We start from the raw sequence: 58,719 nt of genomic DNA, 5'->3' as shown, positions 1-58,719 counted from the left end.
CTGCCGGATCCTCTGATTGGCCCTCTCTGGGAATTTGAGAAGGGGCCTCAATTAGCGGGCAGAAGGAGGGCAGGAAGGTTCGCGGGGGGTGGGGTGGTGGTGCGCCCCCCCCCCCATTCCCATTTCAGCCCGAGTGACATGGCGTATGCAAACTATGGGGGCCCTTTTTTTTAATGTGCTGCTCCTGAGGACCCCGGGGCTGCTCGGTAATTGCTGATGGACGGTGCTGAGGGGGCAAGTGGGGTGAGGGGGGGGGAGGAGGGGCGTAGAGTAAGGGGGTGCGTGGGAGTGGGGGGGGGGGGGGGGGCAGGTGTGACTGTCAGCTCCAATCAGCTTGCTGTGTCCACAGAGCCACACTTCATCTGAGAAACTTGGTGGGGGGGGGTGTGTGTGTAATAGGTGGACTAGCTGTTTACTTTTCATTTCCCCATTCACTCTATCCCCCTCTCCTTCTTCTTGCTCTATCCATTTCTGGCCTTCTTTCAAGCTCTCCACACCTGTCGACTTGATTATGGAAATGAGCATTTGCCGGCCCCTAAAAGGACCCCTTACCGTGACTCGGGGATTCCACTGGGGCGCTCATCAGCTCAGGGCTGGCCGAGGGGGTGTGGGACTGGAGGGGGGGGCAGGGTACCGCATAATTCTGCCTCTGTGACAGACCCTGGACCGCAGCTGGTTTCTCTGGACATTCATCTGGCGTATCTCAACAAGGAACCCCCCCCCCCCACATAATTCCCCCACAAAAATGACTGCATGCCATGTGGCTGTGCCCAGTTACCCCCCCCCCCCCACTTCCAGATGTAGTTAGACATACCTCCTTTATTCCTGGTTTTTCACTCCTTACTGGGAAACAATGATGGGATTGGAGATACCATTGTATAAATCCTATGACACCGTTGTATAAAAAAAGACCAGAGTCATTAAAAATGTAGGTCACCTCATTTTGGCGAGTGTTTGAATATTGTTAAGGCTGCGATTCTTATTGACATCAAGCTTCCCAACATGTGTGATGTCACAATCGGGGTGGGTCCCAAGGAGCCTTTCTCATGTGCTGTGTCCAGTGTGTCTCTCAAGCTCTCCTACTGGAAAAAAAATTCATACTGTTTGTCCAACTTTGAGGGGCATATAATGATTTTAGACTTTGGCTTGTATGACTTTAGACTTTCCTCCGTGATGAAGAATTAAGAAGAATGTCCACGGGCGGAACACGTCTCTATAAAACGTGAAGCGTTTCAGTCGGATTTGAAGTAGGAAGAAATTCGCTGGACGTGTCTGAACTTTGATCTTATGCTAACGGAGGCGCTAATGATGACTCGGGCTCGGAAGCAGGTCATGGCGGAGAATCCATGGACTGTTTGTGCGGTGGCTTGTCCAGCTGGTGTCGACGTGAGCCCAGAGGACCTATCGGGGTTCTGTGCTGGCCCAGTCAGCTCCCTTGTTTGGATTGGACCACTGAGTAGTCCAGGGCGGCGGCCGTGATACGCAGAATCCTGCCGAGACTGACCCAAAAGGTCACCCCTCCCCAGATACTCATTGTGTCATTCAAATCAGACCCAGTAGGGCAGAGTGCATAATGGGGGCTGGTGGGGGGGGGGGCTGTCGGTATAGGGGCAGCAGAATCTACACCTGTCACCTACGCTCCTCTTCCATAGGGACTTTGAGGACCACTGTCTCTCGCATTCCGGAAACGCTCCTGGCTTGGCTGCCAGGCAGCTCTGCACGGCTCACGGGTCAAACAGCAGAATCATGTGCGCTCATATCGAGCAGAAATCTCTCTTCGCTCTCCTTCCTGGGGCGAGGTCATAAGACGTCGATGATGGACCCACATCAGTAAGAGCTTCCCCACGTTTCAAGTCTGTAAGTTTCAAATTTTATTGTTGTGTGTGTTCAGAGGAAAGCAGTGATATTTAGGGGGACAATAGGACAACAGCAGTCTGATACAGGCAGACAGCAACATGATACAGGATAGACACCAGTACAATACAAGACAAACAGTAGCATGATACAGGACTAAGAGCAGTGTGATACAGGACAGACAGCAACATGATACAGGACAGACAGCAGCATGATACAGGACAGACAGCAACATAATACAGGAAAGACAGCAGCGTGATACAGGACAGGCAGCAGCATGATACAGGAAAGACAGCAGCGTGATACAGGACAGACAGCAACATAATACAGGAAAGACAGCAGCGTGATACAGGATAGACAGCAGTGTGATACAGGACAGACAGCAATGAGATACAGGACAGACAGCAGCATGATACAGGAAAGACGGCAGCGTGATACAGGAAAGACGGCAGCGTGATACAGGAAAGACGGCAGCGTGATACAGGACAGACGGCAGCGTGATACAGGACAGACGGCAGCGTGATACAGGAAAGACGGCAGTGTGATACAGGACAGACAGCAACATAATACAGGACAGACAGCAGCGTGATACAGGACAGACAGCAGCATGATACAGGACAGACAGCAGCGTGATACAGGACAGGCAGCAGCGTGATACAGGAAAGACGGCAGTGTGATACAGGACAGACAGCAACATAATACAGGACAGACAACAGCGTGATACAGGAAAGACGGCAGCATGATACAGGACAGACAGTAGCATGATACAGGACAGACAGCAGCAACAGGACAGACAGCAGTGTGATACAGGACAGGCAGCAGCAACAGGACAGACAGCAGTGTGATACAGGACAGACAACAGTGTGATACAGGACAGACAGCAGTGTGATACAGGACAGACAGCAGCACGATAAGACAAGTGCAATATAAAAAAGATTACAATGAATTGGTGATGCAGTGGCGAAAAAGAAAGTCCAAATACCCACAGAATTAGTAAAGTTCTGTTAAAGTACATAAGTGGAATATTAACAATAAAGTGCAGTAGGGGGCCGGGGAAAGACGCATTAGCCCTTACCTTGTTCAAAACTGTTGAACAGTCAAAGACATGTTTGATACCCCAAAAGACACATCTGATATCCCAAAGACATGTTTGATACCCGAAAAGACACACCTGATATCCCAAAGACATGTTTGATACCCCAAAACTCACTACAGTTTAACCCAATGGCAATAATAAAGTGAGCAATGGGACCTTGGTAATGCCTTCCGGAATGTTCTCGCTCCTCCTGTCGTCGGTACTTTTCATTCCCCAGGATGCAGTTGTGTTCCGGTACATTCCGCCAGGTGTCAATGGGTAGCCTTTACTTATTAAACCGAATGGTTTGTGTCAGCCAGGTATTGCTGCTGCTTAATCAGCCGCGGTGAGTTTCAGGTTCGGACGTGACAGTAAAATGATAGAGGTGACGTTGGGGGGGGGGGGGGGGGGGGTTGCGGGGGAGGTCGGAGCTGAAAGGGTCTGGAGTTGCAAATCAGAAAAAGAGATGACAGAGAGAAAGGTTGCAGGGAGAGCTGGGAGCTGACTGGGTCGATACTTTTGTTAATTCTCTGACACGGGTAGGGGCCGGGTGGGGGGGACGCGGGGGCGCAAGGGTGGGGGGGGTGGGGTTTCGGTCTCTGAAAGCAGTCTCTTGGAAGAGCAGCAGTAGCAATGAGAAGAACAAAAGTAACTCTGCCCTGTAAATCCTGTAGCCAATTAGTCCGCATCAATAATTAATGGGCATTGTCTGTTGCGAGCCTCTGCAGATTGAGTTTCCCTCTGCCCGGCTAGATTGTTATGACAAGGAACGACTACATAATGATATTAGGGATTAATAATTCAGCGTAGGCAGCCCTGCACCAGGTGCTGGGGCCACCGGCTCCCGCACTCTTGACCACAAACTCTTGGGGTCAGTATGTGTGTTTGAGGGGTCCAAGAAGGGTGCCGGGAGGGACCACTGGGTGAGTGGGGGGGGGGTCTTATACTAGGTTGGGGTGAGATTCATACTTCTACCTGTATAATTAGGAGAAAAAGTCAATATCACTGCTACTTTTGTAGCCAGCCTCCTGTGTTCTGGGGGTTGAGAGTCTTGTTTCCAGACTGAATGACGCTGTACAGTCCAGATGCAGAGTGACTCTATAGGAGTAGAATCAAGCTCTTATGTCTCAGAACCAGTCTATTCCTAACAGGATGGGAAACTCTTGAGAGTTGGGGGTGGCTTTTGGATTAATGATAGCAATGATAATTTGTTGATCCCCCCATGGGGAAATTCTCTTTGCACCCACCCCATCTTGCGCTCTGTGACACATGTGTAGGTGAGAGCAAGCTTGGTAGTGAAGGGCAGCCACCTGCAGCAGCACCCATGGAACTGGGGGGTTAAGGGCCTTGCTCAAGGAGCCAAGGACGTGTGAGTCTGTTTCCAAAGCTAACCTTAAACGGTTAACCTTACTATCACTGGCACAGCCTGTTGAGCTATATGCTGCACTAGCAACATACTGACATAGCAACCCTAACCCTAACCTTAACCCTAACCATAAACCTAACCTTAATCCTAACCCAAAACCTAACCTTAACCCTAAACCTAACCTTACTCCTAAACCTAACCTCAACCCTAAACCTAACCTGAACCCTAACCTCGACCCTAACCCTAACCTTAATCCTAAACCTAACCTTGACCCTAACCCTAACCTTAACCCTAAACCTAACCCTTACTCTAAAACTAAGCTTAACCCAGGATTCACACAAATCTAAATCCTGACACTCAATCCTAATCCCAAACCATAAGCATTGTAACATAAAACCCTGTTGTTTACACTAGATTATGGAGGGAGGGGCGTTTAAAAGCCAGCTTTCAAGGAATGGATCTCCTGCATCTTACAAATATCCAGCCGCACTTATTTTGAAGCCTTATTTTGAGTCCCCAGATTCTCACTGTAACTCCCAGCAAAGCAAATAAAAGCATCTTTTGGCTGCGGCACAACACTAATTATTTAGCGTTGGAGTGTAATAACCCAGTATGTTTTAGTAAATCATATTGTGGGAGGTGACTGGTGTGGAGTTTTTCCTTTTAAGAAGTGTTTTTAGAGTACAAGTGAGGTAATACATCGAAATATTATTTTAGGTTTAATCACGTCCTGGCTAGGAAAAAGCCACTGATTGGATGTTAAAGGCTGAAATTATTTTATTGATAAGAGACATATCTGAAAGATATTTTGAAAACAAACGAAAATAAATCTGCTTTTGCTGAGCTTAAACTAAATATTCTCACACATTTCTTGCTGCTCCCCTGCGCTTTTTAATATAAATATTAACACAAACATTTTAATTATATGAAATATTATATTTTATATTGCTTAACACGCAGGCATTGTTTTCTCCTGTATAAGAAATCCTTAAGTCAGTATATTCAAAGTCCCACAGAGGGATTCTGTCCTAGAACTTGCCCCAGCACCAGCTTTATGGCAGCTGGGGACGTTCTCCACATCTGCACTGCATTCTATACATTAAATCAAAAATGACATCCGCTGGACTGATATCTGCACCATATGCTTCACGCCGACGGAACTATAAGCACTGCATCCGGGACAGCACCTCTGCATCACTGATGCGTCGTCATACCTCCGTGGCGGCTATCAGCGATTAGCCAGAGCCGAGTGCGGCAGCGTCTCCGTTCGATTCGCGATGCGCTGAATGTCAGCTCTTTCATTTAGGTACAGCCCAGTCATCATGTCCACTAGTCAATCACTCAGACCGTCACGTACAATAAGGAGCACGTTATGCTAATATCGACTTAGTGGGAGTTTCTGCTTAACGTGAGACGGCCGCTTAATATGGGATCGAACGTGCTATGGAACTGCGGTTAATTAAAGGCCTCTGTGCTGTTTGTGTGGGATTCAGTGGGATGTCGTTATTAAATGGAGCCATTATGGGAAACATTAAGCAGTTTCAAATATAAATAAGTGCTTGAAAGCCATATAAAAGCTGAGATATGTTGATAAAATGAACGAAAAGAGTGACAGGGCATCTAATCTCCAGTTTTCCCCAAAATCTATTTCTGCTATTCATGGAAAAGACATCAGTCCATTTCATTAGCCTTGGCTGATAATTACCATGGTTACTAGCCTCTGAAACATCTGATTGCCTTTTAACCCCGTCCTTTCATCCTCTCCTTTGATAAATGGATCAATGTGTGGCCATCAGAGCTCTGCGATTTAATTGTGGGACGATACATTATTCATTATGTGTTCAGCATCCATTCCGTGATTGGGTAGGGCCCATTCAGTATGGTTACAAAGCTAACATTTGATTGGCCTGAAAGTGCCACCAATCAGGCACAGTCTGGGCAACTATACCTACTATCCTCGCAAAGATTTGCACTGACAGCAAAGGTTGCGTTTTCCTTTGCAAGTGTTCCGACACCTCGAACCCTCTTTTGTGAAGGCCTTGGCCTTACCCCCCCGTCCCTCTCGTCTGCCCTGAGCAGAATGTGTATTCTGTAAGGCTGACTTGGGGGGGTTCTGGTGGAGGGAAGAGGGGGGGTGTTTCTACTTTCGATGGTGTTCTGACCAGGAGGATTCGTGGTTTGAGGCGCCATTTGTTTCCTCCTCCAAATTGACGGTTTCGGTTAAACGCTTTAGGCCGAGCATGAAGAAGTGAATCAATCTGACACGATGCTAATGAGCATCATCTCTTCTCTCGACGTTCCACAAACTTGTACCCTTTCAGGAGGCCAGAAGGTACACTGGAGACAATAAACATTTTGATTAAATATGAATAATGCTGCACAAAAAAAGGATGAATGTATAAAAAAAAATCCTTAACTTATATAATGTGCTGTAGGAAAAAGCCCCGAGACTGTTGGACTTTCCTTTAAAGATGTTGGGTTTAAATGAAAGACTGTCAAGATATCAGCCCATCCCACCTCAGGCTCTTTTTACCCAGAATCCCTCACACTTCCCTCGCGGGTTTCGGCCCGGCAGTGACTAGACTCTGCTCTGGTGAATCAACGACGTCCCCTGTGAGGGTTGGGGGGAAGGGGGCGGTTGGACGAGAATGATGTGGATCAGAGCTTCCGAGAAACTATCACAGGAACAAGACTCAAGCTTGGGACTCATAAGAACCCCCCCTACCCCCCCCCCCTCCCCCCAGCCCACCGCCCGTCGGCCCTTAACCTCAGTCATCTACGCTTTATTGCGGTCGCTGCCTAAGGCGGAGACGCCTCTAGTGTTCAGTGACACCTTTTCATGTTGTCCTGCAACCTTTTTCCAGTGCGTGACCCTATGTCGGTCACACGTATCCGATTCACAATCGTTGCCCTTCCGCCATGTCCTTCAGATCACCCACTGATACGGGGAAGTGAAAAATAGGCGATCGCAGAGACGTTCGAGATCCCTTCAATGGGACCGCCAGCGTCTCGCGGGATCGATCACAGGGGATTGGGACTCCGAATGCAGATACACAACCTGATAAAAGTTCCCCTTCACACTCGCTCTGCATCAATCGCTGCCTTTTTCTTCACTGCGGATGTCCAGTTGCGAGCCTGCTGTCCCCCCGAGCCGCTCTTCATGAGTCGCCCGTAGCAGATGGCCCACACATGTCAGCAAATAAGGTGAGCCTTCTATTGTTGAGCCTCGGGGAGAGAGAGAGAGAGAGAGAGAGAGAGAGCGAGAAATGGTGGAAGCCAGAGTCCCAGTGCTGCTGCCCCTAATTGCTGTGGACCCTTCTTCTACTGACTTACCTCTGTCATGAAAAAATATGTTTGTAGCTGGCTGTTCAGCTTTTATCTATATTTTAAGCCACACACAAGGTGTAGAGGCCGACTGCAGCTTGTTACAGGGCCGGCCCCTGAATAATTCAAGAGGAGGAGCAGGCAGGAGTAGCTAAATAAAAGATTGACCTCCCGTGAGGTGGAGCAGCTGCAGGTAGAGGCCCGTACCCCTGTCGCAGGCTGCGGGTCCGGTCTGGGCTGAAGAGGACAAGGGCGTCAATATGTATTTTTTTACGACCTGCTGTCTTATTTGGAACCAGTCCCGGGTGAGCATCAACGAGGTCCCGCCCCCTCAGCCCCGCCCACCTAGTCTACGCACTCCACCGATTGGTGTGACATCTGTGGCCAGGACAGCGATGGGCTAGTTGCGTACCAAGCCGGAGAGTGATGACCGTTGTCACACATGGGGACGGAGAGAGGAGAAGCAGATGGGACAACGGAGGAGAGATCCTGCCAGGGATTCATCTCGGAGCACCTGAAATTCCAGCCGAGAGACTTCCCGAACTCACCTCTTTCGGTGATTTCGGACAGCAGTGGGAGGGCTGTGGGAAAGGACGGTGATTGGAGTGAGAGCCACACACTGAAAACCGAGGCTGTTAATATGAGAGACGGCCGCTTTGAATCAGACATTGGTTAGACCTCCACATGGGCCACGAAGCCACAGTGAACAAGTTCCCGCCTCAGCCGAGCCTCTCACGGCCTCTAGATGAGAGCCAGTGAACCTGCGTTCCGGTGGATTTGGGCCAAAAAAAACCCACTCCGCCTGGGAAGGTACTGGAGCACATGCCCAAGATTCGGCAGGATCGGGAATGTGTGCTTAGTTAAAAAGGGATACAAAAGTGGAAGGGGGGGGAAGTTGGTTTGGGGAGGGATGAGTGGATACTTTGGGGTGGCGGGGTGCGGTGGGGGTGGTGGTGGGTGTGGGGGGGGGGGTGCTGGAGCTGATCCTTTAAAAGCCTCGACTCTCAAGCAGTGAAATTATTACCAGTGTGTGAAAACAAGGCTGGCTGCAGGCGAACCACCCAAGAGAGAGCTTAGCCTCGGGGCGATTTCAGAAGAAAGTCATGCGCTAGGAATAATGGGATAGGAGCACAGCGAATGTAAAGGGAATTTTTATTTCATTTTCGCTCTCTGGCCGGCCCCCTCTGTGGCGGGCGCGTGCGTGCTCCTCCCGCCTCCTTTGTGCTTCACTTCCACGGCCCCTTTCTTCTTCTGAGCAAGGTCTGGAGAACCTGTTTCTAACAAGGAGCTCTTAGGGTTGACAGATGTAGGACCCACTGATGCGCTCGTCCACCCTGGGCTTCCTCTCGGCGCTCCGAGGGCACACGTCTTCCTCATGCCCCCCCCCCCCACCCCGTCTGCCCCGCCGTCACCCCCGCATCGCCTAGAAAACGCCCCAGCACTTTCCTCCCATCCCTGGTCCCACCAGCTAGAGCCAGGTGGAGTTCCGGCAAGAGAGGCGGGAAATCACAGACCCCACCTCCAGTAGGGATTTCGCCAAAGAAGTACCCCCCCCACACTGCCTCCCAAACCAACCCCCATGATATTCACATATTTTGAACACCCTATTTATAACAAGTCTGTCACATACAACTAACTAACATGTGATCCCTTACTTTCATACTCATATTTATTGCACCTAAATTCACAGCATACTTTGTACATTTATTTTGTGATGCCACCACCCAAATTTTGTAACTGTTTACCATGGGGAGTCTCTTCCAGGCAACAACGGGCAAGAGGTAGGGGGCGCTATGCACAAATACCCTACTAAGTGCTAATCTCCTCCTCGCACTCACACACTAATCAAGCGCCAGTCCACATAACCGCATGTTTGATTTCACACTGTAAACACCGTCATACTCCCGCGCAAACCCATGAGGAACATGCACAGACAAGAAATGGGATTCAAACCTGTGACCCTAGGGTGCGAGGCTATGGGTATTTTTTTTATGGCCCTGATACCATCACCTGAAGCCTCCGAATTCCTTTGATGTGTATTTTTTGAACGTTCCGCGTTCATGCTACCTTGTTAAATTCGCTGTGTGCTATGTGCACACGAATGATAATGCGCTATAGAGCAAAAGCCCAAATGCAGATTAGAGTTTATAACGGCGTCCAATAACAGGGCCATATGAATCGATCTTATTAAATGCAAATCCACTTGTGCACGTGTAGGGGAGCCATCACGAGGATTACTGCACCTTTTTCGAGAGTTTTTTTTTGTAAATCTAGTTTGTGTGTCTTTGACAAGGCAACAGATCATCCTGTTACCATGTGAGTTGTACTTTGGGGAGGAAGGGGTCCCACTGGTTGGGGGGCTTGATGATGCAATGATGAAAGCAGGCCAAACTGGTTTTGGCCTAGGTCGGCCGTAGGCTGATGTTACCGCTGACGCGCTGATTGTGAGGTCACACCGCTGCCCCATGGCATTTCAGGATGAAAAGAATGTAGACTAATGCGACGGCGCATTACTGGCGCCTCTGCCTTGCTCCTGCTCTGCAGCCTCCCAAGGCCTGCAGCTCCTGGCGATGCGGGCTCTCCGCAACCCAGCCGCAGCCTGCCGTCCCCAGCTGGTTCCTGCGATTCTCCCCAAACCACCCTTCATACCTTCTTATCTGAATTCCCAAATTACCCCCTCCTACAATGCGGTGTGGGAGCATTATGTTTGTAAAGAGAGGATCCATCCATCCATCTCCTGAAACAGCTTATCGTATTCAGGGTGGCGGATTCTATAAATATGTCAGTTTGCTATTTTTGCCATTGTGGAAAGATTAATTAAACCAAAATTATATGTAGAATGTGGCTGGCAGTCATGTGACCAAGCATGTGACCTGTTGTGCACATTTTACATTCTTTAAACTAACTTTCTGCTGGTAGAGCCAAGGATGGGGACACTTTGCAGAGATCCGGTATGTTCCTCAACAACAGCCCACTAATCGTCCTAAATATCATTTACTTTCTCACATATTTTACTACCTAATAAAAAAAAGAAATCGGGTAGGTGAGACCTCACAAAAAAACGGAGGAAATAGTTACAAACGATGCCTGGAAACGCTAAGTTAATATGATAGAAACAATGATTAACAATTTATCTACTATCTAAACATTTTGTTCTGACATTATCAACAGTTTTCCTACTAGGTAAAAATATTGTATGCCGGATGATGGTCTGTGAATCCGTTTCACGGTATTTTATAAATACGTGCGCAAATACATTTTGACATTGTAAGTTTTCTCATTCCCTGCAAATGGTTTAAAGAACATTTTAGGGGAGCACTATGGAAATAGCATTGTGCATAATTCTGGATCTACACCATAGTGGGAAATGATAAACTATCTTTCCTTCTTGTCACTCCACAATTATTTTAATGTTTGCGATTCGTTACTTTACGCAAAACACCGCAAGCACTGGCCGGGATTGACTGAAATGAAACGGTAAACGCAACACTCCTCCTTCCGGTCGATGAGATCTTCAACATTTTTATTGTTGGGAATGTGATTATTATTAAATTATTATTATTAAAACTTCTACATTTACACACCAAGTATAACTAATAGTATATTTATAACGCACTTTATATGTAATATTTTTATATAACGAATACAATATATGGAGCATAAATCGGTCAGATTTCTCCTCGATATTTTATTGTATAAAACAACTTATAAAACACCGATCTGGTAGCGGCCAGTGAGTGACCGTCAGTGCTGCTTTCAATTTGTTTGCACGTGCCACGTTCCTGAGATGCTGCAGCCCGCCAAGTGCCACAAATGTCTGTTTCCAAGTTTTGTCTTTGTTCACTGGAAATATCAGAGGGGCCTCAGATCTATCTAGCTTATCAGCGTAATGCGACTCGATATGTCAGGTCCGTCTATGGCTCCATTAGATGGCAGTCATGAATATGCTAGTATAAGGGCAATAAAAGCTATTAATATTAAATCCACCATAATATGCATAATCCGCGCGCTTAATGGAAACCTGCGTCCTCCGGTAGTTATGTTCAGATGCTGTGACCAACTCTCTCCGGCTTAATTGGGGCAATTCATTCCAGGAACAAGTATTCTGCCCACTAGCCAGATGCTGGTGTCTGTGAGGGAGGCAAATGAACACAGCAGTTAGAGATCGTGTGATGAAAAATTTAACGCTTCACACCCATGATAGGCACATATTTTCACATAAAAAGTGACCAGTCCAATTAAAGCTTTTGGGGTGATGAATTCAGTGGGAAAAAAATCCGTCTGACCATTTCAACCTTGCTAATAATATATATAATAATAATATAATGCAACCTACTAGCCTAATGGGCTATTTTATATGCATTTTGGATCGTAAGATCCATTTTTTTCTCTTCTGCTTCGAATTTTATTCATGAGGTGTTAGAAACTTAGCGCTAAGGATTTAGTCACGAGAGCGCTTCCCCCTGGGCATTATATAGGCCTATATAAGAAAAAAAGTGCAAGTGCACTGACTTCGCTCGCGACTTTAAACGCATTAATGATGGTGATTTAACAATGTAATAAGAACATTCGTCAAGTCATATTCGCTGTCATGGAAATTGCTTTAGGTACCCCTGGGCAATTTCAGCTGGGGAGGTATAACATCCGACTTCAAAAGACATGGCCAAGCCCAACATGTTTCAAAATGCTGCCTTTTGCCAAATCTCACTGACCGTCTTCAACGTGTCCGGCAGTGCCCGGCAATATTAAGATTTTAGCTGGACTTAAGCACCACAGATGCCAGAATGAATTGATGAAATTGGCTTCTGAGGGTTTTCGCAGCATTTCTATTCGTTGCACGGCTTTTTTTTTTTTTTTTTTACTGCTGATCCGATCTATAACGAAATTCGTTAAGTTGGGATGGAAACCCCACGGAGCACGTCCCTGCAGCACCTCCGCGCTTCTCCGCTTTCTCCGTTGCACGCGCGGGAATTGTGCATCCCTAATCCGCGTCTTTTGAAAAGGGTGAATTTTATTAACGCGCCTTCGAGGGCTGGAGGGTTGCGCGCCAAAGATGATTAAACATTCATGCTAAACCAACACACTCTCACACTCGCGGCGGATTCAACAGGTCTTTGAGAAGGTCTCCGACGGCTGTCCAAGCAAATAAACTTATTGAAATGAACAGTGGCCGGAATGGTAATATTGGCATTGGCTCGGGAAGCAGGATCCGTTCTTTATGTCGTATTTTTTGGTTTTGTCCGCCTTACCATAACTAACCAGGTGATGTCAGATTTTGTCTCACTATAATCGGCGTCTGATTATACCTAATAATTCATTTTTGCAATATACGGATGCTTATCAGTATATTCGTAAATACGCAAAAATAAAAATAACTTCCAATATCTGTAACTTAAAAAGACGAGGTGTAAGTGATGGCGCTCTCCTGCTCAAATTTCAAACTTGAAATTTTTTAATTCTACGCAATCCGTTATTTATGAAACGAGTAAAATGCAACGAAAACTGCGAATGCATTGTGCGTTTCGCCATAGTTTTCTCTACCAACCCGAAAATGACCCAGACGTGTGAATGCCCCAGTCCGCCTCGAGGAGTCAGGTGGGTGACCTCGTGCAAGTGGAGCGAAAACAAGATCACCACCAATCACCGGTGCGCTTTGTACAATGATGCGAATTAAATTTGAATTCATCGTGGAGCGCTTGTTGGTAATTCTGTTAACAAAAGGTATCCTTAGAAGGTATTAAATATTCATCACTTCTATGAATAACAATTGGTTAGGGACCACAAGCTTCTGTTTACCTTTCTGTGGTACCTCTGTATGCGCCTGAACCTGGCGCTCAGAGAGGGGCCTGGCTGAATGCGGTGCTTACCTGTAGCTGGCATCTCATTGAGTTCTTAATCCCACATTGCACCAGTACTTCTGACTATACTGATAAGTAGTTTTCATATTTACTCTACAATCGGCTATGACCCGCTGCTGCAATAAATTGCCCCGCGCGTGTCCCTAGTTATATTTTCGTCTTATATTCGGCGTGCCTCGACGTAGTTAATATAAATACGCATAATAGTAATTTAATTCAGCATCTGATCCATCCTTATTAGAATATGAATAATCGTAATGAATTCTGGGATCTAACCAGGCGTTCTGAATTAAATCAATTAAAGTGAGCGCCAGGAACAACGGGAGCAGTTTCAATTGGTTACTTAATGTTTTCATAATGTATATATATATATATATTATATATAATTTATACATTATATATATATAATGTATAAATATATATGTAAAGGCTAACGGATCCTTGATGGTGGAATGAAATTGACGGAACGTCATACTGCGGGGTCCGTCTGGGGCAGGTTTTCCCAAAGTTTCCCAGCTCTCCTCGGAGAGGAAGCTCCTGAATATTTTTCGGGCTTTCTCAAGCTAAATGAACATGCTATCGCCGGATGCCCACTTCAGTTAGGAAATACTGAGAAACAGCAAGGTTTTTTTAGGCACCATGTAGGCCTAGCCTAATTGCCTCGCTGCTCATTGTAGATTAATACCTTCGCTGTTGGATGTTTCAAAGTTTCACTGGCTAAATGAATTAATTAAAAGTAAATGTTGCTTTTAGACATAAGGTGTAGCCCTTCGCGGACAACTTACTCTACAAACAGCAAGTTCAGGGAGGCGTAAAAGACAGTTTCCCCACGGGGATTAATAAAGTAATGATAATAATAATTATTATTATTATTTGTAAACGATCTAGACACTGGCGTGAATCGCCATCGCGTTGTTCCTGTGATGATTGCTGCAGTTTGTATGTTTCATCCGACCTAATTGTTACTGTCCAGTGGCCCCCCCGTCACCACCCCCACTCTAGAGCAACTCTTTTAATTGCACGCGCTGGTCGTGTGCAGCTCTCGGCTGTACCGAGCGAAGCTGGCGGAGAAGGGCAAACATTGGTTAAGCAAATTGGTATTTAACTGCAAACTTGCTAGTCTCCTAGCCCTGCATTATTCATCACTAAGACAGGAAAGTAGCAGTGCAGTCCATCGGATTTTACCCGAAAGCAGACGGACGGAAGCCGCTTTGCGGGAAAGCAATTCAGGATTAAATAGCAAAATATATCACAGCCAAGTGAGAGCGAATTCCCCTTCCGAAACCATAGGCCTGCGTTGGTCGGATAAATAATCTCACTGAAGTGCGTCATCAATTTGAACTGTTTACTTTCCTGTTTTTCTGTCTTTTTTAAAAAGGTCTGGACGTGTGGATGAATCAGTCTGTAATCGTAAACCGAGGAATAACAATCACATTTTAACCGGTGGACACGTAAACGGAGCAGACGTAGGCGAAGCTAGGGGCTCCTTTTATTTTCGCAAACGTGGTAAACGGAAGTTGTATTTCCCCTCGCTTTTCTCTTGCCTTTCCACACCAGGTCTCTATTCGAAATAGAATACTAGAAATAACTGTCGTCAAAAAAAATAGTTTAATTAAAATCGTACTTTTATTAAACGAATATGCTTAGCTAATGTCCGACTGTAAACGACGGATTTATGTTGCTCCGGTCGGAGGAAGGCTATCTTGCCAGTTGTAAATATATTATTTATGGAACATGATTAGAAGGTTATACATATTTCTTTGAACACGCTTTCTTGAATTAAACATACATCGGGTATGTTACTGTATCTTTGAATGTAGCCCATATGTGTATTCAAAAACATTATATTTTGGATAGGCCTACAGGAAAATGCGTATACGTTTTATTATTAAGTTTGGGAGATAGGCTAATTAAAACGCGTATTTGGTTTACATTCACAAGATCATAATGAAGTATAACGCACAAACATGTGTAGGCCTCTATATCCATATGGTAGTGAAAACGAATCATTTCGTCAGATTATGACGCTTTGACATCAATTTAATTCAAGCCGTTGGAAAATAAAGAAATAAAAAAGGCGGTTAAACTAGCCACTCCATCAGCAAGCAAACATGCGAAGAAATTGCTCAGGAGACTGGATTTTAAAAACAAGGTTTAGGACTGTGAAGTCAATTTCCCCCATTTCATGTTTATTTTTCCCGAAGACGTATCAGCTGTCAGTTACTTTGGCCCGTGTTTGCGTTTTTTTTATAGGAAACATTTAAAAGCCGCAGCTGTGAAAGATGCAGCTACGTGAGGAAATTTAATGTTATCACCCTTAACGTGGTCCATTATTGTCTATGAACATTCTGAATTATAGGTAGACTATAATACAGTACGGAAGTCATTTTGTCTAACATTTCTGTGATTTGCACAACTTTCCCCTTTCAGTAAAATTATCAGGGCTCCGCGCCAGTTGCTGCATAAGTATTTGACACATCGCCTACTGGGCATAACTAATGTGTCTCAACGTAAATCGCATTTAAAAATATAAAACTCAGTGCTGTACCTATGTGGGTCACAGCAATCAATCGTATGCTTGTATACGTGTAATAAAGATTTGGGGGGAAAAAAATCTTTATTTATAAACATCCAGGAATCGGTATAATAGGTGCCGTACGGTGTGATAATACACCGACTCTTAGCAGTGAATCGTGTATGTTTTTAAAGCTACTGTTTTTCTTAAATTCCATCCCACAAACCCATAGCCTATATTTCAACGTGCTTTTGTATTTTGATTCAAAACCACTTTAGGAATGCAAAGCAATTTCGAGGGTATTGCTGCATTACCGTGCTTTTTATACAAGTATTCGTGGACTGAACATTAACAATGAAATGTATTGAATACTTGTATTTATTGTATTTGTGTACGTCTTGGTTTTCGCATTTACATTTCAAAATGTTTTTTTTATATAAATGCAAAGTGACGCTTAGGTTTTTGGTTTGACAAGGTTATGAATATTTGGTTAGAAAAGTGTACTCCGGCTAGCAGAAAGCCGCGTTTGAGTCACTCCTCAGCATACATTTTCAGAGCTGTCCCTGGTGCTGAAATCTCTCAGCCTTCGGAGTTCTGCGATATTAATCGCAACGATTTAAATCTTCATATACATTTTGACATATTAAAGTTGCATAAAATTGAATTCTTGGTGTTGTGTTGTTTAGCGAGCGCTATATTACTGTTTTATTGATGTTCGGATTTTGTGGCCCGTGAAATTAATAATTTGCATGTTAGGTATCGAGTGCGTAAAATGTATTTTCACTTGTCTGTACGCTGAAAACGTCTTAATTTTGTCTCGCGCTCTTCTCTGCCCCTGTATTCGGCCACTAACTGCGGTTCGCGGCGTGTCACCGGAATAACTAAGATCTCTGTGTGGAAACATTGAGCTTCTAAGAAGACTCAAGCGTCATTAAATAGTAATGCTTCCCACGCCGTTAACTCTTCAGCAACTAGTAATGCAAGCGTGATGGATTTTAGACCAGCCGTACGTGAAAGCCTGCAGTGCGGGTCACTTCACATGCGGCGCGTTCCTTGACCATAAAATCTGAAAAAAGTTTACAATGTCTTTATTAACGACATTCAGACAATGTATCGCATTTGCTTAACCAGTATGCCTTTATGCATTCTTGGCAAGTTCTAAAGTCCATTTTCAACATTTAACCCAATCATTAATTACATTTGCTTTCCAATATTTGGGAATTAAATTGTTATTTGCTAAGAGTATGAAGGATAATACATTTTTCAGTGCAGACAGTTGGCCCGGAGTTGTGTGACCTTTATTTAATATAACGAAAGAAACTTTATTATTGGTTGAAATCTCGGGTAAATATTTTGCTGTTTACGACAAACAGCAAACATTCTTTAAAAGCTATTGCTGTTCATTTTTAATTGATTCAGCGATTAAATTGAAGTCAATATATCTTTTAAAGTTTTTGTAAAGGTCACTTTCATAAATTTAGTGTCACTGGTTTGTCTTAATGGTTAACTGAATTAGTCCAGTAATTAGGCCAAAATAGAAAATTGCAAAATTATTATAAATGTGATTATATGATGATAACGAACCGATGCCTGCATTGTGTTTGTAGCAGACGAAAATAGTCCACAAGGTCATTAACATTTTATAATATGTGACTAAATGCATGGTTCAATAGAAGAAGGGGGTGTATATATATTCAAAGTAATACGGCTTTTTTAAGCTTACACGTTTTTGAGTGAAAAATTATCGCGGAAACGACAAGGAGTCCCTGACTGCTGCCAAATTGTTTAGGTTTAATAACCTCTGCGTTTGATCAGCCTCTGAGGCGCTGCTCTCATTTATTACTTTTGATTAAATAATCTTCTTAATTACGTCGTCAGGTTTTAATTACCGTCGAATATGCATGGTTTCTTTCTGTCTCTACTCGCGTGCTCAGGAGAGATCAAATTATGCGTGTTTGTTCTTTATTGCCCGCTGTTATTAAAACCAAAAGAAGCAAACGTTACAATGATGTTCCCTTGTTCACCTTGTCAGCATCAATTTGAACTCCGCTCACTCTCACCTTCATTCATGTATGGCGTTTATAAGACATTGCATGCACGTCGTCTGAAAGCTGTGGCAGTTCGCATATAAAAAATGTACATGTAGTATATAACCAAGGTATGTTCATATACGTTAAATTAACGATATATATATCAAAAACCCGTTATTAAAAATTTACGGATATTAAGTGTAGTGACATTATATGTTATGTATGGTGGTTTTAAACATTTGCTGTGTGGAATAAGACGACCTCTCACCACTAGCAGGTGAAGCACGCAGATGAGTATATCGGGCACGGGTTTACTCTTGAAACATGAGGGGTCAATCATCGATGGAAATGCTCCAGGAAAAAAAAAACATCTGGAAAAAAGTCTGAACCCCTCGCATCCGTTAATCTACTTTCTACAAGCCTGCCGCCATAACTCGAGCCGAGCGCTCGTGCTGCTATGCTTGCGTTTGTGAGAGAGGAGGAAAACCATAGTAATGTAACAGAGAAACGATTCTCCAAGGCCCCAGGGCTGCACTCAAGACTCGAAGTTCATTAAATTTTTATAGGCAGCGCTTGGCCAAGGTCTATTTATGAAAATGCGCTTTCCGCTTCATGGAAGACACAAGTCAGAAAAGGAACCATCGAGAGGAATGTAAATTTAAGCGTGTAATCATTTATACTTAGGCCTATATATTTCTATCATTTACTTCTAAAAACGTTGAAACAATATGAAGTGGCAAGCGAAAAGCGCGCCTTCCTCTATTTGACATATATATGGTCTTTTTTTTCCCCGTCCAGAGTTAATGAATAATGTACACGCTTTAGAAAGAGCTATGCAAATCGCAAGCCTACATGTTCGCATGTACACATATGTGTTTATAGATTGCTTCCCATCCCCCGGTCGGCCGGAGAATAAGTTACACGGTAGATTTTGTTAAGAATAATTCTCGGCCGATACATTTTGACGTATGCATACGCTAAGGTTTCAAATGACAGGACGTCAGGCGGGCAAGGCCGGCCGTCCAGATGCTGCTGCGTGCATTTTCCGTGCGTCAAATCTTAATTTCGTGAGGCCGCTTCAGATTTGTTTTAGGGAGGAATCTCGAGTTTTCGTATTGTATATGTCTTGCTTTGCGCGTGATTGTGTGTTAACATATTTATTTGATCTTTGCGATAACTGGAACTGTTTGAATAAGTTTTACGGAAAATGAGCGCAATGTTATGACCAAACTATTCAATAAAACTACTGCTGGATTCTGATTAATTTACGCATCAGTTATTTTGGATGGACTAGCATCTATATGAAATATAAACACAAGACTTACGATTACATTTTAACAGGAAATTGTCACATTGCATATACGCAATTGACATTATTTAAAATGTCTAAAAACAAAGCTATTATTTAATTGTAAAGAATCCGGTGGATACAAAAAATTGACAGTTGCAATGAACAGTCCAAAGTGAAAAAATTGACCTACGCCCAGCATTATTAAAAAATAAAAACCTAGGGTTAAAACCATTTTTGTGCAATTAAGATAATTTGTAATGAGACGTCAGTTAATCATTTTTAATTTTATGCGATCGAAATAAAAAAAATATTCTATTTATCCGCGTTAAAGGCGACAATTTAATGACTCCTCTACTGTTATTTAATTAAAACGTTTATTTCGTGATTTTTTTGCAGATATAATATACAGGAACAGTAATAAAGCTTTAACGAAAGTTTTTTTTTCCGTTCACCAAGTAAGTAGACTTTTCAGTTTTACTCTAAATGGCTGAACTGAGTTACTAATCTCCGAGGAACGATGACAGGAGTTGATGTTGTACAACACAGGCGATCCACTGAGCGAAAGGATATCCCTTTCTTAACAAACACATACAAAAATCAATAGTATCATAACAGCCGGGATTCATTATTCATTAATAACGAGTTTTACAGCCCAAAGACACCTGCTGCATACTGGGCGCCGCTAAGAGACACTGACAGCCGCTGGACCTACCAGGCTGTCTTCAGGTGCGTTTGGGCGCCGATGTTTACACCAGCCCCATCGCAACCCTGCATTTCTATGCCGCGTGACACTGGCAAGGATGCCGCAAATAGGCCGATATGTGAACAGATGTCACCTGCGCTGGGAGCTACTTTTATAACGATGCCCACCGTTGATGCTTTATCCATTACATCGCATTTACATTGGAATAGGATACGCCGCGCTACGCGACATTTGTACTTGTGTTGCAGTCAGCTTCTCTAAATACAAATAAGTGGTGATTGCATCAATATGTCTGATACAAATATTTTTTTTCAGAACAACTATAAAGCTGAACTTTAATTGCATTTATTAAGTGATGGATTGAATTACATTTAATCGTCTATTTGGGGGTAGTTATTATCCGGAAGCCTAAGATGTAATAAACCCCATAGCGGAGACAGTCAACTTATTTATGAAGGTTTAAATTAAGGTCTCTGTACGTCATGAAAGATAACTTAGTCGATACCTGTTTATCCTCAAGTAGTCAGGTAACGTCAAAGTCGGCCGCCTTTCCTGGTCACGTGCACACAAAGATCAAGTGCATCCGACCGGAACAGACTAGAAACGCCTGGCAGAATATCTGATGTATTTTACAATGCTTTTAACGTTTTGAGCTTTTAAATTAGCTAATAGTAATAAGTGAAAAATAATAATAAGCACACTATGTTATGAAGGCCCCTTTTATTGTTATTGTACTTTTAAAATCATAATCTGTTCTTATTTTCGAGAACTTTCAAGCATCAGACGAAAGGCAAATGAAGACATTAATATAATTTTAAACGAAAACGTAAAAGATCTACATATATTATTTTTTAAAATAAGTCTGACAGTCGTGATAATTGGCTGAGACCCAGAAAACATCCTGAAAAATTTGTGTAAGGCTAATTTTTCAGCTGCAAAATGACACATGTTACTAAAATGAAAAATAATATCAGCGTAGCAGTCGCGATTCTTAGCGGCCATAAAAGATAGAGCAGATGAGGTAAAACGTGCATGGTTTATTTAAGATTCTGTCGCGTACACAGACACATTTTAAGCACACTTTCACAAATTAATCAGACAAGTTGTCTTCCGAATAAATTAAGTTTAAATAAATAAGCTTAAAAATAACGATAAATAAACAACAGTTGCTCACTTTAGATTATCTACAAAGTGCACTGAATTTTTAATATGGGAAATTCAGGGAAGGTCAGTGTTTGAAATGTCGGCTACCACACCGCCCTCTTCAAATGATAATAATAATTAGTATTATTTGTGGGGGAAATTACGTATTTCGATAGATTTTTGTGTGGGCGTAAGGGAATTCGTACAACATAGCAGTTTCAGTAATTTGATTGTCAATGCGTCCTTGCGGTGAAATTTGCTGAGACAACACTGTTACATATCTGAGTTACAGGATCCTATGAAATGAAATTAAAAAAACGAATAAACTACTTGATTTCCTAATTCCAAGACCATGGATGTGGCGAAACTACGGTAATGAGGTAGACACAGCGAAACAGACTGTGTATGTTCGTGTATTTAACGTGCGGTCGCGTGGGTGTTTTTTTCGTTCGTATTGCAAGGCATTCGAACGGGTTTTTAAACTATTACATCAAGCTTTACGCCCTACGGGGTAGACCATGCAACGGTGTTATGGCGCGGTGCATCTCCTGAAAACACATAAGGTTAACATAATAAGCCCCAATTTAATGCTGCAAACAACAAACGTTTTTTAAAAAAGAAACAAAACCGTTGCGTTCTTCACACACGTAGGTGCATTGTATTCACAAGTATTTACATGAGTAAATATAAAAAAAGTTTTTTTTTGACATGACAGAATAACAATTATTCTTTTTTTCGGCATTTTGTACAATAACTGCTTTTGAGTTACGCGGTCGAGCTGTTTTCCTTCTCTGACTCTTCAGAAAGCACGATGGACGTCTCCTTAACTTATCTTTGTTATAACACATATTGTTTCATAACAACAGTGTCAAGCTCATGGACTGTGGTTGCGGTTTCAAGTGTTGATCCCATTTTATTATGAATGAAACGTATCTCGCAAGCCTGGGTTATCCGTCTTAGTTTTTTGATGCTCTGTTGTCTTTTAAAGTGTATAGATTGGTTACAGTCTTTGATTTGGCCCTAATGCGTGGCGGAAAACTTCATTCTTTTCTGCTTTTGCCTTTGATTGCAAAACCACACCCGCACGACGTTTTTTTTCAGGTCCAGTTTCTCGGCTATGGCGGCGATCTTCTCCGATGATGGTCTCGGTTGCACGGCAAAGTATGCTTCCAGGGACCGTTTCTCCGGGGCGGCGATAGAGGTGCGTTTTCGCTTTTTGTCACCACCGTTAAAAATCTCCGGCTTGGACATTTTCTCCCGCTGAGCCCTCTCGGCCTCTTCCAACCAAGCTTCGAGTATGGGTTTCAGCGCCACCATATTGTTGTGCGACAGCGTCAGAGACTCGAACCGACATATAGTGCTTTGGCTGAGGCAACCGACTCCAGGGATTTTGAGATTGGCCAGCGCCGATCCCACGTCAGCCTGCGTGACCCCAAGTTTGATGCGCCTCTGCTTGAAGCGCTCGGCGAAGGACTCCAGCTCTCGGGGGTCGGGTTCGGAGTCGCCGCCGCCGAGGGAGTTGTGCGGGCCCAGGCCGTGCGGGTGCATGTTCATGGTCTGTGGGTGGTGATGCTGCATGTGGTTGATGGCGGACATGTGGGCGTGCGGGTGCGAGGCGGCGGAGCAAACGTCGGAGCCGGGCATGCCCCCTAGAGATATGCCCGGCGTCAGATGGTCCAGCAGATCGCCCTCCAGGCCCTGTGAAGGCTGGTGATGGTGATGGGAGCTGAGCACGGACGGGTGGTGAAGGTGAGCCGATGAGGAGGTGGGGGTGCAGGTCATGCTGGTCATGCTGGTCATAGTATGGTAAGTGGCGTCTGGTTTGAAAGGGTGGCCCTTCGGGGTGACGATGTCCACCGCCGCCAGCGCCTCCGCTCTCTGCAGGAGACTCTCATCGAAACCGGCGAAAATGTTTCCCTGCAGCTGTGACAGGAGACAAGATCGGACGGCTTTAAAAAGCGCCGCAGACGGTATCACACTGAGCGGCGACCGCGGACGGCAAATTAATTTATGTTTAGTTTACACACAGACGGCCCAGCGCAAAATATAAATGTCAGCTGGTAAGTTAAATGTCATGCACAGGGATACAGGACTACCGTAAGAGAGTTAACTTTTAAATTCGCCTATTTTGGGACCAAACAAGAAATCTGATGGATATCATTTAAAGTAGCACATTTCGGTGCAACAACCTCTCGCTTTAGATTACATCGACATCACCTCAAACGTTTTATCTGAGTCGCAGCGGACTGCTTCATTAAGGATGTCAGATTCCGGTAATACGGCTCCTTTATCCAATCCTGTCACCAGGCGCACTTTTCAGGGACTTGAATAAATGGTGTTGGACTTACCGAAGGCGTGGGCAGACAAGCCCTCCGAATAGCCTCTGAACTGGAGTGGAGAGGTGTGTATTTAGGCTCGTGAAGAATCGGGTGCATGCTGAAAGGCTGCTTGCTGTTCATGGACATCATGATTGCAGATAGCCCTGGTTCTCGCTGTCCGTGCTCCTTCGCTATTTCTGTTATCTCTCCAGTGAAGGAATCTTCTTCAGAAACGGATGAAAAAAAGCCTGGCAAAACTCCCGTCCAGCAAGTCAGTCAGTTGAGTATTTATTGACTGCTGTCGGGTGTGCGCGTGTATCGTTGTCTAGTACAGGGCAAATCTTCTCCGGGAGCTATAAAATAACGTGTGTCCGCTGGCCCCGCCCCGCCGGTGGCGTAAATCCGCACCCTTTAACACCCCTTTGAATGTCATTGGAAATTACACTTGCGATCACGCCTCCGGGATGCAGACCTCTTACTTTTTGGTTACCGCTGGTGGGGCAAGATGGGGAGCGTCGCCCCGCCCCCTACCAGGGTGACACGCCCACATCGGCCTGGATTTGATTGGCTGAACTCCTGTATCACGCCACGCCCAGCATGCTGTTTCAGATCGGTAGACTGTGATGTTTTGCTGTTCTATGTATCAGTGTGTGCGCGTGCGTGTGTGTGTGTGTGTGTGTGTGTGTGTGTGTGTGTGTGTGTGTGTGTGTGTGTGTGTGTGTGAGAGAGAAAGAGAGGTGCTTTTAAAGAAAACTCAAAATACTTATTATTATTTACCATTTGAATTGTTACGGTCTATTTCATTCACATTTATGCTATAAAGCTATACTGTGTCATCAAGATGCCTTCTAAGTCTTCATTCTCTTCACAAAGGGTCCTTAAAAACGGAAAGCATGAAACTATTAATAAAATGCGAACTTTAAGGAGTAACATATGCTGTTAAAATATCTTAAACAGGTGGTATAAAAGTGGACCCAGATAGCATCATGTTATTGTTTCAACGTATAATTATAATTAACTGCGTTGAATTGCGGTCGGTGTTAAATTATCAACGTTGAAACGGAACTGATTTTTGGTCAGATTTTCAATATTGAAAAAATTGATGGTGGCAAAACCAACCTTGTTGATATAAAGTTAAAGACAGAAGATCAACTTTGTTTCAGCCTTTTTCTCTGATATGGAATCAATGTCATTTCTACATATGTGTGCTATCTGGGGATTCAAAACGCAATATTTGTAGTTCGTGGAAAACTGTTCCAAAAGTATGAGCAGATACATGTTGTAACAGTAGAGCTTTGAGCTTAGTTCATTCACCATCTAATAATAGTTAATTAATCAATTATTCATTCTTTATTTCGATGCACCTCCGCATGTCTTCCTCCTGAGGTAATTACGTACTCGTCTGCTTATAAGTAAGTTAAAAGCAAAGCGAGCAGTTGTCATTGTTACCACACAACAACAAAATGTGCATTTAACGCTTATGTGAGATAGTAGGGGACAGCTAATTTAGCACTGGGGGAGCAGTATTTTGTTCAGGGTACCTTGGTATTCAGGGATTCAAACCGGCAATCTTTTGACTACAAGCGCACTTCCCTAAGCATTAGGCCAACAGATAGCATGTAATTAAATATTAAGCACATTAATTGTAGATGACACCAGAGTGGACTGTCGCGTTCAGAGTGACTCCATGGAGGGTGTCACCCCCCCGGTGCCGTACCGCGTAAGACCCCGTAGCTAGGTGATGGACAGGGCGGGGCTTGGAACACCCACTAGTCCGTGCTGCCCTGGGTCATGTTGAGCCAACATTGTCATCGCACTAATTGGACTCGAAACTGGAGACTTTTACAACGGTGGGGCAACAATGGGGAACTGGTCTCAGGGATGCCGTCTTGGGAAATCTGAGGACAACCCCCCCCCACCCCCATTCCTTTCTACACTCCATATCCGATGCGCAGAACCCCCTCATTAATTATACATCGCCCCCTGCTGCCCACGTCAGGAATGGCATTTGGCGTGAGGCTGAGCTGGCTTGGTTGGTGGTGAGATGGTGGCGACAGGTGCGAGATTTGCGAAGGTGGACGCGTGGTGAGTGGCTAAGAAGCGTTTCGGGGGAGACCTGGAGTCAGTCATTCTGAGAACCACCCGGGCGAAGAAGAGAAGATGTTGATACTGATTCTGCACTGGAGTGGATGGAGAACAGGAAGTGGTTCAGGATTTGGTCAGAACTTCCTGTTTCTCTCTAAAAAAACACAGGGCTCTCCTGCTCTGCTCTACAAAATCCTCGTTTCCCCGATTAATGTCTACGAAACAAGCCGAATTGCCATTAATCAGGTGCTTTCACTAATTAATATTAATGCCAAGATTGAAGACTCATTGTGTTAATGAACGGGCGGTATAGTCGCAGTGAGACGAACGCTGAAAGGTCGGTAACCGTACCGATACGAGGAGGAATCTTCCACGAGCAAGAACTGTGCCAGAAAATTTGGGAACTCTCCGAAATGCTACGGTTATCTTAGGCCTTCACGGTGGTTGTTGTGTTGTACCTACAATTCCCTTTGGTGCTCAAACTTTGTTCCAGCCCCCTTCAGCCTGTGAAAGGTTCTCCTTTCATTCCCCGGCCCCGTTCCTCTGGAAGGCTCAGCCGATTTGCCGAAACCGCGCTTGAGACCTTTCCGCGCTGGTCCCATGGGTTTGACGTTCAGCCGTCCGCTGGTTTGCTGTCTTCTCCAGTTTTTTTTTTCTTGTCTCCTCGGTCCCCTGCGGCTCTCCTGAATTTTCCGCGGCCTGCCCTCTGCTGCACACGTCGGGTTTGACGGCCAGGCTTTCCGGGGCGAGATCAGACGTCACATAAAGCCGCCCTCGCCCTCCCACCTTGTCCGTTGGCCACCCCATTCACCGGTGGAACGCTCCACTTCGGCAAGGCTCTCAAAGGCTAAGTGAAGATATTATTCACAGTGGAAATCACATTTCTGCTACGCTGAGCAAATGGACTTGGCCCAGGCTGCAGTCAGACAAACACCTTCCTCCTCCCTCCATCTTGTCTTTACTTCCTTTTAATTCTCACACGATTTTTTTTATTCTCATGATCGATCAATTATTGACGGGGTGTAAAATCTAATGTTGCAGATTGTGACCGCTCCCCGAATCTCCTGCCCGGCACGGCGGGGATGCTGAGCATTCGGGGTGTCTAACTACTCACTTTAATGTAATTGCCTTTAGGGTTCCTGGTAAATATTTTATTGACTGCCAGCGCAAATTAAAGATACGGAGCTGGAGGGGAAGCTTGTCCTGCTCCCCTCCTCCTCAACCTCTTTGTAGGTGGGGGGCATCCCAGTGCTTGACCCAATAACACCTGCAGGTGTCGGGACACTGTAGTCATTTCAACGGGTCCAGTCCCATGGGGTGAGATGGGCACTAGGGGGCGCTGTGGAGAATGCCATCACCAAATAGTTTTTTAAGCCGAATCCACAAGAATAGTTCTCTCTCTGTCTATGGTCTCAGACACATGGGGGTGTGTTTGAAGCAGGATAGGAGATGGTGTTGTGTGTGTGTGGGGGGGGGGGTGAGGCCTGAAAGCCCACTGACCTGTGCTGGAGCAGCGAGCAGAGCAGCGGGGAGCAGAAAAACTTCATTAACTGATAGGCCAGGCCTGTATGAGCATTCAGATATACATGAAGCCGCATTTTAATGCCGATCAAGACGCAAAGTCGGGTTTTGCGTGGGAAGATGGCACTTTCCTGCCTGAATTTTCACCCCCCCAGTGGAAATTTCTAACCTCTCGTAGTTTTTATAGCAGCAGAAGTCGAGCAAGAGTTTCCGTCTTGGATCCTGCAAGACAGAATGTGTTTAAAAGCTGCCGTGAGCCCCGTGTGTGTAGCTACCTGTCTCCAAACTCCACCGATGGTCACCTGACCAGTAGGTCTCCCCGAAAGAGCAGAGCATGCCTCTTTCCCTGGATAAGGAATCGGAGGAGTGTGTCCACAGGCATCAAAATGGGCTTTCCAGCACCAGCCGGAGCATAAACTTACTGAAACAGTAACTCGCTGAAACGGGGACTAGTTGAAATAGTGAGATGTTGAAATGAATGAGTTGGTTGGGGTATTAACCCGAAGAAACCTGGCCTTACTGCCGCAATGCCTGGTTTATAGGGTGCATGGTTAACGCAGCAGTGAGTTTGCTGGTAACTTCCACCAACGCTCTATTTAACTGCCTTGTTTTGACGAGGCGTGTTGGAAACCGCGTTCTGCGTTTCTCCACTTATATGTGTCAGTTTCCAGGGAGTTTTCTTCCTCCCACGCTCCCTCGTTTTCTCCACCCCTCCGTCTGCCTCTCCATTCCCTTCGCTCCGTGTCCCCTGTTTACCTGGCCCTGCCCGTGCAGAGTAGATTGGCCCCCGCTTACTCTCAAAAAGCATGGATCGATAGATTAAGTGAGCGTTCATGAATTATGAAGCTTATCCCTACAGTAGCTGGACGTAAAGAGCATGCACTTCTGGACTGGCGTGTAAAAGCTTTAAAGTACAGGACTGTTTACTTGTTTCAAAGCATTTCTAGAGGTGGGGATGTACTCCCCGATTTGAGACCACCTTCTCAGCCATCCCACCCCCACCCCCCACATTCCTTTTCCCCATAGCCAGAGGCAGAACTTTTTTTTTTGAGGGGGGGGGGGGGAATTTGAGGAACACTCTGTGGAGGTGGGAGAAGCTAGGGCAAGGAAAGCTATCCCCATTTGGTTAGAAGATCAGGAACTGGATCCAATATCCCTTACTGCTTGTGATGGCTGTGTGTGTGTGTGTGTGTGTGTTGGGGGGGGCGAATGGCAAGCAGGTACATTTAGTAGCCATTGCTGATCTGGGGGGGGCAGTGTTTTCAATCTGGCAATCTCCAAGCACCTAGTGGGATGTGATCCCAATCTCAACTGTAGGCCTATGTGTGACTCCCTATAGCTCTCTATAGCCACTGCTTATGTTGTCCCTTCACCCCCCCCCCCCCCCAGGATGCAACCTACATCCCCCCCCCACTCTGAGAATAACAGAAGGCGACAGAACAGGAGGGAAGGGAGCGCGGGTTCGAAATACGCTGTGTCTGCCTGCGTTTGCATTTGCATACAAGTGCAATAACATCAAAAACTCGCTTTTTTTCTGTTCTATGAGAATAAAAAATCATCTCAAACAGGCAAACAAACAAAGCGTCGCAAATATCCCAGCAAAAACAGAGGCAATAATGAGATGTACGTTTCAATTAAATATGCCTTTTTTTTTTCTTGAGCTTCAGAAACAAGGGGAGCAGGGGAAACGTCTTTATCTTCTTTCAATGCGGTCGAGAATAGAATTGACTTTGTTTTTGATGGTCTGGGGCGTTTTGAAGACTTTGGGAGAACGTTGGTGGAACAGAGGCGTTTGGTGACAATCAAATGACGATAGTAGAGGAATTGGAGGGGGGGGTTGATTTTGTGCTCTTTTGTATAACAGTCTTCTTATGCTTTCTTCTACATTTGGTGAAATATTAATGCATTCGCTACAGACTATTTGCGTTTATTCATCGAGCTGCAACGTACGGGCGAGATTCACAGCGACACTGGAGCGTTGACTGTTCCTCATTGCGGGACGGCCAGCCCAATTTCGAGACACCACTGGCTCCCCCATGCCTCCCCTGCCCCCCCCGTCAACTCCTCGACGAGGGTCAACTCACCCATTCTCCAACATTAACCTTAATTACTCATTAATTACTTTTAATTACTTTTTTATTTCAATTACTGCTACGTTACAGAGAAGCTGAAATGGGTAGGGGGTTGTATGTGTGTGTGTGTGTGGGGGGGGGGGATGTCGGGGTCTCCTTTCCTCTAAATGATCTGGTTAATGGGGGGAGGAGGGCAGAAAATAAGAGAGGGAAAAACAGCCAATCATTATGTTCCTCTCGAAATGTGTGGCCCAATGCCGTCATGAGATTCCCTGTGTCCTTTCTCACCCAGTCTCCCAGTACTCCCAGTTCTCAGTGTTGGCTAGTCGGGATGCCCTCAGAGTGATGGAGCTGAGATGGTGATATGTGTGTGGGGGGGGGGGCACTTGGGAGATGGGAGTGTTTGGTGTCGCATGGGGGGTCGTCATGGGGACACCAGCTGCTATGGACTGGTGGTAGTGGTGGGGGGAAAATATCCCAGTCCCCTCCCACGGCGGTAACAGGATTAGGCCCCGAAAGCGCCCTGCGTCCCTGTGGGCTCCTCCCACCAGTCCCCCCTGACCACAGCTTAAGGAAGACAGCTTGTTTGTCGGGCCCCAGAGGGCCTGAGGGGCGCCGAGAGCCCCCTGAGAGCAAGAGCCTTCTGGGGTCCCATCACCAGCATTTCTAAGGGGGGGCATGAAGTGCCTGTGTACGCTCTCAGTGCGTATTACACTTTCAGTATGTATTACAGACCCTGTGTACGCTCTCAGTGCGTATTACACTTTCAGTATGTATTACAGACCCTGTGTATGCTCTCAGTGCGTATTACACTTTCAGTATGTATTACAGACCCTGTGTATGCTCTCAGTGCGTATTACACTTTCAGTATGTATTACAGACCCTGTGTATGCTCTCAGTGCGTATTACACTTTCAGTATGTATTACAGACCCTGTGTATGCTCTCAGTGCGTATTACACTTTCAGTATGTATTACAGACCCTGTGTATGCTCTCAGTGCGTATTACACTTTCAGTATGTATTACAGACCCTGTGCACGCTCTCAGTGCGTATTACACTTTCAGTATGTATTACAGACCCTGTGCACGCTCTCAGTGCGTATTACACTTTCAGTATGTATTACAGACCCTGTGTATGCTCTCAGTGCGTATTACACTTTCAGTATGTATTACAGACCCTGTGCACGCTCTCAGTGCGTATTACACTTTCAGTATGTATTACAGACCCTGTGTATGCTCTCAGTATGTATTACACTTTCAGTGTGTATTACAGACCCTGTGCACGCTCTCAGTGCGTATTACACTTTCAGTATGTATTACAGACCCTGTGCATGCTCTCAGTGCGTATTACACTTTCAGTATGTATTACAGACCCTGTGCACGCTCTCAGTGCGTATTACACTTTCAGTATGTATTACAGACCCTGTGCACGCTCTCAGTGCGTATTACACTTTCAGTATGTATTACAGACCCTGTGCACACTCTCAGTGCGTATTACACTTTCAGTATGTATTACAGACCCTGTGTATGCTCTCAGTATGTATTACACTTTCAGTGTGTATTACAGACCCTGTGCACGCTCTCAGTGCGTATTACACTTTCAGTATGTATTACAGACCCTGTGCACGCTCTCAGTGCGTATTACACTTTCAGTATGTATTACAGACCCTGTGCACACTCTCTGTGCGTATTACACTTTCAGTATGTATTACAGACCCTGTGCACGCTCTCAGTGCGTATTACACTTTCAGTATGTATTACAGACCCTGTGCATGCTCTCAGTGCGTATTACACTTTCAGTATGTATTACAGACCCTGTGCACGCTCTCAGTGCGTATTACACTTTCAGTATGTATTACAGACCCTGTGCACGCTCTCAGTGCGTATTACACTTTCAGTATGTATTACAGACCCTGTGCACGCTCTCTGTGTATATTACACTCTCAGTGTGCATTACAGAAATACACCCTGTGCACACTCTCTGTGTATATTACACTCTCAGTGTGCATTACAGAAATACACCCTGTGCACATTCTCAATGTGTATTACAGATCCTGTGCACACTCTCTGTGTATATTAAACTGTCCAAGTGTTTTACAGACCTTTGTGCACACTCTCAGTGTGTATTACAGACCCTGTGCACGCTTTTGCCCGTGCCGCGGTTTGGGTACTCAGCAGGTATCTCCGGTACTGCTGTCTGCCCAGAGGCTCGGCGCCGGTCCCCGACCATGTGAGGTGTAGCGGGACGTGCTCTCTCTCATTACAGCGACAATGAAATAATTATGAACGGCGCAGTGAGACCGCATCTCAGCAATATCTATTGTATTATTTATTCAGTCCCCCTGGTTCACAGGCACACATATAAACCAGGGCTCGTCTCTGACTCGCTCACACCGGCGGATACCTTCAAAGAGGCAGGTTCTGGGGCTGCCTGGCCGACCAGCCCGCTCCCTCTGTCCCTGTCATTGGGGGAGGGACCCATGGACCACCGGGGGGAGAACCGGATTCCAGGGGCAGCAGGGGTTGTGTTGATGCCCGGGCCCAATTTGGACTGCCCGGGAAGGATGCTAGCATTGCTTGGGAGGAGTGGGGCGGGGTGGGGGGTGGGGGGGGGGTCTGGATGTGCATCCCTGCAACAGGTGGATAAAGCTGCTCGTTCCTGGATTTTTTTGGGGCTGGGGTGCAGGGTGTGGAGCTCAGGGAGTGTGAGTCGATAGCACTCGGCCCGGTATCCCGCCTGGATGGATGCACGCACCAGTGAACCTGTGGTGGAAACGCGGCAGATGAATAATGAACACCCTGCCTGGAAACTGCGGCGGGGAGCAGCGAGGTCCTACAGGTGAGTGGTCTGGTCATGTGACACGGGGACTGGGGGCGGGGCCAGCACCGGGCAAAAGCGTAAACAAAAAATTATTTAAAATTACCATGTATTAATGTATTTAAGGGTTATTTACATAATTACACTGATGAAGTTTCCCTTTCACAGCCAAATTAAGATGTGTTTAATTCCATTAATATGAATATACTGTAAATATTATTATTATAGGATCAGAAGGTTTAAAATTGAATGACTAACATTTACAATAATGTTCTTTACTGCTGATGTGATAATTCAGGTGAGCAGCCTGGGATGGTATAGTGTGACCCTTTCAGCGAGCTCTGTCGATGCTCTCGTCTGTGGTGTGAGGGGATGGTGGAGAGATAGACCACAGAGTAGCAGGGTTGATGTCACCCATAGTGTCTGGAGCAGCCAGGCGATGTTGCCGGTGCGAGACGCGGCTGGAGTATCTATTTACCTGCGTGTCGGTAACCTAGCAATGGTTGTGAGCTCACGGCAGTGGCTGGATGGGCCCCGCGCTCGCTTGGTTTGCTGTCCGCAGTCACTAAGGGTGGAGGTGTCGAGGGCCGGGCTCGGACCGGACTGGACCGCGGTTCGGAGTACCGCTCGGTGGCAGAAGGAGGAAGGAGCAGGCGCTCCGTGCCTTTAAAGATTAATGACGTACCACGTTCCCTGATTTGTACGTGTGAATTATTAACCATAACCTCACGATTAATTATTTAAATATCCAATTTTGTTCTTTCTTCCTCCCGAACAATAACCATCTCCTGTTGTTTTATTTCGGGAAATCCCATGCCAGGTATTCCCAAGCAGGCACACACGGGGCAAACCGTGTCATCAGTGCTCTCCGGGCTGACAGTCAGAGTCACAGCCATAAGCATTATCGTTAACACTCCCATATTGCTGTGTCGTCCTCTCCCGGGAGGGGGTGCTTTGAGTGAATGTGGCACTTAAATGAAAAAATTATGATGAATATTTACGATGATAGGTTGACAGGGCAGATTTCACAGGGCAGCACGGTATTGCTCTTGTGCCGGAGGTTTATTGTTATTTCGTCGGACGAGCAGCCTGTCAGCACCGACCAGGCGAATTTTGTGACGTACGTCTGCACACCGACTCGAGGAGAAGCTCGTCAATGGCCTCGTTAACGCCTGTCCCAACCCTCTGGAAGCCGAGCCCTTGCCCAGTCCTGGGTTAGCCAGTCAGCTAAAAAAACGTAGTGACAGATTAAGGAACCGAGGAGCCTAAATGAAGTAAAAATGACCCGTCAGTCTTTATTTGTTCTTTTCTGACACCGAATGGACTGCAGAAGCTTGTGAGAACCTCAGGTAGCTAAATACTCTAAATACAAGAATGATTGTTTACTGACACAAAACACAGAGCTGGGTCTAACAGAACCATATACCTGTGAGCAATGGTTTCTGTATCCCGACTGGGACAGACCCGTCCACGGCAGCCCGAGGCACTACGCCCGTACTGTGCTGACCTCGCTTACAGGACGTCCTGCATTGTTTGGGATGAAAGGCGGGGGAGGAGTGGAGGGAAAGGGGCAGGAAAGAAAGGAGATCATTGTCCATGTTCTTATTTCACCAAGATGAGAGGGACGGTCGGGTTAGGGATGGGGGGGGGGGGCAAAGTTGGGTGGCTCCGCCCCCCCCAGGCTACACGGCCTTACGCTCCCCTTCTTCTGTCTGTCCGCCCACTTTAGGAGAAACCCATGGGAGCTGGAGGAGGGGGGGGCGTCTTTTAAGGGCGGTCATTTAAATAAGTGTTTGTGGGGGAGGGAGAATGGGAGCAGGTTTTTTTTTTTTTCGGGGGGAGAGAGAGAACTCTCTAATGCTCCTGTGATCTCCAGCACCCAGCTCACAGCTGCTGCAGCAGCAGGTCCCCCCGCTCCGCCATATGTTCTCTGTGCCGCGCCAATTATCCCCCCCCCCCCCCACAACTCCGCCACACCCCCACTTACGGTCCCAGCCAGCGCAGGGGCTATCGCTGGGGCCAGCTACTGTTACACTACGGCTCTTGCTGCTGTTGCACCCACCCCCCCACCCCGCAAAAAAAGACCTTCTCAGCCCCCCCCCCCCCCCCATGCAATCCTCATGACTTTACGATTTTCTCCGTCTCCTCATCTGTCCCATGAAAACACCCCTCATCCCTCCATCGCTGCTTGAACAAATGGCTCAAACACCCTTTAAATACGACTGGACCCTTTAAGTTAATTAAAGTTAAAAAATAGTTAGTAAACAATATATTATCGCCGAAACAGATTCCTTCTAGTGACGGAAGCCAAGTCTGCTAGAATAACAAGTTTATTATATTTTTAAGTTTTGATTTGTTTTATTTATAAGCTTGAGCCTAAAAAAGATGTCAGTACTTCAGGTAGTTTTAATGAATGTCTACTTTCTGTCCCTCGCTGTCCTGCCCAGCTCTGCACGCAATGTTATTTTTTTTCATACTGTTTTTTTATATTTTATAATTTTATATTTAGTATATTTTATTACACTCTGTATATTTTTTGACATATCTATTATAATATATTTGTCACTGCATCTTGTATGAGTAACTTTAACTTTGACACAGATAGCTAATAATGTATGAAAAAGAGAGAGCTTGTTGTTGACCAGAATTAGCTGACACAAACTCAGCATTTTAGTGAATGTCTGAATGAACTGGCAGATCAACTGCTTGGCGAAGGTGCACTGCTGTGAAGAGGCTGATGTTCAGTAGGGATGGGGGGGGCGGCGATGTGACATCGGCGGTATCCACGGGGTCACGCTCGCTCTTCGCCCCGCGTCGGCTGTGTTGGATTACCTGCGGATTACTTCCAGTAGGTTTTGCAGGCCCTGCTGTGCTGCTGGGGTGTGACAGGTCGGCGAGTGGAACAGTATCTTACCTGTTCCTGCCGGCTCCCCAAGCGCCCATCCTCCGTTCCCGCGGCGACCCCGTCTCTCCGGCAACAGCACCCCCTACACGACTGTTTACTAAACTTTTCTGCTTGTGAAATATTTATGAGATGAGGGAGGCGGGTTTGGCCCAAAAGAGAGGCATGGTGGAAGGGGGGGGGCACGCTGAGGTGATGTTGTCATAAAACAACAGAAAGCCGGACAGAGAAAATCGAGGCTGAATCGGGCAGTGGCGGGTTCGCGGCTCTTGGGCCTGAGATAAAGGTGTTCTGAAAGATGCCGGAGATGACCGCCCTCAGAAACGGTTTCTGCCATGCCGTGTCAAGCAAGAAAGGAGCAGGATGAGGGAGAACAGGACAGGATTTGATTGGTTTGCTGTTGCATAATGATAAGTCGTACAAAATAGATGGATCGCCATTAATATCATGGCACATTCTCCACATAGTACAGATGGGTCATAGTCTCCAAGTGCATTATGGGTAATAAATACGGATTTCTGTGAAAATGCTCCTTTTGCATCGATTAATCACCCTCTCCTGTTTGTGTACGCCCCCCCCCCCCCCACACACATCAGCTCACTCCTCACCAAGCGCGGGATCACAGCAGGGGTCAGAGGTCACGGGCGGCACATGTGCTGAGATCCAAGAGAGCAATGATGGGAGGTGAGCATCATGGGAGTCCACCTTCAGAGATCACCTCCCACCCACCCTTACAGACGGACACTGCACTATTACACATAAAGTTATTACACAAGCAGAAATTCCCTCATTTATTTTTATGTATGACGTCATATATACGGTAGAAATGTTGGCAGCTGGGGCGGCATGGTGGTGCAGTGGTTAGCACTGTCGCCTCACACCTCTGGGACCCGGGTTCGAGTCTCCGCCTGGGTCACATGTGTGTGGAGTTTGCATGTTCTCCCCATGTCGTCGTGGGGTTTCTTCTGCGTGCTCCAGTTTCCCCCCACAGTCCAAAAACATGCTGAGGTTAATTGGACTTGCTAAATTGTCCGTAGGAGTGCATGTGTGTGTGAATGGTGTGTGAGTGTGCCCTGCGATGGGCTGGCCCCCCATCCTGGGTTGTTCCTTGCCTAATGCCCATTGCTTTCAGGATAGGCTCTGGACCCCCCACAACCCAGTAGGATAAGCGGTTTGGAAAATGGATGGATGTTGGCAGCCATGTGTTTACTTTTACAAAGGAGTGGTCTGAGATTACGCTTGAGCAGGACACAATTTGGGGCAACTTTGTTGTGAAAGGCACCATATGAATTGAATTGAACTGAACTCAGCTAAATAGAATTTAGTTGAACATAACTAAACTGAATTGAACTGAATCGAATTGAGTTCGACAAATTTGAACTCAACAAAATTTAATTGAATTGAACTCATCAAGGGGTGGCATGGTGGTGCAGTGGTTAGCACTGTTGCCTCACACCTCTGGGACCTGGGTTCGAGTCTCCGCCTGGGTCACATGTGTGCGGAGTTTGCATGTTCTCCCCATGTCGTTGTGGGGTTTCCTCCGGGTACTCCGGTTTCCCCCCACAGTCCAAAAACATGCTGAGGCTAATTGGAGTTGCTAAATTGCCCATCGGAGTGCATGCGTGATGGGCTGGCCCCCCATCCTGGGTTGTTCCCTGCCTTGTGCCCATTGCCTCTGGGATAGGCTCCGGACCCCCCGCGACCCTTTAGGATAAGCGGTTTGGAAAATGGATGGATGGATGGATGAACTCAACAAAATTGAATTGAATTGAACTCAATTGAATTCAATAATTAAGATTGGGAGTAAGAGTGGTCTAAGAGCAAGTCTGACTAAAACTAACACTCATATCAGGACTAAGTTCAGGACTAAAGTGATGCAGATCAGCATATTTTAAGAGTGTTCTTTATGGTCTTTAATGAAATGTTTATTTATCTTATTTATAAGCAACATGCAAGAGCCAAATTCCCTTCAAGTGTCTGATTGGATGGTGAAATGAGAAATAAACTGAGCGACGTGCTCATGAATCATTAAGTGAGGTTTGTTTTGTCTTATGAATGTAATTAATGCATAATTAATATTTAAAGATCGCCTCGTTTATCTGATTTTATGTCTTTACCGCTCACCACAACAAGCACGGGAGACGTTACCGAAGAAGGATCGGCAGAAAGGGAACATTTCGACGCAGAAAGAGCTGTGAAGGAGGCTAATGAGGTCGGGCTTTAATTAAGACGGTGTTGACGAGTCTCTTTGTCTGGGGACGATTCCCGGGAGCTGGGGAGGGAAGCTGGGGAGGGGGGTGCGGCTGGCATCCATGTCCTGGCGGCTCACTACTGGCAATGGAGATCTAGGTCTGTAAAGAGCATGATTCCTTTCTTCAAACAGCGGACAGAGGACGGTGACACATTTCGCGGTCCCTGTATGAAAAAGACTAACAAATAAACTTTTGAAGAATGTGGAAGAAAAATAACACTACGGGCGATGTTGATATTTATGTTTGCATTTCATATTTATTTTGCACTTGAATTTTTTCTCCCCAAGTCTCACTCCTAGTCACACGGTGTCTGCTGTCAGCATCTCTGTTGCTCCACATCGTGCACATCAACCCCCCCCCACCCCCATAATTTCAATTTTGAGCTAATCCCCCATCTCTGTGCTCCCCCCATCCCACCTCAAAGGGGCTGTCGTTAAGCCCCTCTATACATTGCAGTTAAGTACGCACTAAGTAGGCCATTTTCCTGCCATCAATAGGCCTCTGTTGACCTCTGTGGTGGTGGCGGTGGAGTTGGGGGGGGGGGGGGGGGGGGGGGCTGTGCTGGTGGGTGGGGGAGGGATCATGAATGGAGGGGCTCGCAAACTTATCAGTCTGAAAAACATTTTTCCTTCTGTTTTAGTGTTTGGCTAAATTTTCCTGGTGATTAAGTGCTTGACACTATAGGTAGTAGGTTCAAATCCCATGCCTCTGAATGTGGAGTTTGCATGCCCTTCTTCTGATTGCAGAGGTATGTACCAGGGATTTTTCCAGTACTGGTTAAGGGGTCATGGTGCAGTATTATGTTCAGTGGGGAGGTGGGCTGTATCGTAACATTGGTCATTATTGGCAGACAGACAGGCAAGCAGGCAGGCAGGTAGGTAGGTAGGTAGGTAGGTAGGTAGATAGATAGATAGATAGATAGATAGATAGATAGATAGATAGATAGATAGATAGATAGATAGATAGATAGATAGATAGATAAACCATATTAATTGCAAAGGAAATTGTAGGTGTATAGTAGCAAAACACATTCATTAATAATAATAATAATAATAATAATAATAATAATAATAATAATAAAGAGTAACAGTACAAACAATCAGACATGTGGCCAGTAGGGTGTAGGTTCATGTGGAGACAGTATTTTGTTAGATCAAACTGTCCACATGCAAACATGCTAAGGGAAACTGAGGAACAGTCTGCAGTCTCTCTCTCTCTCTCTCTCTCACACACACACACACACACACAAACTCACACACGCACACAGACAAACACACACACACACACACAGACAAACACACACAGAGACAAACACACACACAGACAAACACACACACAGACAAACACACACACAGACAAGCACACACACACACACAGACAAACACACACACACAGACAAGCACACACACACACACAGACAAACACACACACAGACAAGCACACACACACACAGACAAACACAGACAAACACACACAGAGACAAACACACACACAGACAAACACACACACAGACAAACACACACACAAACACACACACAGACAAACACACACAGAGACAAACACACACACAGACAAACACACACACACACAGACAAACACACACAGAGACAAACACACACACAGACAAACACACAAACACACACACAGACAAACACACACACAGACAAGCACACACACACACAGACAAACACACACACAGACAAGCACACACACACACAGACAAACACACACACAGACAAACACACACACACACAGACAAGCACACACACACACAGACAAACACACACACACACAGACAAACACACACACAGACAAGCACACACACAAACACACACACAGACAAGCACACACACACAGACAAACACACACACAGACAAACACACACACACACACACAGACAAACACACACACACAGACAAACACACACACAGACAAGCACACACACACACAGACAAACACACACACAGACAAGCACACACACACACAGACAAACACACACACAGACAAACACACACACACACACACAGACAAACACACACACACACACAGACACACACACACACAGACAAACACACACACAGACAAACACACACAAACACACACACACAAACACACACACAGACAAACACACAAACACACACACACACAAACACACACACAGACAAACACACAGACACACAGACAAACACACACACACACACACACACACACAGACAAACACACACAAACATGCAGATTAGGTATCTGTATCTTTCTGGAGACGTTCTCCATTGATTTCTTTGGGCCAAACCCTAATCCGATGTTGACAAACTTAACCATAAGTAACCAAACAAAACACATGACTTTTGCCATTTTTACTTTTTTGATTGCATTCACAGATTTTTATAAAACTGAGTTTTCAAGGGGAAAATTGAAACAAATGCCCCCACAAGGTCTAAGTAACAGGTTTTTATCACATTCTGGGGACATTTGGTCCCCATAATGAAATATATACATGACCACAGGCACACACACACATAAGTTTCAAATTTCAAAGACAAGTTTCAGGTTTTATTGTTTAGTGTTCTGAGGAACACAGCAAATGGTTGTAGGGGAGGGGACAGGTGCATGTGGGACAATAGGACAGACAGCAGCCTGATACAGGACAGACAGCAGCGTGATACAGGACAGGCAGCAGCCTGATACAGGACAGACAGCAGTGTGATACAGGACAGACAGCAGCGTGATACAGGAAAGGCAGCAGCGTGATACAGGACAGACAGCAGCGTGATACAGGACAGGCAGCAGCGTGATACAGGACAGACAGCAGTGTGATACAGGACAGACAGCAGCCTGATACAGGACAGACAGCAGCGTGATACAGGACAGACAGCAGTGTGATACAGGACAGACAGCAGCCTGATACAGGACAGACAGCAGCGTGATACAGGACAGACAGCAGCGTGATACAGGACAGACAGCAGCCTGATACAGGACAGACAGCAGCATGATACAGGACAGACAGCAGTTTGATTCAGGACAGACAGCAGCGTGATACAGGACAGGCAGCAGCGTGATACAGGACAGACAGCAGCGTGATACAGGACAGACAGCAGCGTGATACAGGACAGACAGCAGCCTGATACAGGACAGACAGCAGCGTGATACAGGACAGACAGCAGCCTGATACAGGACAAACAGCAGTTTGATTCAGGACAGACAGCAGCGTGATACAGGACAGGCAGCAGCGTGATACAGGACAGACAGCAGTGTGATACAGGACAGACAGCAGCCTGATACAGGACAGACAGCAGCCTGATACAGGACAGACAGCAGTGTGATACAGGACAGACAGCAGCGTGATACAGGACAGACAGAAGCGTGATACAGGACAGACAGCAGCGTGATAAAAGCCAAGACAGTGCAGACACACACGCACACACAGGCACACACACACGCGCACACACGCACACACACGTACACACACGCACACACGCGCACACACGCACACACACGCACTCGCACGCAGAGCTCCTGGAGCTGCAGGAGACACTGGGTAATGGGTTAATTTAATTCCGCCAGGCAGGGAGCTCTGTCTTGTTGGGAACAATTAGCTGAGAATGGAGTCGTGAATTTTTAATGGTGAGCAAGGTAAAGAAAGGACGGGGGGGGGGGGGGGGGGGGGTCAGGAGCATGTGGGGGTGGGGGGAACCAAGGTGGTCCGGCCACCAACAAATTTATTCAGAGTTTAATTCCGCCGTTCAGCTGGAGTTGTTATCTTTTGTTATGTTTGTGGCTCATAACTTCATACTTACATATTTTTCAATGTTACTATGTGTTTTTAAACTAAGTCATTCAGGTTCAGTACCTCGCTCAAGGGTACAACAGCAAGGCTCCTGTTTTGGGTCTCAAGCCAATCACTTCTGGCATAAACACCTTCCTTCAGCTGGCATAGTGCTGCTCTTGATGTAATAATGAACAAGGAGAGTGCAGCCAGTGATGCCGTAGCCAAGGGTACAGAGCTGCAACCAGAAGGCTGTGGGTTCGAATCTCAGTTCATTGACTCAGTTGGAAGTAGAATTCCTCTAGTAAAGACATCCAACTGTCTGAATGAGAACACTGGTGTGCGATTGGATGGAGTGATGTCAGAGGGTCAAAGGGTGTACTAACGGCACGTCTATTCAAGCAGCCTTTTCCTGTCATCCTCTTCTGTTATTAACAGATCTCCACCCACTGGCCAGGTAATTGCCCTGCACTTCCTGTTAGCCTGTTAGCGCATCGTTCAATTCGCTTCTGTCAGGTGACGGCGCTCCAGAGTTGTGATTGGACGACCTGATCTTGACCATGACTTTCTGCGAACGGACTCTGCCTGCTGCTGAGAGGTACTGTGTCATGTTCGCACTCCCTGTGAGAGGTCGCAGGAGGTCATGGTGGAGCACCCAGCCCCCCCCTCCAGCCTAATGCTAATTGAGTGCCAGTGCCCCAATCCATCATCCGATGGAAAAAAAAAATAAAAGGCAAATATCTCCCCAGGCCAGAGCACGAAGTTGCTTCCAGCAAAGTGTGGCTCTCGAAGACCAGTTAGTTATCCAGGGCACAGGGAAGCTGTAATTATTTGTTTGAATTTGTTAAGTAATCTTAGCGGCCCAAACATGCAGGGAAAAGAGAAGGATTCCATTCTGTAGCTTTGTTCTGTCAGAGAATGAATATCTGGGAAGGATTAGTTGAAGGATTTCCATCCGGTGAGGGCGTCCGGAAATCGGAGCGACACGTCGGAATACTCAGAATATTCATATTCTCCTATGAATGAATTTTGAGAAATCCTACGCTTACTGTGTGAAAACCACTGTTATGTCTGGGTTTTTTTGGGGGCTAGTTGGGGTTTACGTTTTTTTTCCTTTTTAACTCTTGAATATTCTCTCATCTCCTTCTTCTTCGGGATGATGAGTGGAATCCTGACATGCCCTCGTTCATCCCGCAGGAGATGTGGTCAGGAAGCAGGAATGTACCGAATTCCCCTCCAGGTTTTCCATCTATGTTGTTCGCTATCCAGAAATTAATCATATTAATGGTCTCGGTTCCTTTTTAAAGGCATCGAATGGCTTCCTTTCCCCGTATCAGGAAGGTGCTCCGTCCATCTCAGCACTTTAGAGGCCATTAGGATCCGAAGCTCCAGAGCGACGTTTGATAGCCTGGAGTTCCCTGAATTAGGGAAGTAAACTGCCACGCCCCCCCCTCAACCGCCCCCACACACCACGCCCTCAGCAAAAACCTGCCATTCAAAGCCCTGGGCGTGGATGTGTGATGGATCTCGTCAAGCCCAAACTGAGCTGGACCAGAGCTGAATACCACCAGCAACTGGAGGCTGACAATGTCCATCTGGACTTTGGGTCCAACCCCTTGTTTAATTTTTACATGTTTTTTTTTTTTTCTTCCGAACGTGGCTGCCGGTTAGCGAGGCGGGGGGGGGGGAGGGGAGGGGGGTGCGGGAATGAAAAACGGGCATCGAAAGATGGCCTTCCTTTTTGGTTTCCAGCACGACATGGAGACCCGCTCGCGGACCTAGGGAATAACCAGTAGGACTGGGAGGGACCTTTACACTACATGCTATTTGCTACAACAAGTGGGCAAACTTATCAGGAGTTTGGGACTTTCCCTCTCAGGATGGGGGGGCGGGTGACCTCAGGTTATCAGGATGCTGGTGTACCCATCAGCCCCGGCTCCTGTTTGGCACAAGCCCTGAAGGGCGACACAGTACAAATGGAGGGGTGGGCGTGGATTCCTTACTCTTTAAGGCTTCTTACCCAGCTTTCTCTAGGGCACCGGGTTCTTTGATTGGCATGCAAGTGCTTCCCGTTTTCACCCCCCCCATGCCCACGGGAGCTGGGTCGAGGCCTGGTGCGGGTCTGCCGGCGGCGGAGGTACAGGTGTGTCCCCGTGTGTGACGGGTGAGACGATCGGGAGGACTTGCTCAGAACATAGTGTGGGGTTTTCGCGGAGAACCGGGCGCAATAAATTAAATGATGCCAGCGGCAAGTAATGGATTGGTTTCGTTTGTTACAAATTCCCACAATGAGGAGAGGTTGCTACAGCATCGGGGGGGGGGGTGTCCTTATCTAGCCCTGTCATTTATTCTGCCGTCCCAACCCCCCCCCTCCGGCGAGGAATAAACACTGAGGGAACGACACCACCTCCCCCCACCCCTCAGAGGCGAATGTTTCTCCAAACGTCACCGCGCTCTTCCAGGCAAGCCAGCGTCACTTCTCGCGGCTGAAAAATCGGAATGGGCGTCGGCCCTTGCCGCCGAATGCTCTTTTTGGAAGAGCCCCGCCCCCTTCCTGCTTGGCATTCTGGGGAAAAGAGCCACATGCCACCCGTCGTCATTCTGTCACCCTCCCAGCGGCGAAGGATGTAAAACGATCTCCCATCTGTCTTGCAAGAGCTGGAGGATGGATGTCAGGGGCCACCTGTGTGTGTGCGTGTCTGTGAATGTGTGTGTGTGTGTGTGTTTGGGGGGGGCGGTTTGCATAGATCACATTTAGGGCCCAAAATGTCCCAGAGTGTGGTAAACCTGAAATTGTCTTACTTTTGAGGCCATTTTTCATGTCCCTGTATGTATCACCTCAAATTCATAAAAATATGAGAATGCAATCAAAAAAGTAAAAATGCCAAAAAGTGTTATATTTTGTTTGGTTACTTATGGTTAAGGTTACAACTGGATGGGGGTTAAGGGTGTCATTGCTGGGATTAGGTTTTTCTTCCCACAAAGCCAGCGATGTTTGGTTAGTGGTTTCGGGATGATGAAAGCTTTGTGTTAGGTGGGGGGGGGGGGGGGGGGGGTGGGATCGTCATCTGCGAGGCTCCAGTGGTTGGAGCACATGTGCATGTGTGTGTGGGGGGGCGTAACTAATAACAGACAGCCGATACATACAAAGAGAGAAAAACAGTCACTGTTTGCATGCTAGAGAGATGTAAGCGAGCGAGGAAAGAGGAGAAGGGGAGGGGCTTCAGGGGGCGGGAGGGAGCAGCCGAGGAGTGTTGGCCTCCTGGACACCCCCCCCCCCACCCCACAGACCCCCCCAGGCATGCCATATGATGGGCGACCGAGGGCCCCCCATCCTGAAACGTCACGTGAGCCGCCGTCAGCTGGGAAGCCTGTGTCTACAGTTGGGTATGGGTGGGGGGGGGGGAATTGGGGTGTGCCAGGCCCCTAATTACCAGCTCGGCCCCGGATTAATTTCACTCCGCTCATCCGACGGGAAACAAAGGCCACGTAATGGAGTGTGTTTAGCCCACGCGTGCGTCCCGCCTCGTGACCTCTGTACACACCTCGTACACAGTGACTGCACTTTGGGTGGGGGGGGGGGGGGTTTACCCGCTTCAAAAAAATAACAAAACAAACTGACTTTGAAGACGTAGCCCCTGCCTCCGAGTGCCTCTCTGTCGCCCATTATTATGTACTTTCCCGCTCTGTCCCTTTAACTTTTCGCATTCCTGCTTTTATTTTTAGATCTGGAACTTGCCCGCTTGCTGTCAGAGTGCCTTTTATGATTCCCTTCCCTTCCCCACCTGCCCCCTCAGCCTCGCTCATGGCAGAGAGCCACGGAGAACCTCCGTGAACAGGTCCCCGTTTATGTCGATGGGAGCAGCGCTGAGAGTTTTGGGTGGGAAGGGAGAGGCACCCGCCTCAGCTCCGGAGCCTGTTTGACGGACAAGCGGCTTGTGAACTTCGCCTTCATCGAGATGTCTGCTACTGGATTGCTGACTCTAGCCGCTCTCGGGACTCTCGGGAAGATGTCACACTGAGGTGCCTGTCTGTACCACACACGTCTTGTTGCTGTGTTTTGACAGAGACTCAGAGATTTACAGAGATTCATAGAGATGATGGCGCCTGTGTGCTTCATGGCCGCGAGTCCCCTGGGATTGGAACGCTTGGTCCAAGCTGAAGGTTCTGCTTGAACAACCCATCCTGCGGACATTTAGAGATCCCAGTCAGAGGTGCAGTTCAGAGGTTCTGTTTGAAGCCCCTACAGGTGTCACCTTTACTTCTTGCTTGAGGTCCCTCCTATACCGGCTGTAGCACAGTAAATTGCAAATCAGGTCTGAAACCGCTTATCCTGTTCAGGGTCGTGGGGCATCCGTAGCGTGACGATTATCATTGTCATCAACAACAACAATAATAATAACAATAATAACAATATAATAATGTGTGCTTTTGTTGAGTGAGACTTACAGCTCATTGATAAAACTGGATATTTTGAGAAGGTATATAAAACTGGATATTTTGAGAAGGTGAGGATCTTCTCGCACCTTGGGGCATGGAGGCCGCTCGCCTGCTGGCGCTGTTTGCTCACCGCTCCGCAACGACGCGCGTCTGCCGGGTCTGGAAACCGAAAGCCGTCCACGTCGGGCAAACAGCCGGTGCCACACGTCTCTGCAGTCAGATTTGCATCTGCTGTTCTGCTTGGGATCAGAGATAGGCCATGCTGGTGGGGGTGGGGGTGGGAAGGAACCGCGACGAGAAATCAGATAATGAAACAGCGACCTCAACGGCCATGATTTTATATTCTCACGCCTTTATAGTCCCACGCCTTTTCCGTGTTTCTCTGCTTTAAAGATCACTAGTGGTGCAGCTTTTTCAAATGCCGACCGATCTCCCATTTTTGGGCACGTCTGGCCCATGCGCGATCTTTTCCCGGAACAGGCGATGTTCTCATCACATGATTTTTAAGAGCGACTGCTTTGTTTTTGAGATGGAGGGTGTGAGGAGGGGTTCACGAAATTTCCGGCTCCCAGAGAATACGTTAGGAACGGAATACTTCAGATTCATTATGTCCAAGGTCGCTTCCCTGAAACCCCGTCGCATTTTGGGCGGAGCAGGAATTGCGTCCTGTAGCAGTTTGGCGCAACCAGCAAATCGATAACTAAGACTCAGACGAGGCCTGAAGATGGATGGGACAGTCCCCTCTCGTTAGTTAACCTCTCCTGTCTCCCTGTTACTGCCAATTAGCCGGATCACAGGCCGCCACGCCGGTGGAGGCGGTTATCAGTCTCCGCCTGGTCGCATTTACAGCGACGCCACGCGCAGAACATGCCAGAAGCTAAGCGCTATTGTCAGCGGCGTGTCTAAAAAGGCAGGGCTGATACCGGAGTGGCGAGCCTCCAGCAAGATGCAGCTCTGCAGCCAGGGTGTGGTGATTCATCCGGCACACACACACACACACGCACACACACGCACACACCACGCACACACACACACACACACACACACGCACACACACGCACACACTCGTGTCTGCGGCCACACTCTAACTTAGTATCTTTATGAGAGTCAACAGCCTCAATCTGTTGCCATTGTATTACGGTTTCATTGCTCCACGGTGCTAACAGCAGGTGTATGGTGTGGGCTTGGCAGGGGCCGGGGGGGGCTGGGGGGGGGCTGGGGGGGGCTGGGAGGTTGCCCTGAAGCAAGGTGCCTTACAAAAAACCCTAACTAGCGTCATGGCTATTGTAACTACCTGGAATTTTCACCAGCAACCAGGATGTTGATAAATATGAGTGTTTTTGTTCAGCATGAACAGGGAGGGGGGGATGGAGCGGGGCGGGGGTGGGGGGGGTGAAAAAGAGGAACCTGTCGTCTCCATCAACTTTCTTCCCAAGAACTATTTTACCGTTTCAGCTGCCCTGAACATGCAAATATATTGGCAGACGACTCTTTTCTTTTCAGTTATATTGCTGGATTTCGGTTTATCTGTGTGTGTGCGTGTGTGTGTGTGTGTGTGTGTGTGCGTGTGTGTGTGTGTGTGCATTCCTGCTCCATGGTCATTTTTAAACTGAGAGAGCGTGATAAGAAGATAAGGGAAATGTGTTTTTGTCCAGGATTTGGAGCGATGTCAGGCTTTATCGAGGTCCGATGCGGGTACTTCAACCAGTCAAGCTGCCTTTGCTGAGAGGTAGAAACTCTAACATAAGATCACTATGTTAGAGATAAATACAGAGATAAATGTTATTTTTAATGCTTTTTAGGCTTTCAGACAGGGAAAACAACCCCCGGCCCCCCTGCGAAATCTAATTGCACGTGCAGGTTTTCAATTGCATACATGCAGGAGGACCCATGTTATACGTTGCAGGATCTGAGAGCTGGTTAAGGTTCCAGCAGGAGACGATGTTGTCCCTGACGCTGTTTCAGGTCCCCCCGCTTTCACATCAGCCCCTGAAAAGATCAGATCAGACCACCGAGAGACGCATGCAGGAAATGCGTGAGGACGCCACCACCCGCCTTGCGATGCAGGTTTCACAAAGCAAAACACAAAATTCGGTGTCCTGTTGGAAAGTGGAGTTGCACGAGAGGACACATCGCTAATGAGTGTCAAACAGAAAGCCCGATTTTTATTGTTCTGCATAATGGAGCCAGATGCGGAGATGAGTGCGTAAAACAGTGGGGGGGGGGAGGGCTTATTGACCCCCTACCCTGCCTGCACAGCCCTCGGCCGACAGTGGAACATCTGTCAGGCTCAGCCCCCCCCCCCCCCAGCCCCACCTGTAGTCCGGAGTCCTTGTCCCCAACCCGGGCCTCCACGCTGGGAAGCAGAATCACAGAGACACGCGGCAGGATCAGAAGTTTCCAGAATACGTCCTGTGACATCACGCCACCCATCTCATGTGTGGGTGGGGCAGCAGGTTGGAACGGGGACAGCTGGCGCTCCAGGGAGTATGGCGGTACCGTGACCGGGAGCTTCCAGGTTCAAGGTCTAGAATGGGACCTGCTAGTCTGGAACGGGATTTTACAATGAGGTCATTCATAAAAAAATGCAAAACCTGCCTGTAATAAACAGCAAAGAAGAAGTGCTATGCATATCCTTTTATAAACTAAAGAAATAAAAAGATACAATCAACCCCCAGGCACCCAAACATCTTGCATTACTAGTGCATCCCCATAGGGGGCGCCTTCTGCATTCATCCAGTTTAAATTGCATGTTTGGCTTATTGACACTCTGGTAAAAGGTAAAGCTATACTGACAAAATACTAAAGCTGTTAAATCTCTGGTGGAAAAATGGCTATTGATTTTTGGTAATGTGTGACAACAGTCACCAGTATGTGCAGGTAAGACACAAGACGTGTAAGATGGGGGAGGGGGCGATTTGGGGCAGATTAGCTGCTGCTTTTCCTCAACAGAATCTTCGTTTCCTTCTTTCCATCCCATGGTCACATGGCTCTCTTTTCTGAGCAGCCCAGAGCAAGTCTTACAAGTGCAAGAACATACATTTTTCCAGGATAGAAATGTGTGGCTTTGCTCAAAGTTTAGACAGACAGCGGTAGACAGGCTTCACATCTACAGAAGTAAAGAATTGTTCTAGAAACGTGTTTCTTTCTTTGCTCTGTTTTTCAGCAGCAAACCATTGAGCCGGAGCTGATGACCTTAAGGTCCAAAAGGCATCTTCTTAACAGCGACGTTCTCCGCTTCTCTCATGCCTGCGGTACTCCGGCAAGGAGATCCCGGAACTTTCTGTTCAGCTTCCCCTTCGGGCTGCCAGACGTTTCCGTCTGAATCAGCAGCAGGTATGTGGTGTGTCGGTCTGACGTCTGCGTGAAAGCGGGAACAGTCTCCCGTGATAAAATGCAGCTCCGTTTGCGAGAGCTGAACTGCCATTGGATGCGTGACGTGTCAGTCATTTAGACTACACCAATCACGCTTGAACTCGAATCTGAAAATGGCCGATCACTGGAGTTGTATGTCCCTTGCGTACGACACCGTGGCACCTTATCAGCCATGCAGGAATCTCACACGTAGACCTTTGCGGGGCCATGTGCTGGAAAGCATGGGCGTTGGAGGAGAGTTTATCTCGCTCGCCCAGGGTCTCCCTCTTCTGGGGGTGCCGCTGTTCGAGTGGCAACTTTTAATATTTAATCTTTATTCAATTTTTTCATATAATCCCCCTTTCCAACAGGCCACAGCTTTACGGCATGAAAAATAGATCCACAGAAGCCGACGCATGCTGCAGGAATCGGGCATCCCAGAATGCATCTGATTCGAGCCTACCTCACGCAACTGCCCCCGTTAAATAGGAAAGTTATTCTCACGCATGCGGCCCTGGCCAATGCGGAATGACGGGCCGATTGGGTCCGAGACTTCTGCTTCTGAATTGATTAGTACTCCACCGTGTCGTCCAGATTCCCAACCCCCCCTCCCCCTCCCTCAGGGCATACACAGCACATCCTTCCCGCTGAATGTTTACAAAAGTCCGAATCAAGTCACGCTTATATTTTCTAGAGCGTTTCTCTGAATTCGAAGGAGTCGATGGCAAATTAAATAATGGCGGAAAGACGTTTGGAGCTGAAGATGCAGACAGACACAGACACACACACACACACACTATTCACCTGTGCCAGCCTGTGCAAGCACTCTCAGGTCTCTGAGGCACAGTAAGAATGGAGAGCCCCGAGGAGGACCAGGGGGCCGTGGGCTTTGGGGGTGGGGGGGCACTAATGGAAGACACTAATGGCACTGGGACAATTAGTGCAGGAAAGACTCAGGACTGAGGCGGCGGCCCCCAGTCAGCTGGGCCTAATAAACAGGCACTGAGCAAGGGGCAGGATCTGCAGAAGGACTGGCTAGTCAGTAGGGGGAGTGGTGGTGAGGAGTGTCCATGAGAATGCTGACGTGCGTGCTGGAGGCTTTTGACTTGGGAGCTCTCAGTGGCTATGAGGATAAAATGACTCTTCACAAACCATTTGCTGTGTTTCATGACCCCAGTAGATGGTGCTCTCTGTAAAAATAAAAAGTACAAGCACAAAGCATGCCGCAAAGCAAACCAAGAGCGCCATCTAGTGGGGTTAAAAAATACAGCAAATGGTTCACAGAGTGCTTTTTTGTCCATCATTACTTTGTGACCTAAAACTGAGCCTAGGGATTATTCAACAATGTGGCCCAGAGTGGGGGGGGGCAGGTCCTCATGTACACTGGACCATGCAGCCTCACCACTCCCCTCCCCCCACCATAAAGGTACTATAAACATCCACCCCTCAGGATGCGGCCCTCAACCCATAACTGGGCACGAGGTCACTGCGCCATTGTTAAATCCGACAAACAAGTGAAACAGCATCTTAAATGCAAAACAATTACAGCCGATCAAATGTAATGAAATCACAGGTTACCGTTCTGGAGGACAGCGGATAGTTCGTGCCTCAGCAGAAAGTAACAGTAAAAAAATTGTTACTCATATGAAGAGGCGATGTTTGCCGCAGCTCGTCTAACTTCCTAGCTGTTCCTAGCCAGCTGTTTATTTGGTTTTTGAAACATCTATAGGGGGGGGGTGCAAAGTCACTTTCAGGCCCAAAGTTAAGCTCAAAGTTAGGCCCAAAGTTAGGCCCAAAGTTAGGCCCAAAGTGACTTTTTGAGTGGGGCCCCAAAAACAAACCAGTCCTGGTTTTACGTATAAATTTCAGCTAATTGTGCCAGTGTGGTTGTAGCTGCAAGACAAGGGCTGTGTAAATTTACAGTCATATCCGTGATTTCATCATAGTTAGGTTCTGTTTGTTTTACTTGTCTTTCAAAGAGGACTTAAGCTTGTCCAAACAAAAGAGAAGCTTTAGTGTGACTGTCTCTCTGTCTGTGTGTGTGCACATTATGGCCTTAATTACATAAAGCTGATTAGTTATGATCTCAACAACCTGTCGCGAGTCTCCTCTTAAAATCCAATCTCTCTCTGTGGGCCTTTTTAGTGTCTTCATTAAGAGAACATCAGGTGCAAATTAGCTGATACATCTTGACCTTAATGAAAAAAACGTCTGTTTGCCAATTAGACGGCCTAACGTGCAGGCAGCGCGAGCACCTGCTGGCTGGGTTTTCAGGGCTGCTCTGCTGCCATCTAGTGGCTGGTAGAGGAAGTTGGGGGAAAACTCAAAGTGGAAAATTTGTCATGGGGTGTGGGGGAGGGGGTTGACAAGTGGTCTGCTGAGAAGCTAAGTCCTAGTTGAGTGATGCTTCCTAAGACGGGGTCATCAACACCCCCACACCACTCCACATCCCTGTGCAGTGCAATGGCAGTTCTTCCGTAGCTTCTGTGGACCAGTACCGACAGGAGGGCTGCAGAAAATGCTCACAGCCGAACACAAATTCTGCCGAACCCAAACTGGGTCCCTCTGCACTCATATCACGGTGTCGGGTATCAGTGACCCCTCCCACACTCCAGCCCTACGATTGCCCCCACCTAAACTCCCGTGAGAGTCTGGTAAGTAGGGTGGAAAGCTGGGTGTGTGGGGGGGGGAGGGGGGGTTGCGGGGGTCGGCTATCAGATCTTAGATAATCAGCACAGGCTAATGACCCCTCCAGAGAGAAATCCTTCTAATCTGCTGCACCTCAGGGAGTCTTTCGGGCCCCCTCTGACCTCCACACCCACGCCCCCCACCCCACCCAACCCACCCCCATTCTCCCCCAATGCCACACAGGAGCCAATATGGACTGGACTGGTACCTTAATCGCCTCAAATGCAGCCACCCCCAGAAATGTCGTGTGCTTCGCCGGGTGAGTGCTTCATGCTCACGACTGGCCTTGCAGTTGCGTGATGATGCCTATAGGGGGCGCTTCTTGGTCAAGTTCCTTCCTCCCAGTTGCAAAAAATAAAAAATAAAAATCCCAGGCCTGTTATATTCGTATTGCCAAGCACTAAAAACACTGTCCTTTTTATTTCCAGATAGCGTAACAGGGCACATCAGGCAAGAAAGTGTGTGGCGGGGGGGGGGGGGGGGGCACAAGCCGTCACACTCGTCACAAGAGCCTAGTGAGAGCAGATTTTTCTAAATTACCTGAGCGACCAGCCAGAACATTGGAAAATCAATGTGCAGACGTCCGCAGTGGCTGGGGAGCTTGGCAAGCCAGAAATTACCCAGTGACACTGCTCACCTCCGGATAAAAACACCGAGACCCTGACTTAAAGCAGATAGACTAATGAAAAAAATTAGGCACCTTTCTAAAATGGCATCCTGCTATTCAACCAGACAGCAGGGGGCGTGTTAGTTATGAGTGCTGCCCCCCGGCAATGGTTGCCCTTTGTACGTAGAGCTGCAAAAACTGCCTATTAAAGCACGACAGACCAGGTCCAGCATCACTGTGACCTTAAATGGATCATGGTACTTTGAAAACATGGAAAAATCCTAAGCTGTCCCCAGTGAGAGACACTGCTGTTTTTCTACAGAAGCTTCTGTGTTGTGGGTATCAATCCAATGGGACTTTGCTGTGGAAGAGCATTATGTCAAATCTAGACTTCCGGCCCCTGGCTGTATCACGCAGAACATTTCTCAGATATCCAAGTGTCCTATGTCCTGAGGCGGGTGTGCTGTGTTTATATAGCCCTAGATCTCCATTTCTTTAGCAGACCCCGCAGTGAAGCAGTCCTTCACTCGGCATTTGGCAGGCAAAGATAACGCCCGGTATGCTCCACTAGGTGGCACTGTGCCACACATCTTAGAGCACGTTTATTTTTGCTCCGGCAACTCGACTACCTTGGGTTTATGTGCTGAAGTCCCCAGATTCCCCGGGCCATCTGCAAGTAAAAGCTTGCCCTTTGCTTAGGTGGATAATCCCGAAATGCTGGTCGCTCTTTTAGCCTCAGCAAAGTGGAACTGAGGTGAAGTTTTGAGTGAGCGTTTTGTAACCGTTTGACCAACAACAGAACAGCACAAAGTGCGGCATCCAAACACAGTCCAACCTCATCCTGTGCCCCCCTCCTCTCCCCCCTTGAGTTACGTCTTGCTGGCCCAAGAGTGCATTTGTGGGTTTTGTTCTGATTTAGATAGTCTCCTAATTCGGTCCGTCCTCTTGTATCAAGACCAGACTCGACTCTGCTTTGAATACGGCTCATTACATTTGGTTTTTATTTAAATATGGGTTTTAACTGCTCCCCTCGTGAACTGGTGATTTAAAGCAGCCTCCAGCGAGCCCGGACGCACCTCAGCTTAGCAGTCTGCCGAAAGAAAAAACATCAACAATCCCTCAGATTTTGCGAGAAACTGTTATTGCTCAGACACGACCAGCAAGAGAGAGATGCTGGTCATTACGGTGTGTTATAAGCCCCGTTAAACTCGTTTGATTACAGAGCGGTTTAATTACACAGCCTCTCCTTTCACTGTGCGCTATATTCGAAGCAGGTTAGCCTTGTCATTTTAAACATACAGGTCTGAACACCGAGTTGCGGTGAGTCAAGCGAGCGGGCGCGATAAACGTCATTTATGCCGTCAGAACCAGAATGTTCCAAATATTGAACAAACACGGATGACACAGGTGAATGATGTGCACGAATTCCGTCGCTTATGCCGGGGTGTCGCTCATCGCCTTGGCAACCATCTCTCCGTTTCTGAACGAGCCGCATCACCAGAAAGGGGGCAGAAAGGCAGCAAAGATGAATACGGCGCTGAAAGAGGTGGGGAAGGTCGTGCGGGAGGACGGAGACAATGCAGATAAAGGCCACAAGAGTGCCAGTGTGTGGCGACCCAGGGTGGACCAGGCTGGGGTGACAGTGCTGTGCTGAGTGGGGGAGCGTGGGGGAGGGGGATTCAGGGCCTACGGGAGGCCAGTTCCTGTGTTGACGGCCCCATTGCGACGGACGCCTTTCAGCGAGGACTGCTTACGACCTCTGCAGTGACACTGGAGGGGGGGTGTGTCTCCCAGGTGATGACAGGAACTGTCACTTGGGTGCTGCTCACCTTGACGAATCAGGGCAGGGACAAACGGCCTGGGATGCTGACTGTCACAGCCCCAACAAGAGCTTCTGAGCCGCGGACTGCTCTGTAAAGATCCCAAAGCCCACGCTTCTTCTCTTCTGCCTAATTAGTTAAAAAGTCAGTCTCGTCTGTTTTTCGGAGTAATTAGAAGTATTCTAAACCCCGCACCTTATGGGAGCTCCTTGTTTTGCATTTATCATCGTTTTTTATTCACTTACGATTGAAGATGGGTTTGAGATGAGAATACTATAGATTAAGGGTCCCACCCCATCCCCCCCTAAATACATATGCTACTTGAGTTTGACATAAATGTACTACTGTTATGACATAATGAATTACTATAACACAAACGTTAACACATTTTCCTGATGGACTCTTAAAGCCGGGTGTTCAAGCTGTTTCGGTTGGCAAAAAGCGAAGTTAATGGCAGAAAGAAATAATCGAGCTTGTGGAAACAAGACGGTCTAAACCAGAACGCAGTGTGCGTTCGGTATTTGTAAAAACTGTAAAATTTGACTGCAAAGCGCTGCATAAATATCTTAGTGGTTTTCAAAATTGTCTTTTGCTTCTTAATGCTGACAATCTAGCATAAGGAATTCATGGAGAACATTAAGGTTAAATGTATCTGCCCCCCCCCCCCCCCCCCAACAGAACTGGCCCCAGTCTGCCCCCCTAGTCTTCCTAGTACCACCATTGAAGGGTCTCCAGCCCAAAATATAGACAATCACGCTGCAGTTTGCCACCAGTGCGGTAGGATAAGGGACGTGAACTGTCCCCGGTGCCCGTGTGACTTACAGTCATCAATTTCCCATGAATCTGTCAGCTAAAATATGCAGGATGACTGACATATGAAAATATGCTTCTGTCACTGGTTCCCGTGTAGTGTTGTAAGAGTGGTACCTTGAGTGCTCTAGAAACAGCGCGTAAGTTTGCGTAAATGCACTGAGGAATGTACCACACTGCGCTGAAATGATGGACAATGGGGGTAGACTGTATGACACCAACTGGAGGAATGAGCCCCAGCAGCTCCATCTAAGCAGCTCCTGCACCCGAGCTCCCCTCGAAGCTAGAGCTTCCCACCCCCTCCAATCGCAGATGCAATTGTAGGGTTTTTTTCAGGTGAGGTTGCATAAGATGGGTCAACTTTATCATTCGCCAATGACATGTTTTGAATCAGTGATTGACAGGGGAAGGAGCACTATGGGGGCCAATCAGCTTTCAGATGGGGCCAGTGGCTTTTGCATGCATTCCTGACCTTGATGAGGAAACTCAATTCGAACCCAAAACCCTCTTTATCATGCAGGTTCCTGAAGGATGAGTTCCATTTACCACTAGCACTAGGAATAGAAATAACAGACCATAGCTGGTCACTTGGCCTTCCTTCCCCACATTTGACACTCATCAATTATATATAAGTGGGGAGAGTTTTTTCTCAGAGCTGATTTTATCCAGAAAGTTGGCAGCATGGATGCTGGAAACCAAGGCTGAGTCTGGTAACTCATGCAATGGGGTTTTTTTTCGTGAGATTATGTCTTTTTTCTTTACCACAAGGGCCCATGTGATATTTCTGGCTCCTCCTCTATCTCTAACCTCGCTCCAAACTTGGCCCAGTTTGGTCATGAGGGCCGCTAAGCCTTGGATGACTTAGCGTTCACCACAAATCCCCCAAGTCGATCCCTTACACCTGCCCCGTCACGCTGGCTTTCATCCCGCCTCAGGTTCCACCCGAGAGTGCGATTTTGCAATGTGTCACATTCATCTGTCTTCCTTAAACGCTTTTCCAGAAAAGATTCTCAGCGAGCCTTGGGTCTGTCTCAGGAAACATGGAATGCACGGGAAGACGTCAGACAGACGCAGGACATGGGCTCACATATGGGCAAACGCTAGGGGCAGGCTGTCTCAAAGGAGGGACGGAGTCCAGGGCAAGCTAGCTTCGGGGATCTGGCTGAGAGCAACACAACTGAAATAATGGAAATCATTTTGCCTGCTAATGCTTGATCATTACACAAATGCAACTGTAATGAAAAATAATATCCTTCTGGACTAGCTAGTGTGAAACGGTAGTGCGGCCTCACAGGTTAAGTTAGTCTATAGCCCCTAAGTTACGTGATCACATTTCCAAGACAGGATTTACACTAAGTATAAGCCTCAGTTTTGGGGTTCGCAGGTTCGGCGCAACTTTGGAACAGCAGGGGTAAAAAAATTTTTAAACAATAATGAATTTGGTTTTAAGTTTTTTTTTATTATGAAAAGAGCAATCACAATTAGGTACAGCTGCAATTCAATGGTAATGCGTCTGTTGACGTTTCGGAATAACAAAACGAAACCAGTTACGTAACATAAAATAAAAACAAAACTGATATTTTACCTTAAACAGGGCACTAAATGAAGTTAAACTCAGTATTTGCAATAAAATGCTGGCCTTTTATGAAACGACATCGCCATTGATAAAACAGTTGAAGACCAAACCTTCATCAACCAGTTAAATCAGTCATCTCTCCAAGCTACTGTACGTCACTAAATAAGCTTGCAGTCTTTCTATGAATACTGCAGTTAAATTAGCATTGAATAAAGTCATTTTCAGAGCTGAGATATAACGTTTGTACCAACTGTCATTTTCATTTAAACATGGATTTTAAGTGGGAAGTTTTTTCATGTGTGTGTGAATGGTAAAGTAATACATCTGTTTGGTTGTGTTACTCAAATTTATCATTAATACTGACATTTTGTTAGACTAACATGATATTTTGTTAGACTAAAATTATATTTTTATAATTTTGGAGTGCTCTGGGAGTTGGGCAATAAAACGATGCATGAGGGTACACGTTGTAATATATCAGTGAGAAAATAAACCCTATTAATGAAATAACTGCCCTACCATTTTATTTTTGTACGAGGTGTGCAAACAAGACATAAATTATGAGGTATACTGTTATTTATATCATTTTAAAAGGTGTACTTGCCAGACTAAGATTAAGTCAATAAAAAAAACTAGAAAGTATCAAGATCCCTTGTCGTAAATTCTAATCTGCCTAATTCTTTTTAAAAATCTTATTTTTTTTTAAAATCGGGAAGACTGCTGTTTGGAATCGACTCTTCGAATCGACTCCATCGATTCCCAGCTCTTGGAACAGGAATCGGACTCCAAAATTCTTGGCATCAGCCCCTAGCCTCAACCAACTCGATTTAGCCAACGATTAAAAGCCCTGCAGAGAGCGGTGCGGTGTTCCGGAAGGATAACTGGAGGTGAGCTTCCCTCCCTGTGGGACACCTACAGGAACCGGTGTCTGAGGAAAGCGGGGAGGATCATAAGAGACTCCAGTCACCCCAGTCACAAACTGTTTAAACTTCTTCCGTCAGGCAGGAGGTATCGCAGTATCCGGTCCCGAACCGGCAGGCTGAGGGACAACCTCCTCCATCAGGCCATCAGACTGCTGAACATTGACCACTAGTACGTCATAGACAATTCACTGGCACTTTTCGACACTTCGACACTTTATCCTCTCCATACCGCAGATTTGTGCACAACATTTATCTACGGACATTCTGTACACACACACACACACACATACACACACACACGTATATAATGTATATTTTGTATTCACATTCATTCATCCATGTGCATATTTATACTTATATCTTGTATTTGTATATTTTGTACACCACTATTGCTTGTGAAGCTCGCACACAAAAATTTCACTCACATGTACTGTAGCAGTGTACCAGCAATGTGGTGTGACAATAAAAGTAATTGGTTGATTGATTGATTGAATTAGCATGGTGTTTTCGGTGTGGAACATCTACTTGTGAATTTAAGTTCCGCTCGCGTCAATAAATGTATTCATTGGTTTCATTTTTGTGCACCGAACCAAACACGACAAATATGTGTATTACTACACCCCTAATATTTAGCCAAAATAGCATGTTCAGATTAAATGCATCTGCATTTAATCAGGGAAAAAAATATATTGAATAACTTTTTTAAAATTTTTAGCCTATCATAATCTAGACAAGTTTTCCCACCTAGAGGACGGGACCAGTAAGGCTATACTAGTCGCAGTGCCCTAACAATGGTGTTAGCTAGGGACGATAAAAAGATGGTGCTTCGCTTAACTGCATGCTTTTGGGCTTTTTTGGGGAAAACCGGGAAGAGACCTGCGAAAACCCAGTGAGAGCTGAAAAACTCATCTCCAGGCTGAAAGCTCTGAAGCCTACGTCACCCAATGAGACCTCTTGCACCCTAACCCACTAAATATGACCGTTGTGTCCGTCATGGTGGTTTATGGGGTATGAGTCTGTAACAGACCTGAATCCTTATCTTACTTCATATTAGACATCATCCTAACTAACGTGTAACCTGAAGCTTCCAGGGAAATGGATCACCTCACACCAGGATGAATATTACAGGGACCATGTGAGTCAGCATGGACAACAGTCGCACTCTCCTGCATGAATTATCTTTGCACTGGGCTCTCCTGAGGCCGGGACTCAAGTGGGCGGGACACAGCCCTGTCTGTCACGGAGGCCGGACATGGCGATTGGCTTATATGTATCACACGGAGTTTGGATCCAATGAAGACTGGGCACTGATCAAGCCCTGGTTCAGTGGCACGGTGGGTGGAAAGGGAGTCATGTGACCCAGATCCTCTTCACCTTTTAAAAAGAGCGTGCTCGCCGCAGGTTCGTGAAACATTAATTAAGGTTTATTCCTTCTTACCTTGGCAAGATACTTTAGCATTGCAGTGCCCGTCAGCGGGGAGCCGTCGCTCACCCCTCGCATGCTGGATGGAAGAATCGGCTTACTGCCCCCTTTGTGTCCCTCTGGCGTGTGGGGTTACCTGCGGGACACCTCACACCTTTGCGTCCCAGAACTGACAAAGACCTCTTGCCA

General features: G+C 46.7%; 1 protein-coding gene and 1 long non-coding RNA gene across 2 annotated transcripts; one reads left to right on the top strand and one right to left on the bottom strand.

Moving 5' to 3' along the window:
• Positions 1–21,033: 21,033 nt before the first annotated feature.
• Positions 21,034–23,795, bottom strand: pou4f4 (POU class 4 homeobox 4). Its single transcript, XM_048997922.1, has 2 exons — positions 23,508–23,795; positions 21,034–23,082 (listed from the first exon to the last, which is right to left on the bottom strand). The coding sequence occupies exons 1-2, from the start codon at positions 23,625–23,627 to the stop codon at positions 22,180–22,182; spliced, it is 1,023 nt and encodes a 340-aa protein (XP_048853879.1). The 5' UTR covers positions 23,628–23,795; the 3' UTR covers positions 21,034–22,179.
• Positions 23,796–31,798: 8,003 nt separating this feature from the next.
• On the top strand, positions 31,799–57,439 carry LOC125721818 (uncharacterized). Its single transcript, XR_007385975.1, has 4 exons — positions 31,799–31,993; positions 48,496–48,665; positions 56,948–57,071; positions 57,186–57,439. It is a non-coding gene; the product is annotated as an uncharacterized LOC125721818 (long non-coding RNA).
• Positions 57,440–58,719: the final 1,280 nt, after the last annotated feature.

Source organism: Brienomyrus brachyistius, unplaced genomic scaffold (genome assembly GCF_023856365.1).
Source record: "Brienomyrus brachyistius isolate T26 unplaced genomic scaffold, BBRACH_0.4 scaffold35, whole genome shotgun sequence".
NCBI classification, from domain to species: domain Eukaryota; kingdom Metazoa; phylum Chordata; class Actinopteri; order Osteoglossiformes; family Mormyridae; genus Brienomyrus; species Brienomyrus brachyistius.
This window is presented reverse-complemented; position numbering and strand designations above follow the sequence as displayed.

Coding starts and splice junctions, on each gene's coding strand:
- pou4f4 (XM_048997922.1), bottom strand. CDS start 23,627: ATGATGTCCATGAACAGCAAGCAGCCTTTCAGCATGCACCCGATTCTT. Junction 23,083..23,507: donor CTTGTCTGCCCACGCCTTCG/GTAAGTCCAACA, acceptor CTCCTGTCACAG/CTGCAGGGAAACATTTTCGC.